Genomic DNA, 72,089 nt, shown 5'->3' on the forward strand with positions numbered 1-72,089 from the left:
TGTATCTATGATCATACGCTATCCATTTATGATTTTTATATGCTATTTTAATATATGAGAATTAACCAATGATGTCAGGCCACACCAAGCCATGATTACAGACACCTGCATGTGTCTTTTGACACTATATAAACAAGTCACCCCGCAGTGTTTGTCATTATACCCTGATGAAGACAGCTTGTCTGTCAAAACGTTGGACATGACATTTTTGCATCTGAGTGTAACGGATGTGAAACGGCTAGCTTAGTTAGCGGTGCGCGCTAAATAGCGTTTCAATCGGTGACGTCACTTGCTCTGAGACCTTGAAGTAGTAGTTCCCCTTGCTCTGCAAGGGCTGCGGCTTTTGTGGAGCGATGGGTAACGATGCTTCGAGGGGTGACTGTTGTTGATGTGTGCAGAGGGTCCCTGGTTCGCGCCCGGGTATGGGCGAGGGGACGGTCTAAAGTTATACTGTTACATGAGCTCCTAGAGTGTGCGGCTGTCCTTTATTTTCACATTTAGCCAAATGACCAGCATTGTCTCTTTATATCTAATGCTTGTCAAATATTCCATTTGAGTCAACATATAACCACCTGTAATTTACAAACACAAGTACACATAACCCATGTGTTAGCCTGTACTCACTGTACTAATGATGCTACCTAAGATGTCAGTTCTTTGTTTGCTTCATAGATTACATTCATTTTAACACATGCAAGCTTGTGCGCACACACAGTCAGATCCAAGGCTCTTCTTTCTTCTCCTTCTCCTAATTGTCCTCCCTCCATGTTTACTCCCAGCCTCCTCCCTTACCCCCAGGTAGGTCCCACAGAGCCAGTCCCAGTGCCTGAAGTAGGGGGCATAGTTCCCCCTGTAGATGTGGTGGTGTGCCTGGTGGAAGGGGGCCCCTCCGAAGCAGGGCAGTAGTCTATGGATAGCCCAGGGCAGGTCGTAGCCACAGTGGTCCTCTATGGCCAGCCAGGTGTTGAGCAGGTGGAACAGGGCCTCACTCAGAGGGTGGCAGCCCACCACCCAGGCACTGCTCAGGGCCAGCATCTGCAGGGAGAGTAGCTCAGCCGGGCTGGCGTCCTGGGCAGTCAGGGCGAAGGTGATCCGGTTCTGGTGATGAGTCTGGTGGACCCTCCGATACAGCCAGGGAACCCTGGGGACCATACAGACAGAACTTGTGTGTTTGGTAGGCAGTCAGGGACAAACCTTATGTGCTCCTTCTAGACTCTCTACATGAGGGTCGTCCGAGGTAAAGGAGAATTTGGCTTTTTTACAATATAATCTCTATTTTCCATGTAAATATCATGTTATAGAACGGTCCGATTTAATTTGTTTTTGAGAAACTTGGTGTGTTTCCAACCAACTGACTGCAGATAAAAATCAGTGCGTGATGATGTAGTGCACACAACATTTTATTTTCGCTTAAATTTTCATTGTACTTAATAAAAATCTAAAAGTTCAGTGTTTCCATTGCATTTTCAACTCCACCGATAGTTGTATCACAAAAACTGTTTCGTTGAATAGCAAATTTGCCTATTTTGGTCTTGGCACGTGTGCACTAGACAAGAGCTCACCAATACAGTGAAGGTACGCTATGCTGGTAGACTAGTCTACATGATGAGATTATTATAGATAAGAGAATATTTTTATTTGTCAAACTGCAGTCAAGCATCGATCATTATGTCACCAGAAAAGGACCCTCGATACCAGGCAGTGTCAGAGGAAGGCTCTAAAATTTGTCAAAGACCCCAGCCACTCTAGTCATAGACTGTTCTCTCTGCTACCGCACGGCAAGCGGTACCGGAGCGCCAAGTCTAGGTCCAAGAGGCTTCTAAACAGCTTCTACCCCGAAGCTATAAGACCCCTGAACATCTAGTCAAATGGCTACCCAGACTATTTGTATTTGCCCCCCTCCCCTCTCCACACCACTGCCACTCTCTGTTATTATCTATGCAGTCATTTTAATAACTCTACTACATGTACAGTTGAAGTCGGTTTACATACACTTAGGTTGGAGTCATTAAAACTAGTTTTTCAACCACTCCAAAAATGTATTGTTAACAAACTATAGTTTTGGCAAGTCGGTTAGGACATCTACTTTGTGCATGACAAGTTATTTTTCCAGCAATTGTTTACAGACAGATTATTTCACTTAGAACTCCCTGTATCACAATTCCAGTGGGTCAGAAGTTTACATAAGTTTACACTAAGTTGACTGTGCCTTTAAACAGCTTGGAAAATTCCAGAAAAGTATGTCATAGCTTTAGAAGCTTCTGATAGGCTAATTGGCATCATTTGAGTCAATTGGGGGTGTACCTGTGAATGTATTTCAAGGCCTACCTTCAAACGTTCATCTGTACAAACAACAGTACGCAAGTATAAACACCATGGGACCACGCAGCCGTCATACCGCTCAGGAAGGATACGTGTTCTGTCTCCTAGAGATGAACGTACTTTGGTGTGAAAAGTGCAATCAATCCCAGAACAACAGCAAAGGACCTTGTGAAGATGCTGGAGGAAACAGGTACAAAAGTTTTTATATCCACAGTGAAACGAGTCCTATATCGACATAACCTGAAAGGCCGCTCAGCAAGGAAGAAACCACTGCTCCAAAACCACCATAAAAAAGCCAGACTACGGTTTGCAACTGGGGACAAAGATCGTACTTTTTGGAGAAATGTCCTCTGGTCTGATGAAACAAAAATATAACTGTTTGGCCATAATGACCATTGTATGTTTGGAGGAAAAGGGGGGCCTTGGAAGCCGAAGAACACCATCCAAACCGTGAAGCACGGGGGTGGCAGCATTATGTTGTGGGGGTGCTTTGCTGCAGGAGGGACTGGTGCACTTCACAAAATAGACGGCATCACGACTAAAGAAAATGATGTTCATATATTGAAGCAACATCTCAAGACATCAGTCAGGAAGTTAAAGCTTGGTCGCAAATGGGTCTTCCAAATGGATAATGACCCCAAGCATACTTCCAAAGTTGTGGCAAAATGGCTTAAGGGCAACAAAGTCAAGGTATTGGAGTGGCCATTAGAAAGCCCTGACCTCAATCCTATAGGTAATTTATGGGCAGAACTGAAAAAGCGTGTGCGAGCAAGGCGGCCTACAAACCTGACTCAGTCACACCAGCTCTGTCAGGAGGAATGGGCCAAAATGCACCCCACTTATTGTGGGAAGCTTGCGGAAGGCTACCTGAAACGTTTGACCCAAGTTAAACAATTTAAAGGCAATGCTACCAAATACTAATTGAGTGCATGTAAACTTCTGACCCACTGGGAATGTGACGAATGAAATAAAAGCTGAAATAAATCATTCTCTCAACTATTATTCTGACATTTCACATTCTTAAAGTAAAGTGGTGAACCTAATTTACCTAAGACAGGGGCTTTTTACTAGGATTAAATGTCAGGAATTGTGAAAAAGTGAGTTTAAATGTACTTGGCTAAGGTGTATGTAAACTTCTGACTTCAACTGTACATACTACCTCAACTAACCGGTGCCCCCCGCACATTGACTTTTATTTAGACCTTTTTAGGAAGTACATAGGCCTACTGGCTGTAATGACGATAGTTGTTCAGCGAAACGACATCCTTTTCTAATTACCGAATGTATTATGACAGTATTCAGCTTGAAAAGCTGGTGAATCTTCACATTCAATGTCTCCTGAGTCCAGTGGAGGCTGCTGAGGGGAGAACGGCTAATACTAATGGCTGGAACTGAGCAAATGGAATGGCATCAAACACATGGAAACCATGTGTTTGATACCATTCCAGCTATTCCACTCGAGCCATTACCACGAGCCAGTCCTCCCAAATTAATGTGCCACCAACCTCCTGTGCTGTAAACCCAGATCCTGGTTCAAGCTTACCGATGCATGGTATAATGCCATATAAAGAACAGCGCATCAAATAAAAGTAGGCACGCGATAACCTCCCCAATAAGCAGGCTGCATGATGGCGCGAGTTCGGGAAATCTTGGAATCCTAACTCTTTGATAAAGCGCGGTGGCAGGGAGAACAGTTGTCAGGTATTTCAGAAAAATCCTCCAACAGCAGCCAACCCATCGCTGCAAACACAACAGGAACGGTTCAGCGGTCCTCGAGATTCTGTAGAGATTTATCCGTGGCCAGAAACATCCCAGCGCTTCAAAGGCTAGAAAATGTGTGCAGAGGAGAAGGTGGATGAGGAAAGCGAAGCATGCGGGCAGGAAAGGTGACGTGAGGAACTCCCGTTGTGCTCGCAGATCATCCCACAGCGGCTGGAGCAGCAGTCCATCTGGGTTCCCATGTTTTAGAAAAGTACTAATATTCATAATACCAGCATACGAAGGCTTATTTTTTTAATCAAACAAAAAATGACCATCATGAAGTGTTCTCCGCATTTATCCAAGTGTGTTGGCTACTACTTTGTAATAACGTAGTCCATGATGTAGTTTCTTCAATTCACTCTCTCCAGCTGACTGTACGCATTTAGTTTATGCTCGAGTGCCCAATTAAATACTTATTTTCTCTTCCACAATGGTTGACAGAACACGATTGGCTGTCGTTTGGCGGGAGGGTAATAGAGCCACAGAAGCAGTAAATGTTTTTTAAAAATCACATTCCAATTTATACAAGTCAACAGCACAGCCTGGTCTCATAGACCATAGGTAACATAGTAAATGTAAATCTGTACCCTCCATTTAGTATGATACAGTATGTTACATTTCATATGGCATGCATTCATTTGTGGATCTCCATCATCCATTTTGTATGATAGTTAGGGGTAGGTAACATAGTACATCTACCTCCCTCCATTTAGTGTGATATGTTACGAATTCCATTTTTATGGCTAACGTTAGCTAGGTGGCTAACATTAGCTAGGCTAGGGGTTAAGGTTAGCTAACATGCTAAGTAGTTGTAAAGTAGCTAAACAGTAGTAAGTCATTGCTAATTAATAAAAATGCTAATGTGGTCCGTGATGAGATTCAAACATGCAACTGTTGGTTTGCTAGACGTTCAGGTTACACGCCTACTCATCCACCCTGACCAACTACCCTCCTTTAGTTTTTGCCTTATTAAGTAACCTTCTGTCTTATGTAACCATACCAAACGTAGCATATACTAATTTCAGTGTCCTGTATTTTCATTTACTATGTTACGTCTAGTGTATGATACCATGCTGGAGTCAGATGGTTTCACATAACCATCTTGCGTGGGGCCCCTCTCTGGAACAGGGATATCTGAGTCTAGTCAATGTGTTCCATTCAAACTCAAAGCCGGTGATAATTTTATGGGAGTAAAGCAATTCATGTCACAGACCTGACTTCAGATAAAGATTTGAGCTTTGTCATTATATTGTTTATATTAAAATAATCTTATTTTATAATTTTATATGACCACATGGAGGGCCAGAGATAATTACAGACACCTGTGATAATCTGATGTACCCAATAAGGCCACTAGATTTCATGTGATCAAATTTTTTAAAACTTGAAAGTTACCAAGTTCTGGTAGTTTACCGGTAGCTTCGGAAGTTACCAGTAATATACCCTCCCTTTGCAATCCTATACATGTTTCATGCTTGAAATGACCTATACAAGCCTGAATCTGAAGCAGGGATATTGGCACCTTGGGTCCTGCCTACGCAGTCGCAGACTTCTGATTGCACATCCGGCATACCTGTTTGGGAATCTAGGGGGTTTCTCACAGGAGATAACAGGTGATTGAACTTTCAGCACTTGACAATGTACACCAGGTTATCAAGTCATCTTGAGGCGGCAGGTAGACTAGTGGTTAGCGCCTTGGGCCAGTAACCAAGAGTTTTGCTAGATGAAATCCCCCAGCTGACAAGGTAAAAATCTGTCGTTGTGCCTCTGAACAAGGAAGTTAACCCACTGTTCCTAGACTGTCATTGTAAATAAGAATGTTTACTTTTTACTGACTTGCCTAGTTTAAAAAAATATTTAAAAATCATAGTGCTACATTATGAAATACTATACTTTTTATAAAATGTTACAGACTTCTTCTCCTGGACTTCATTCCCTTCATAATTTCCTCCCCTTTATATGTAACTCCCTTATGTTTTCTCACCAGGTGGTATTGTTCTTGTTTACCGGTGTGTAGCCTTAAGGAATTCTCTCGTTACTGGTTTTGTTGTTTTATTAAACATTTCACCTGCACCTGAAATTGGGTAACTTCTCTTCTCCATAACGTCTGAAATCCAGTCCACATGGTGTGCAATAGTCTGAATGTCAGTCAAGATGTGAATCTATCATAGTTTAAATAACATAAGCAGATAAATATACTTTTTTAATAGACTGTGTGGTATGTAACTGTCTACCCCTACTAAATTGCAAAATCAAGATTCAGTCTCTTGTTTGAGAGATGTGAAAGGGCAATGTAAGAAAAAGGCAATAAAAACAGACTACATTTCAAGACAAAGTACCTCGTTATCAAAGAAAAACATTTAATCGTGAAAATCACAAAATGGATTTCTGATTCACAATTTAACATCAGTCAGCGAGTGCAAAAGAGTCTCCTTCAAGTCATAATCAGTCAAGTCAACCTGAGAGAGTCTAACAAACAGTTTACACAGCCAGAACAAGCCAGTTTTACATTGAGAGAACAGTTTAATGGATACAACCCAAGTGCCTCTCAAACAAGTCATTGCTTTAGTCAAAGCGTTGGTGAAAAACATACAAATGATTCAACCCAAATGAACTCAGTCAAACACTACACTGAGGGCACCAGTGTGTGAAATAGTCAAAAAGCTGCAGTTGCATCTTTCATGAAAACCCCATTACATGTTTATACCATTGACTCATCCTTCCAATATGAATGACTAAGACAAGTCAGCTTTTGTTTGCTTTTATGTAAATAAATCACTTTAATAAGAAAATAAACACTATTGTTTTTTTCTTTCCAACATTCCTTTCCATGGAAGATGACAGAGAGATTTTATTTGGAAAATAACAAGAGGCCTGGTCCAATATTAAGCAAACATGCGTCACAATGATGAAATTAATATATATGGACATGATCTGTCATGAACCGCAGACGAGACGCAGGCGATAAAAAATGTACTGTTAAAACACACACCTGTAACGCGCTCAATGTCAGGAAAAAAACTGTTTCCATGTAGAGCCTGTATGAAATGCCTAGCAGATAACGACAAAAGTTGCTATTTTTTTATTCGAATACTGAACTGGGAGTGGTTGGACAGGGCATCAGACTGTTAAATAGCACTCTCTGGCCGGCTTCCACCCGGTTACTCAACCCTGCACCTTACGAGGCTGCTGCCCTATGTACATAGACATGGACTCACTGGTCACTTTAATAATGTTTACCTACTGCTTTACTCATTTCATATGTATATACTGTATTCTATTCTCCCGTATTCTATTTAGTCAATGTCACTCCGACATTGGTCATCCTAATATTGATTTATTTCTTAATTCCATTCTTTTACTTTTAGATGTGTGTATTGTTGTGAATTGTTAAGATACTACTGCACTGTTGGAGCTAAAGCAAGCATTTCACTACACCCGCAATAACATCTGCTAAATATGTGTATGTTACCAATCAAATTGGATTTGGTTGGTATCACCCCTTCACCAAATCATGGGGATAGGCAATAGCAGAGGGTTATGATGGTTCATCAATGAGTGTGAGGCTTGTATTGCATGTAGAACTTTTTGTATAATGTACAATTAGATCATGTCACAAATCCCAAATTCCCAGGAAGATTTGATGCTGAAGATCATTTATAATACTTTTATAGTGAGTCCCGAACCCTTTTCTAATGTCACCCCCCTTCCCTTCCCTTCCCAAGCCAAACCAGGAGAGTTTCAGCCCAAAGTCTGCCTCAGTTTCAAAAAAGGTATCCATCTGTGAAGTTCAATAACAGTCCTACAACATTTGTGGTCAAATAGCAGAAAATAAAATGTCATGGTTTAAAACGAGTGGCAAAGCACGAGACCAACCGTCAAACACCGCTAGTAGAACATGCTTTGAGTGTAGTGTGGTTTGTCAAGTTGTCGTTATCAGAGTTGTTCATCTGTATCCCTCATACTAGGACTACTACTGACAGAGAAGCCATTGCTCTCTCTGTTCCAGCATGGTACAACGTTCCCACTCAAGGAGAAGCTGGTTTCTCAACATCTCAATTCTAACAGATACTCTCTGTTGTGTCTAGGACACTCTCTCAAGAGCAGACATGAATATAATGGCCTTTTGCCCAGCATAATTACAGATAATTGAGAGAAAACACGTCAACCTTGACTTTTCTTGAGTCAAAAAACGATTGAACATCAATGCTCACTCTCTGAAACAGAGGTAAAGTCATGTTCATTCAGTGGGCTAGTTAAGATCTGTTACATCTGCTATTGTGAGACGATCCGGGTGAGATAAGGTGAAGACACTCAGCCAATTCATATAGGAGAGGGATCTGTATGAAGAAACAAGGTATTCCAAACAATGTATTGTGTATGATTAAGTAAATGAATCATTAATAATGTAGTTAAATCATACACAACTATATCTCTGCACACATCTCTCACACACTTACTGTATTATGAGCTATGCAACACATAGAAAAGACATGAAAGCGCTACCAATTAAATTAAGTCACAGAACATACATCATACACTTGCAAAAGTTCAATTAATGTTTAAAATGTCCCAAACCACACTGTTACATTCAAGATATCATTGTTTCGCCTACGGTCTGTTGTAGGGCTAGTAAAACCTCCGGTCCAGGGTAGCATCCCAAAAGGCACCCTATTCCCTATATAGTGTACTATTTTTGACCAGAGCCTTATGGGTAGTAGTGCACTTATGGGTAGGGGTTCTACTAAGCTGACCTGGAATTGGTCAAACCATGGATCAGTTAGCTATTTGATTTCGAATTTTAGGCCCCTTGTAGGTATCAAAAAAAGATATACAAAAATTGGATTAAATTTTTAATTTGGGCTTTAGAAATGCCATGAATAACACATTCATAAATGGACAAAAAAGACGGGAAATCATAAGGAATAAGGTTTTGAAGTGTCTGTCCTATATCTAGGAGATATAAGAAAGATCAGGAAATATTTCATTTTTTTGGGACACATATTTAACCCCTTTTTTTGTAGGCACAAAACCACCTCCATACTTCCATTCATTTTTTAAACCCGGTCCCGGGTTACCTGCTAATGGGCAGGTATGTCTCACTGTCTGGGTGTTCTGCAGTAGGAGTGGATAGAGGCAATCATCACAGCTGTAACCCTGTGTTAGTGGCCAAGTGAGCATTGTTGAAATCAAAACCCAACCCTCAAGTAAGTCATGAAGAACTCACTAAACTCAGTTTTGGACAAGACTGACTTTATGAACAAAATGATCCTATTTACACTTTGTAGTACATTTTGACACTAGAATAAATGTTTGACTAATATAGATGCCACATATGCCATTTTCTAATCCGAGAATTTGTTTGCCTTCAGTTGCGCTTTAAAAAGGCAATCAGTGGTAGAACAAAAATGTAATGTTTGGTAAAAAGATGAGGGATGGGGCTGGAAGAATGTAACCACTCAAATGAATAAACAGAGCTATGGGTCATGTTGAGGCTATATAGTGTTTGTTTACATTTACTTTGTTAACAAATACTGGAGTAAAACAAGCATATATTTGGGGTTCTGATGGGGTACGGCAGCTGACCTAAGCTCATGGGGCATTTATAAGTTATATTCTTCAATAAGGTACATATCATTAATGTATAACTCCAAAAATGAATGTAGCAACTGCTGATTGCCTCTTTAAAGTATCTGTGGACCAGACTTCTATGAAATATGACCTAGAATTAATAACACGAGTGAAATAGTTTTCCTTCCCAAAAAATGGCAATTAAGTAGGTTAGAAAGCAGCTTTCCTGTGTTTGTATGGTGTGGGCATAACCCAACAGAATGGTGTGGCCGTATACTGGTCATTAAAAATATTCATGCTAGTAGACCGCTCATTGGCCAGCTCAGCCAATAAGCCAACATGACATCATGTTTTGAGGAAATAGCAAGCATTTTTTTTTTTTTTAACGGACTGTTTGAGGTGGGGTTTTTGAAGTGTTTTTTTTACATTTTTAAATGTATAAAGTTCTTTGGCCACAAATATGAATAAGACAAGTCAAAAACATTTTGGTATGAGTTAACAGAATATTAACTTTTAAAACTAAGATTTTCACTGGCCAGATACTTCAAAAATAGTAGTGCACTATATAGGGAACAGGGTGCCATTTGGGACACATAACCCCAAGGCTCATCTTTCACCCCACCTTGTGGCTAGCATGGGCCCAGCTCCACAGCTCCAGCCCTGGGATGAGTCTCTTCTCTTCTCCTTTCCATCAGTCTAGGTCCAGGATCGGTTCAGTTAGGTCGTCCATGGCATCAGAGGCCTTAGTGGAGGAGGGGCCAGAGTCAACAAACATCTGGGGGATCTTACTCCCAAAGTAGATCTTACTGTTAGCTGCTATGGCCTGGAACTTCATCAGCTGCAGATACTCTGGCGTCAGCTTCAACTGGGAGTGGAGAGAGAGAGGGCGGAGAGAGAGAGGGGGAGAGAAAGGAAGGTGGGGGTGGAGATAGAAATGGAGGGAGAGAGGAGAGAGAGAGGGAGAGAGAGAGGGGGAGAGAGAGGGGGGAGAGAGAGGGGGGAGAGAGAGGAAGGTGGGGGTGGAGATAGAAATGGAGGGAGAGAGGGAGAGAAGGCAGAAGCCAGTGATGAATGCCTGGATGTCCTGTGATACTGTTAGATTGTAGCCTGAGGAGGGAGTGTGTTCTCTCTCACTCTTCCAGCCAGTCTGAATTCACTCCCTACCACCTCGCCTTGGCTCTAACCCTTGGATATTTGTAGATCTGCATGGAGGAAGCAACATGGAGGGAGCTGAGAGATCTTTCACCACCCTGATTATACAGATCTTTCAGATCTGCAAACGTGGAAGGGTTAGGGCCAAGGAGGACCGGCGGTTTCTCTCAGTATGGTCCTCTCACCTTATTGGCCTCGGACGCTCTCTCAGCTGTGTAGAACTCTGCATCGGCCCTGGCCTTCATCTTAGCCAAGAATGCTCCGTCTGCAACCCAGGGGTAAGACGTCAAATTGTGTTGACGTCATCTAAAATATTATCAGCTGGCGGGTAGAATGAAAACATTATTTCAACCGGTGGGTTGGTTCGCGGTTCAGAATTACATTGTGGGTCGGAAACATTTGAAAATCAAGATAATACTTTTAAAAACCCAGGAGCTTGTTGTGATACAAATTCCATTCTGTGAGTGGCGGAGGCAGACACAAGGCTACCAGCCACGCATTGAGAGTGTGTCGAACCGGGAACTGTCCCTTATTTGTGTTGTGCTAAAACATTCCAATTTGTCTACACCAGAGCTTATGTTCCCTCTCCCCACGTGAGAATACGACAAGTTTACTTTCCATGGATAGCCTAGCACATGCCGAAAATGTCTAATGTAGGCCTAGCCGGAGAAACAAAAACAAAGGTTATGATAAGGGAATAGGCTACAACACCATCGTGGTCTGAAGACAGGAGGGAGCAGTGACGGGGTATGTCTAAATGTATAGCTTTGAGCTCCCATAGTCAATCCTCAGGAGACTACTCTTTCTACCATCATGACCCACAGGGAAAAGGACAAAAATGTAGAGCATCTTAAAAGCCCAGTTATGCCAGCATGCCATTTCACTGACCAGTGGCCTAATGACAATTATAAACTGGGTGGTTGGAGCCATGAATGCTGATTGGCTGAAAGCCGTGATATATCAGACCGTATACCATGGGTATGACAAAAGCATGTATTTTTACTGCTCTAATTACATTGGTAACCAGTTTATAATAGCAATAAGGCACCCCTGGGGTTTGCGGTATATTGCCAATATACCACAGCTCTGTATCCAGGCACTCCGTGTTGCAAAGAACAGCCCTTAGCCGTGGTATATTGGCCATATACCATACCCCCTCTGGCCTTATTGCTTAAGTATACAGTCTTATTGTTTTGCCAAACACACATACACACCTTCAATTTCAGAGATCCTTTTCTCTGTTTCTTTCTCCATGACTTTCTGGCTAAACTTGATTTCAGCCACTTGAGCTAACTTCTCTGCCTCTGTAGAGCAGCACAGGGAGGAGACAGGAAATGAGCCTTACATTCTGGGATTTAATGAGACAACGGGCAGAATTCCTCTTAAAAATTAATTCAAGAAAACAGACTTACAGTTATTTGTTTATAAATGTCATGTATTATTATAAAATATCAGTTTAATATTTTTTCTGTGAAAATGTAAAGGTCATAGTGCGTTAGTGTCTGACCAATCACATGACTGACCGATCACAGCCCTCTTCCGCTCTGTCTCCGCTTCCTTCTCCACCACCTTCTGAGTCTGAGCAGAAATCAGAAGCTTTGTCTTCTCAGCCTCCCTAAAACACACACACACACACACACACACATTAAAGGTGTGTGCTAAAAGTTGGTTAATATCTTTCTCCAGTCCCACAGCATGTGTCCCATCCCTCACGAGAACATCTTTAAACACCAGCCAGCCATGGAAAAAAATACCATATTCAGTCCATTACTAAAGCCCCCCAGATGGAAGTGGTGAGTGTCCCAAATAGCATACCATTCCCTATGTAGTGCACTTGTCAAAGATCATGCACTATAGAGGGAATAGGGTGCCATTTGGATACAACCGGGTTTGATGAGAATGAATACAGGACGGAAGGGGGTTGGGGGTTTTGGGAATATGGAGCATTGCAGTGTTCTAGAATGTTTCAGTGTTACACAGCCAACTGTTCTACTCACATCATCTCGTAGTTCCTCCGAATGCTCTCAGGAATGTTGGGCTTTGTGACTCGGACTGCCTATGGTCAAGATTGCCAAACCACAATCGTGAAAAAGAAGGGTGACGGAGAGATGACCGAGATCATATTGAACATTTGTTTTACTGTGGAACTGCAAGTCATTACATGGCAATAAGAGGCATTCCATCACCAGGGAATCATCTAGGCTAAATGCCAAACGACACACTATTCCCTTTGTAGTGCACTACCTCTGATCCAGCCCCATAGGGCTCTGGTCATGGGAATAGGGTGCCTTTTGAGCACAAAAGAACCAACGCAATCTTACTCCTCCCCAAACCCTTTCTGAAGTGAACTGTAGTGTTATTCGTTCCTGGCAGAACCTACAGCTGTTATTGTAGTTTCTTCTAGAGGATTAATGAGGACAAAAAGCTAAGTGTTTAAACCTAGAGGGGCCTTAAAACTGTAAAGGAATGAGCGGGGGTGGGGTGGGGTCGGGGAGGAAATTATTTTTCCTCTCCCTTTCTCCATCTCGCTCTCTCATTTTTGAGTCTGACAGAATCTGTCATCGTTTTCCAGTCCAGATATTGCAACATGGGATCTGTTCTGTCTATTGTCTTTCATTAAGTTTTAGCTAGTAACTGAAGTCCATCCAGGACAGCTTAGCAGCCCACTCATCGCCTGGCATTCATTATCACAATATGGAGCCTCATAAAGTTGAGGAAAAGTATTCTACTTTAACCTCACACATTACTTTAAATTGAACCCTGTTTCCTGTCTGCCATTCAACCCCTGTGTGTGTGTGGCTCTACCTGGATCACACAAGGATAAGTGGATTATCAACCTGAATCAGAAATCAATGAGGTAATCCTTGTATATAAATAAACAGTTATGAAACAGTACTCACATAACATGGGCAGTTTCAATGTTCAAACTGCTCATGATATTGTTAAATGAGTATTCACCATCAATAACATAATTATATGCAAGGATTCTCTACAATTCCATCCTCCCATCGCTCTTCCTCTCCCAGTCACACAAGGATAAGTGGAGTATCAAGTAAATCAAATCAATCATCGGAATTCCTTGCCTATAAACCTTTAATAAACATTTATACTGGTATGCAAGGATTCTCTAAGATTGGTTTGTTGTCTCTTCCTCCTTCCATGTCTCCTTCCCAGTACCTGTATGATGAGTCCAGGAGCCATGCAGGTCAGATCCTCCTGTAAGGTCAGCTTCAGGTTTTCATCTATCTGGTCTGAGGAGGGAAACCAACGCGCACGCACGCACGCACGCACGCACACACACACACACACACACACACACACACAATGGAGACAGAGGCTGCATCCCACACACCACCCTATTCACTATACAGTATAGTACTTTTGCAGTTGTAGTGCACTATGTAGGGAATTGGATGCCATTTGGGACCACCCAGAGACAACACTAGGCCTTTAAAACCCTTTGAATATTGATTAGTTACCGAACAAGCCGATGTAGACCTCCTGTAGAGAGTGGACGCTGCAGAACTGGTTGAGCTCATGGTGAACCTTGTTGAATATCAGGGCCTTGTCGTAATCCGCTGTGAAGTTCCTCACTATATCATACACTGTAGAAGAGAGGAGAAAGAGTTGCTGTGAAGTAGCTCACTATACCATATACTGTAGAAGAGAGGAGAAAGAGTTGCTGTGAAGTTCCTCACTATACCATACACTGTAGAAGAGAGGAGAAAGAGTTGCTGTGAAGTTCCTCACTATACCATACACTGTAGAAGAGAGGAGAAAGAGTTGCTGTGAAGTTCATCACTATACCATACACTGTAGAAGAGAGGAGAAAGAGTTGCTGTGAAGTTCCTCACTATACCATACATTGTAGAAGAGAGGAGAAAGAGTTGCTGTGAAGTTGCTCACTATACCATACACTGTAGAAGAGAGGAGAAAGAGTTGCTGTGAAGTTCCTCACTATACCATACACTGTAGAAGAGAGGAGAAAGAGTTGCTGTGAAGTTCCTCACTATACCATACACTGTAGAAGAGAGGAGAAAGAGTTGCTGTGAAGTTCCTCACTATACCATACACTGTAGAAGAGAGGAGAAAGAGTTGCTGTGAAGTTCCTCACTATACCATACACTGTAGGAGAAGAGAAAGAGTTGCTGTGAAGTTCCTCACTATACCATACACTGCAGAGAAAGGACAAAGAAGAATGGCTACAGCACAGGAGGTTGGTGGCACCTTAATTGGGGAGAATGGGTTCGTGGCAATGCCTGGAGCGGAATTGGGTGGAATGGTAACAAATACATCAAACACATGGTTTCTAGGTGTTTGATAGCATTCCATTTGCGCCGCTCCGGACATTATTACAAGCCGTTCTCCCCTCCTGTGGGCTACAGTAATATCCCTTTGACACCAAAACGTTTTTTCCGCCAACTTTACCATACCGCCAATTTTTTCCCTATCTTTTCTTTATATCTGAAAGTTAATCAATATTACATTTTTTTTTATATAGTACCGTAAATCCTATGTGAAAGCAGTATAAAGTAAGTAAGTAGTAGTAGCTACAGTAAATACGGAGCTTGGTCCGAGCCTGAACGGTCCATAAGGCAGAAGCCTCCTGTCTCCTGTTTCTTAGCATCGGGCAGCTTGATGTAACACCCCTTGGACCGGAAGCTAGTCTATCGCCGGGTTACAGTAAGCTGTGTTCAAAATGGTTGCCGAGTACTAGTGTTGTGTTCTAGACCACCTGAAGCGAGACTGATTCAAGACCGGAACAAATAGAGTCAAGATCAAGACTGGAGGGGGATTGTAATTGTGTCAAATTGGCAGCATAAAAGTTCAAAGTGTTCAGTATTTCACAACAACATATCGATTCTTTAGAAATTCAGAATGGTGAAAAAAAAAAAAAGGGCCGGTCTCACTTACTACAACACTGTTAAGTACACAACCATCCCACACCAGGCTGCCCCCCCCCCCCCACCCCTTACATCTGTCATAACAAAAGACACTTGGAGCACACTTTGAGAGAACATGGAGTAAACACAGTGTTGAAATGTGTCCAGACGCCTTTCACTAACAGAACCGGGAACTTACTAAACAGTTGTTTTATTTTTACTCAAACACAGGTTGGAAAATGAGTCTCCCATGAAATGATGGTGCAGAGGACAACACACTGTTACAATACATGGGTTACACTGGTTTTGAAACAATATAGCATATATACTAAGGAAGGATTTGAACATCAGGCATGTTATGTCACAAGTAAGATCAGTTTTTAGTTTTGTGTTGAGAGATAAAACTCGAGCACCTTGTCAAAATTGCTCCAAAGTTTGATGTTTTGGCTTATGACTTTACCTGCGGAGGGCACCAGGTAGTTCACCACTTCTATCCGGTCAAAGTAAATCATCACTCCCCCACTGAACAAATAAAACAGAATGTAACTAGACATACATGCAATACATCCTCAAGAATGGAGATAAAAGTAGCTGGTAATCTTTCCATCCATGAAGTTTATTTCGGGCATTGACGACATACAACCCTACCTTGTGCCACATGGTACATTCTTCACTTCATCTGTTTGTAGAGTGGTCTACAAAGAACAGAAAGAGAAGGCGTTAAACACTCGATAAATACATCATTTCTGCAGGGCTCAATTCAATAAAACCTACATTGTAGTATTTACACAGTAGCTATTTTCCCTCATGGTCCAAAAACTCTTGACAGGTCTTTGGGCGGCAGGTAGCCGAGCGGTTAGAGCGTTGGGCCAGTAACCGAAAGATAGCTGGTTTAAATACCCGAGCCGACGAGGTGAAAAATCGGCGCTAGGCACATAACCCTAATCTACCCCAGGGGCGCCGTACTACTATGGCTGACCCTGTAAAACAACACATTTCACTGCACCTATCTGGTGTCTGTGACAATACCACTGTATGAAAACCTGCAAACCTAGCAGGGGTGTATTCATTAGTAGCACATTCGTAGCTAAATGTTCTGTAACGGAAACCGTAACCTAGATTTACTATTAGACAAATATAGGCAGGTTCCTCCCAGTTTGGTTCCTAGTGAATAGACTCCCATCATAGATTTGCTGTCACTTTTCAGAATAAGAAGTGTGCGGGCACAGAGTGACTTTTTTTAAACAAGGAAACTGCCTAAACTTTGCAGTTTGATTGAAGTCCAGCCTCAGCCTTTGCCCTACTACATTTCACCTCAGACACCAGTCAGGTTTCAGTTCCTCTCTTTGTTCAACTACATTTCAGCCTAAACCCCAGCCAGACCAGTCATGCCCAGGGCCTAAGACATCATTCTTACCTGCACAGACTTGAAGTTAGTGATGAAAGGCATCATGAGGTGGAACCCAGGGTTACTGGTGGTGGTCAGGAGAGCTCCTCCCCTGTGGAACACACAAGTCAAGGACACATTTAGGAGGGAGCAACATAACAAATGTTGCAGATAGATCTGCCACAAATAGAGATGATATGATTCCTTACTCTGCATGCATGTTGAAGGGACATGTCTGTGCTACATAATAATAGATACATTTAAATGAAGACATAACATAAATCTGACCTGTAGTAAACTCCAGTGTGTCCCTCCTCAATCTTGTGAACAGAGGCGAAGAGAGCAGCGCCACCAATCGCACAGATTATTGAGGCAATGGCACCCAACTGTGCCATCCTGGGAAGAAGAGGAAGAATAAACCATTTGTTTTTAAAGGATTGGCATGCACAATGTTGGACATAGAGGATGGATGAATTAAATAATAAGCAAGCATACAGTGCATTCGGAAAGTATTCAGACCCCTTGACTTTTTCCACATTTGGCTATGTTATAGCCTTATTCTAAAATGCATTAAATCGTTTTTTTCCCCCCTCATCCATTTACACACAATACCCCATAATGACAAAGCAAAAACATGTATTTCTTTGCAAATGTATAAAAATTATTATTATTTAAAAAAAAATCTAATTGAAGTATTCAGACCCTTCACTTAGTACTTTGTTGAAGCACCATTAGCATCGATTACAGCCTCGAGTCTTCTTGGGTGCTATAAGCTATAAGCTTGGCACACCTGTGTATGGGGAGTTTCTCCCATTCTTCTCTGCAGATCCTCTCAAGCTCTGTCAGGTTGGATTGGGAGCATCGCTGCACAGCTATTTTCAGGTTCAAGTCCGGGCTCAGGTTCGATCGGGTTCAAGTCCGGGCTCTGGCTGGGCCACTCAAGGACATTCAGAGACCTTTGACCCAGTCTGAGGTCCTGAGCAGGATTTCATCAAGGATCTCTTTGTACTTTACACCGATCATCTTTCCCTCGATCCTAACTAGTCTCTCAGTCCATGCCACTGAAAAACATCCCCGCAGAATGATGCTGCCACCACCATGTGTCACCGTAGGGATGGTGCCAGGTTTCCTCCAGAATTGCCGCTTGGCATTCAGGCCAGAGTTCAATCTTGGTTTCATCAGACCAGAGAATCTTGTTTCTCATGGTCTGAGAGTTCTTTAGGTGCCTTTTGGCAAACTCCAAGTGGGCTGTTGTGTGCCTTTTACTAAGGAGTGGCTTCCATCTGGCCACTCTACTATGAAGACCTGATTGGTGGAGTGCTGCAGAGATAGTTGTCCTTCTGGAAGGTTCTCCCATCTCCACAGAGGAACTCTGGAGCTCTCTCAGAGTGACCATTGGGTTCTTGGTCACCTCCCTGACCAAGGCCCTTCTCCCCCGATTCCTCAGTTTGGCCGAGCATGCAAGCTCTAGGAAGAGTCTTGGTGGTTCCAAACTTCTTCTATTTCAGAATGATGGAGGCCACTGTGTTCTTGGGGACCTTCAATGCTGCAGAAAAGTTTTGGTACCCTTCCCTTGAACTGTGCCTCGACACAATCTTGTCTCTGAGCTCTACAGACAATTCCTTCAACATCATGGCTTAGTTTTTGCTCTGAAATGTGGAAAAGCGAAGGGGTCTGAATACTTCCCGAATGCACTGTTGATACCTTTCACTGAAGAGTTGAAGTCTAATCTAATACATAACCTATTCCACCGCTTTTACAAAAATGTTGTTTTAGTGTAGCAAATAGTAATCTTGCAAGTTCTGGATGTAAGGACAGTTGATTAGAATAGAATCAGCTGCATGTAGTTTAAAACAACATCTGAGCAGAGCATTCTATTTGTAAATAGGTTCTGGATGTGAGATCATTCAGCTGGCAAAAAAACACAATGTTGTAAAACATTACTAAAACGTTCTGTGCCAGCTAGGCATGCTGCCGTCAAGGTAAACTCCTATTAGTCAGGAAGAAGAAGCTTAGCTGAGACATCAAGCAGGGACTGACCTTACAACATTATAAGAGGATTGACCAAGAAAGGCATGGAAACTTCTCGCCTGCCTCACCTCACTCCGAAAACATCAACAACTGAAGCCTGCCACAAGTTATTAGTCTGTGCACAGCTACAACAAGAATCATATTAAGATACTATAGTGATCTTGTCTAGACAACTACAAGTCAGTCAATCAATCAATGACAGCATGCAGTCTTTTCATACCAGGTCGTGAAACTTGAGCTCGCACGTGAAGGTTCAGTCATCTTTGGTTCAGTATCTTTGGTTCCACTTTCTAAGTCTAACATGGAGAAGTTGTTTCACTTTCAGTTGACAGAATGCTGACAGCTAAACATGAATTACCTAGCTAAGCGCCCAGTCTTGGATTTACTCATACACCCCTCCCAGTAACGCAAAACAAGATAAGCCAACTACGTAACAGGCATTGTGCAACAACAGTTTAACGTTAGTTTGTTAAGCTATCTTTAGTTCCTACAGAGGATGGTAACCTACATTGACTAAATATTTCACAAACATTGTTGTTGCATGTAACGTTAGATACTTGAAAGGCCATTGATAAAAGTGTATTCGAAACCCGAATTATTACCTGTATTATTACACGAGGTGCCTCCTCCACGGTAAAATAAATAAATAAATACAAAACATATACGCTAACAACATTTGCTAACACCTAATACAAAGTTCACTTCCTCATTTTGCGTCATGCGTCATCAGCTGGGCGTTCTTCAGTGCCTTTAGAGGAAATATCCTTCAAAACCGGTAGAGGGCAACAAAGACTATATCAAAGAAAGCTAAATATTCTGACTGTTATGTAGAAGTTGTTTCTGTGATTTAAAAAAATCATTTATCTAGGTTTATGAGTTTTCTATTAATTGTGGCATTTATATTATGCATTAATACAAGTGTACTGATAAGTAAATTGCTACACTGTTTGCTGTGATACAATAGGGCAGAGTTGCTTTTATATTACTGTAACAAGGTAGGAACCATAGTTTTGGTCAGTGCTTCACAGAGGATCATAATTAGTGGGGAACATGTAATGGTATAAAACCCACCCCTGGTAATATAGGCTGTCCAGTGAGGGGATTTGAGTAATGCACCGGGCCAGTGTTGATTGTATTCGTTTTGGAACCGGGCTGCCTCCCAGGCATGGGCTCTGTGCCCCGTTTTGTCCGAAGTGATGTAAAAGTGATGTAGATTAAGCATGTGGGTTAATGAGTAGGATTCTGTGCTTCATATGCAAAAGTGATTGTTTTTGATTAAAAAAAAGGTTTTTATCTGCCTTCCCAAAATAACTATTTTGAAAATTCAAATAGACACTACCATTCAAAAGTTTGAGGTCACTTAGAAATGTCCTTGTTTTTGAAAGAAAAGCACATTTTTTGTCCATTAAAATAACATCAAATTGATGAAAAGCGTTATCTCTGTCCAGTGTCTGTGTTCTTTTTCCCATCTTAATCTTTTCTTTTTATTGGCCAGTCTTGAGATGTGGCTTTTTCTTTGCAACTCTGCCTAGAAAGCCAGCATCCTGGGAGTCGCCTCTTCACTGTTGACGTTGAGACTTTCAAAAACAAGGACATTTCCAAGGGATCCCAAACTTTTGAACAGTAGTGTATATTTTATGAAAAAGAGATGTGTGTATCTAAACGAAGCATCATGCTGCCTTGTTGGCAACATGACCCGAGCGGCGCAGATCATCGTTCGATTTGAGAAGGGTGATCCTCCCTCACCACTTTTGCCCATTCACATCATAGGCCATAGCCCGGTTCACTTTATCAAACTCCCTTATTGCCATTTTGTTTGAGAGCCATTTGAGGATCAATGTTGTCTTGAACATTTTGGGGATGTCCAAATATTTATATAAAGTTATGCCACGGTAGCCTAATATTTTCAAATAGTTTCAGTTGATTATAAGGAGTTCCGAGCCAACTTGGCTATTATGTGATTCTTCTGGCGTTTATCTTTATCGCGACAGTACCTCTTCCCCCTACGGAGGTTGAAAAGATTTGGCATGGACCCTCAAAAGTCCTCAAATGTTCTACAGCTACACCATGTACTGACTGCGTCAATGCTTGGTATGGCAACTGCACCGCTCTTGATCGGAGGGCGCTACAGAGGGTGATGCGAATAACCCAGTACATCACTGGGCCCGAGCTCCCTGCCATCCAGGACTTCTATATCAGGCAGTGTGAAAGGAAGGCCCGGAAAATTGTTAAAGACTCCAGCCACCCAAGCAATATACTGTTGTCTCTGTTTCCGCACGGCAACCGGTACCGGAGCGTCAACTCTGACACCAACATGCTCCTGAACAGCTTCTATCCCCAAGCCATAAGTCTGCTAAATAGCTAACCAAATGGTTACATGGACTATCTGCTTTGATCCTTCTATTTTATTTCTATTTTTGCACTGACTCTATGCACATTCTACACACTGACACTCCAACACACACAAACACACACTATTTGCTCACACACGCATACCACGCACACACATTCATACTGACTCTTGACACACGCACACGCACACACAAACTCACATACAATCACCATATACGCTGCTGCTACTCTGTTTATCACACATCCTGGTGCCTAGTCACCTTACCCCTATACATATCTAACTCTACCACTCCAGTGTCCCTGCACATTGTAAATATGGTATTGGCACTGACCCTGGAACTGACCCTGGAACGAACTGACCCTGTATATAGCTTACTTATCTTCTTGTGTTCTTTTTGTTTATATTTCTTGTGTTTTTGTTCGACTTAAATATATATTTTTTACATTTTATTTATTTATTTACATTTATTTTTTTAATAGTACTACTGCATTGTTGGGAAAGAGCTAGTGACAATAAACACTTTAAAACTGATTCCATGTGCTGGACTGCCTAAATTAGCTGATGATGGTGCACCGGTCCTGCTCCCTGTGGAAGCAGAGAGAACAGGCGGCAGCGTAGCCTAGTGGTTAGAGCGTTGGACTAGTAACCGAAAGGTTGCTGGGTCAAATCCCTGAGCTGACCAGGTACAAATCTGTCATTCTGCCTCTGAACCCACTATTCCTAGGCCATCATTGAAAATAAGAATTTGTTCTTAACTGCCTAGTTAAATAAAGGTAAAACATTTTTATGGTGAGACTAGTGGTGGACTGCAGCAACGGCAGAACTCACAGCGACGGCAGAACTCACAGCAACGGCAGAACTCACAGCGAGCACAAAACATTATTTAAGATGATCTAGCTACATTATAGTTAGGATACATTTGACTATTTATTGTGCAGCTCACAAGGTAGAGCGATAACACCTCATCAAGCTTGAAAGGCATCTGCTGTATGTGTGTTGCTGCTTCCTCACTTCCAAAACGAGCCTTTTATAGCCCTCGGTTCGTTTCTTTTAGACATAGGAAAAGCCAGCCCTAACCCCTAGGTGCCGCAGTGCATGGCAGATCTGTGCTGTGCATTTTAAACGGAGGAAAGAAAAAAAAAGGAACAACAGAGCGAGGGGAAAATAAGTTTGTCAGAGTTCATTAAGTATCAAGGGAACATTGCTGGAACTGGCAATGTAAGCCGCACCGGGGCCCTACCATTAATCACGACTGACAAGGAACCAGGGGCCAGGGGAGGAGGGGGGAGGGAAGGAGGGAAGCGCACGGGTGCTGCTGCCAGAGACTCTGGTAGTGATTATAGCATGGGGTCTACACACAGAGCGAAGGTGTTGAAGGTAGAACAGACGAGACCACTGAGCTAAAACTCATAGTTCAGGTATGTTTCCACCGTCTGAACAACAAGGAGCCCACCATAGTGATATTATCACTGTTTTTCCTGTACTGTTTCCTTACCGGTACTCTTTTTTAGAAGATTATGTAAATCACACCACGCCCGTGTAACATGAATAATCTACAGTGTGTAGCAGCAGTAAAGGGTGGCATGGTGCTCAGAGTTTTTCTTGCGGCTGTTTTGTGTGAAGTCCGGCTTAATAGTGTGCGCGAGGTAGTGAAGAGTGTAAATGAAAGAGAGCGTCCTCCGTATATCCCTGTCTGCTTTGCCCTGCCTTGTTCTCTCAGTACCCCAGCAGGACTCTCATGGCTGCTAGCCCTCTCCATACTGCCACTCCAGAAGAGAAAATACATGGGAGAGAGAGGAGAAGGACCCTGTGACTCGTGAAGATGGAGGCCTCTGTTAAGTGCTGTTCTTGAAAGCACGTCTGGCCTCATTAGCTGTCAGTTGTAACAATACTGAACTGGCAGCGAAGACTGCTCTGAATCTAGCAACCATAAATCACAGCCTGACAGCCCTCTGACAGGCTGGGAACCAGCACACATGCAAGCCTTGCTCCTGCTCCTGCACACACACAAACGTACACCACACAGCACATCTACAGACAGCCCAACCCACACACTCCAACACACACCCTCACTAACTAACACACATGCCCACTGCAGCACTGTCTTACCTTCCAGAACAGGAGAGGTTGAGAAGCGAGGTTTGGACTGAATTATCCCTGGAGCTTTGTATCTTGGGTGTGTGTGTGTGTGTGTGTGTGTGTGTGTGTGTGTGTGTGTGTGTGTGTGTGTGTGTGTGTGTGTGTGTGTGTGTGTACACGCACATACATGTGTGTATGTCCATGTGTAGTACATAGTAACCTCCAGTCTATTGCTGTGGCCTAGTGGGGGTTGCTCGAGTATCAATCTGCCGGCGTCCATTAGGTTGACGCGTGACGGTGAGTGTGACATGGCTGGAAAGAAAGGAAGCAGCAGAAACAAGGCCTGTGGGTCATTAATCATAGGGCCCTGACACACACATACCAGGAGGCCAGGGGCACTGTCGGTGAGCTCACAGCTGGGACAAACTCAACAAATACAGGCTCTCTCACACACACTCACTCACACACACACACACACACACACACACACACACACACACACACACACACACACACACACACACACACACACACACACACACACACACACACACACACACACACACACACACACACACACACACACACACACACACACACACACACACACACATGTGGTTCAGACACACACATAGGTAAACAGGCACACCGGTGTACACAAATATACACTCTCAGACAGCCAAGGAGGACATGGCACCATGAGTGAGCTTACAGCTGGGCAAGACACCACTCAACTCACAAGACATGCTAGCCAACTACTCATACTCATACCCTGCATTCCCTCTCTCCCTCCCTCTCTCCCTGCCTTTCTCCCTCCCAGATTCCAAGCTCTCTCCACCCCCACCTTAGGATAAATCTAAGACACCTGACACAAAGTTAAGCAGGAAGGAAATAAGTCAAGATATTACTTTTAGCTTTTGGAAACTGATGTTCTGCTACCTTTCCCCTCTACTCCATTTCGGTGCCATTTAATATCATTACTGTTTGTGCTCCATGTCTTGGATGTCCTCCTCTCCTCTCTGCTGCCAGAAGTGGTCCCAGTGCAGAGTAACACAAGCTTGACCTATCTCTCTCTCTTTCTCTCCTTCTCCCCCCCCTATATCCCTCTCTATACCCCTCTCTCTCCCTCTCTCTCTCTCTCTCTCTCTCTCTCTCTCTCTCTCTCTCTCTCTCCAGCAACACATTAATCTTCTCCTCGTTGCTGAGATCTCCATTTAACACCTTCCTCTTCATCTGAAGAGTTATGAGAGGGCTCAGTGTATGTGTACAGTGTGTGTGCATGGGCGGGGTAAAATGGTCCTGTGAATGTGCCTAAGTATATTTCTGGTACATAGAGACACAGTGTGTGCGGTGCTGTGGGGGTGTGGGAAAGGCTCTCCGAAGGCTTCAGCGGGGCATTGGAAGAATGAGAACATTCCTGATAGACAGCCCCTGCATCTGCTGGAGGAACTAAATAGAGGCTGTAAGGCTAACAGCTGCTAGCCATCTATCTGGCCTCGCTGGAAGGAAAAGGGTGGTCTGCAGGGACTCATCAATAGGCAATGGGGAGTTTGTAGGTTAAACCTGTGGCCCCCAGGACTGGTCAAAAGTAGTACACTATTATAGGGAATAGGGTGCCATTTGGGATTGGGACATGTTCTAGAACCTTAGGATAAACCAGTTGGTGGTTTTGATGAATAGATTGATGGATTTGTATTATCGTCTTAGTCATGTCCATTGAGAGTTGTACTGTATTTACATTTGACAGTGCATATCCCATGTCTTAGGAAACATGTTGTACATGTATGCACAGTTATTACATGAAGTCTCAACCTGATTAATGGAAAAATAAATGGTTTTGTGTCCCTTTCTCACTTAAAGGGGATTTATAGTATAATCCATTGCTTTGAGTGCAGGTCTATTAATTCATTCATTCAAAAAAAGGCAGCTTGACAGGTTTGTTGATTTATTGCTTGGGTGATTTATTGAGATTGAAAATGTGACAGCATTTTTCTTTCATAACACCAAAAATATGAAAGTAGCACTGGAAATCCTACTCGTGACATGTTGCATTCTAAAACCAAGGGGCCAAAGTTTGTCAGAGTCACAGTATTTACTTGGCTGTTTCTGCCTCCCACCCCTCCACCCCTCCCTTCCTCTCCTTTATCCCTCCCTAACTCTCTACCTCCTGTGCCCTAATGCTCCCTCACCACAAATCCCTTTCCTCGCTCCTCACCATCCTGCCTCTCCCCTCCTCCCCCTCCCTCCCCCAGCGCTCCCCTAACCCCACTATGGCCTCACACACCAGGCCTGCCATAAATCAATGGGTAGGATCGTGTCTGCCAGTTAGACTAAACAAGAGCATTTGTGAGGATTTTGCTCTACCCCATTAATCATCTTGACAGTTTGAAAAACACATTTCCCCTTTAATGACTGTATTTGGATAATCAGCTCTGTTTCCCCTCCTGGCTTTTCCAGCCCCTCCCCTCTTATCCCCTCCCTCTTTTTCTTTCCGCCCCAAGCAACATCACAGGCAGCTGGGTTGACTTATTACAGGACAGAGGCTACGTCCCAAATGGCACCCTATTCCCTATGAAGTGCATGACTTTTGCCCAGGGCCCATAGGGCTCTGTGCACTATATAGTAACTAGGGTGCCATTTGGGACGCACATGGAGAGGAGGGGTGAAGAAGGAGTGAGGGAGTGGTCTCTCTCAGGCTTCTAAAAGGGGCTCGAGTAAAAAAGTGAAAATAATTACAGCTAGGGCCTCTGGAGGGAATTTGTTTTTTTCACCCTCACTCAAGAAACCGCTATGACACTCCTAATGTAAAGTCCCATATGTGAACACAATCTCACAGTCCTGCTGAATTAAAATACACACAACACATGGATGGGCATGAGATGCCAACACCAGACAACTCTGTAATGTAGTGCTATAGGGGCAACAAGAGCTATGGAGACTCGTGGGACAATATATCTATCCACTAGCTAAATACAAGGGCTCATTAGAGTCACTGTGATGGAATCAGGTCATAGTGTCAGTTTGGACCAACTGTGTTCACTGTGTCTTACTCAGAGCTGTCACTGCCTAAGGGAGACATGCAAGCTGAAGCTTAGGTATGGGAGTGAGAAGGCGAACTCTCGCTGTGTGTGTGTGTGTGTGTGTGTGTGTGTGTGTGTGTGTGTGTGTGTGTGTGTGTGTGTGTGTGTGTGTGTGTGTGTGTGTGTGTGTGTGTGTGTGCTGTGCTTGCGTACATTTGTGTGTGGTGAGGTGGGGGGGCACCGGCAGTGTGTTGACACCTGGAATTATGTCTCTGTTTGAACAGTTGCGAGACGACAATACCATCCCCTGAATACACTCTCTACAGATGAGTGAACATGGCACACAGAGACACACAACACTGTTTGCTCTAGAGGCAGCGCTCATACAATACAGTCAACCAATCATTCATTCTCGTTACCTACAGTCTGAAGAAGTTCAGTCCTCACATACTGGTATTCCTATAGAGACTGACTGTGTAAGTGATGAATAGACTCATCAAGAGGGTTCACATCCTTTTATTTCAACATGTGGTTTCAATCTCACATGTCAGATAAGTTCACCCTAGGCCCAAATATAAGTGTATAAGATAACCTTGATTTAGCCTCTGATAAGAATACGAATTTGGGATTGATTAGACTTTGAAGTTCATGACTTTGCGAAATTCAGACCAGCTGCATTGAAAGTATGATCTAAATAACTTCTCTCTAGCTAGACATTTTGACTGAAGAGTGCATCTGGTTTTAGACTCTTTGATTTGAGAGAGACAGCAGAGGCAGAAACCATAAGGGTTGTTCCACCAATTTGTAACCTTTTGAGAAGTGTAACTTGGTCAAAAAAAACATTTGATTTCACCTAATTTTAACATTCTGTCATAAAGAGCACATGTTCAATTTATTTAAAAAAAAAACACATCTTCCCATCTCAAGAAGTTAAATAAAAAAATGACTATAGTAAGTACCTATAAGTGGCAAATAAAAACAGGGTTGACCGACCATAACAGGGTTAATGATCTCATCTTAAATCAGGAATAAATCCCCTCATGAGGGGGAATGGAAGCTTATTGTGTGCAAGCTTCACAAAAAATGAAATTAGCTGAAACCTTTTTGGCCTGTCCATCCAACAGGGTTGACGTGTTATGTTCTCCACCACTAAAGACCAGAAAATGGCCAAAAAGAGTAGAACCAGCTCACCTGCTTTTACACTATAATTTGACTATTAGATGTTCAATGTATTTTTTTTTACAAAAAAAAAAAGAATGTGTTCACCATATTAAAATGAGAGTTCATTGCACATAACAGGGTTGACCTTAAAAAGAGGGACATAAATACATGAATCATTAATCACATTAAAGAAATAATCATCTTCAGAAATTACTAAAGCAGCAACATAACTAGGGCTTTACAATAATGGGGAAACCTGGAGATGATGGGGAAACTTGGAGATGATGGGGAAACTTGGAGATGATGGGGAAACCTGGAGATGATGGGGAAACTTGGAGATGATGGGGAAACTTGGAGATGATGGGGAAACCTGGAGATGATGGGGAAACTTGGAGATGATGGGGAAACTTGGAGATGATGGGGAAACCTGGAGATGATGGGGAAACCTGGAGATGATGGGGAAACTTGGAGATGATGGGGAAACCTGGAGATGATGGGGAAACTTGGAGATGATGGGGAAACTTGAATACTATTTTTCATTAAGTGGGTTGAAATCTTCCTAGAAGTGACACAGGGTTGACATAGGGACATGCTGAATTTTGCCACTTTAGCAATCCTTTATTCATATAAAAAAATCGGAATAATGGAATTTTCCATGTGTTCTACAAAATACCACTTCATTCAATATAACAGGCATTTAAAATCCAAAATTGGTGCACAACTTCTACTTAAAATTGAAAAAGTGGAAGGGGGAAAAATTTGCATACAAGGCCAATAATGGCAAGTAGCAGGGCCAACGTTCATTCCTTGCCAAGGCACCTTCTCCTGTGCAACACCGTGATTGTGACATCCCCACCAAGCTCTCCCAGCGCACAAATAAATGGAATCCAGCTGCAATAGCGGTATGCGCGTTATTAGCGGTGCGACATAATTGCGATGTACTTTTCTGCTCCGGGGTTACCGGGTGTATGTTTATTAACCGCGCACACGCATGCAATAGGACAAACGAGTTTGGCCTCCCTTGGGGCGCCATGTGCTTTATTTCTTTGTTATTGTTATAAAGACTGGCATTATGCTGTGCTTAAATTCCGGTGTGAATGAGATGAGAGGTTGATTTGAAGCATGTAGAGAGAGGCATTCCTCGTGTTTTTATTTGGAAATAAAGCAGGAGTTGTGTGATTGCATAATGGCCCAGATGAAGGATGTGTTTTACCATCTGGTTTGCTTTACAGTGTGGTCACTGTTGGAAAGAGTAGAGCTCTGCATTGTGTCCTGTTCTGAATGAAGCTCAACATGTTTTTTTTTTAACTAGGCAAGTCAGTTAAGAACAAATTCTTATTTTTCAATTATGGCCTAGGAACAGTGGGTTAACTGCCTTGTTCAGGGGCAGATTTCTACCTTGTCAGCTTGGAGATTTGAACTTTCAACCTTTCGGTGGCTAGTTCAACGCTCTAACCACTAGGCTATGCTGCCGCCCCGTAGAGGTCAGAGTCATGGAAGTTGAAGTTAACATTTGGTTATGTTTGACTGTTTGTTTGTGTTTATGAGAGAAGAGTGTGTAAGTGAGAGAAAGAGAGAAATAGACTCTCTCTCTCTCTCTCTCTCTCTCTCTCTCTCTCTCTCTCTCTCTCTCATCCCTGTGTCTCCTAGGACAACATCTTGAATGGTAAGCCAGTGTGGACTTGGCGTCTAATTGAGGAGCAGCTCCACACCCTGTCATTAATCACTGGGGCTGTCTGCCCAGGACCCCACAGTGACATGCAGGCAGGCAAGCAGGCAGGCAGGCAACACAGCTCTCTTTCAGCCTGAGAGAGAGGCTACAATCTCCCTGCTGTGTCCCAAATGGCACTCAACTCCCTTTCTAGAGCACTACTTTTGACCAGGGACCAAACGCTTTTGACCAGGGTCCAAACCCAGGAAGTAGGGACAGGACAGGGAGATCAATCTATCTCAGGTGTGGGCCCTCCTGGGAGGACAGCAGCTGGAGACTTTATGAACTGCCCTCCTCACCCCTCACCCCTCCTCATCCTCACCCAGCCAGCCTGCAGAGCAGAGGCGACAGAAATTGAGAATCTGGGTGTTGACTCAGCTGGAGCAGTGAGAGAGGAGAAAGATAGATGGAGAGTGAGATTGATGAGAGTACTTGGATAGAAAGAATAGTGAGGCATTTGATGAACGAGTGTAAATAGCGACAGCGGAATTAATTCCTCCCCGTGGACAAGATTGAAAGTTTTGCCCTAAGTTTGACCTCTGGTTCTAGCCCCCTCTCTAATACACTAGCGTGAAGCTGATCTGTCACAAGTATTTTAAGGGCCAGTGCCAGCCTCAGCCTGGACATTAACTTCATATTTAAACTCTTACTACTACATTTACACAGGGACCCGGATATACAATGTCAATAGCCATGTACAGCATGGCAAAGAGTAATACATAGTACAGTACTCAGTCAAATATATAATCTTTACTTCTACAACAGACCCATAGGTGGCAACACAAACCAGGATATGACCAAATACAGTGGACCGCTTTTAACAGTTTAACATATCTTCAATATAAAATATATATATTCTTATTTACAGTACAACCTCAAAATAACAATTCCTCTGTCCTAGTTTTGATTCCAACCTCTGATCCAACCCTGAAAACAGGTAGAGAACCCAGATAAACCATATGTGTGGCAGACACTCCCCATCCCCGTCTGCTGTGGGCCTTAGCTTGTTCCTGGGGATGAAAAATGTGTCCGCTGGGCATCCCTCCTGATGACTTCCTGTGCTCAGCTCTCAGGGCAGAGTGATCTTGCTGGTCTGGAGCTGGCCAGCCCGCCATGGTTTGGGAGGGTGATCTATTTTGTTAATGGCCCTGTCAAGTGACACCTGTGCTCGCCTCTCTCTCTCTCTCTCTCCCTTGTCTGGAGTGCTAATGAACCGAGAGTGCTTCTCTTGCTAGGGGAGTCTGGGTCAATAGCCGCCCCTGAGACAGACTCCTATCCCCTTTACTCCTGGATAAACCTCCTGTACGATACAATGTCAGACAGTTAAAGGCTGGAGAAATAAACCATTATTTAACCAAGATCCAAACCACTGGAATTGCTGAACTGTGGTGTTGTTGTTACCTAGGCTTGCATTCTCTTTCCTGAATATTAGTATCTAACAAATACTAAAAACAGAGAAATCTGACCTCAGATTGTACACAACACAGTATTGTATTTATTAACCTACAAAATGCTTTCCTCCACCAGGAGAAAGACATAGAATGCATCCCAAATGGCACCCTATTCCCATAGAGCTCTGGTCCATAGTAGTGTCCTACATCGTAGGACATAGTAGTGTCCTAGAATAGGGTGCTATTTGGGACGCACATGGCCTTTTTGTTTGCGCTGCCTGGTTTAAAGGCTGTACTCCTCTCTGGGGAGGACAAAATGTCAAGAGCTTTGATTAATATTTCTCTATTTACCGCTTGCATTGTCAGTCCTGGCCTTTGTGCAGCAGGGCCATCCATCAGACAGGGAGGGGAGCCAGGGTTGGCATCCCTCTCTCTAGTCATTATTGAAATCCCACTGACCCAGCAGCCATTCAGAGACAGCTAGCAAGCCACAGTGCTGCTGAGACGGCTATTCTGGCCCGCTAACAAACAAGCATCAGCAATTAAACCCTGCACTCCCAACAGCCAACATTATGGAGCGGTAGAGGGAGAAGGGGAGGAAGGAGGGATAGTTGTCTTTAGAAAGAAGCTAACTGGCTAAATGTGAGTTGACCTGATCTGCCTTCTCTGAGACACTAAAATCCTGTCAACTGCTATTATTCATTCTGAATTATAAACTGGGTAGTTTGGGTCCTAGATGATGATTGGCTGAAAGCTGTGGTATATCAGACAATATACCACGGGTATAGGCTGTCCAGGCTGTATCCCAACCGGCCATGATTGGGAGTCCCATAGGGCAGCGCACAATTGGCCCAGTGTCATCCGGGTTTGTCCCATGTAGGTCTTCATTGTAAATAAGAAGTTGTTCTTAACTGACTTGCCTAGTTATATAAAGGTTACACATGACGCAAAAATACTTGTTTGTGATATATGGCCAATGTACCACGGCTAAGGGCTGTCTCCAGGCACTCGTTGCGTCATGCTTAAGAACAGCCTTCAGACGTGGTATATTGGCCATATACCACACCACCTCGGGCCTTATTGCTTAAATATAACGCATAGCCATATAGCTGTAGTATATCACTAAATCATTACTATACTGGTCCATAGAGACAACTGCAGTACAACAGCAGTGCAACAGCTAAATGTAATTACATTTAACAGATAAATGACCCTCTTATACCCGTGATGAATACTAGTTTTACGTTAAGGGCAGTATATAAACATTTAATTAAGACAAAACAACTTCCAATGCAATCAAGTATCATTTATTAAACAAAATAAGAGCACTGCCATCGTTGTGTGTTTATTTTGTTTGATTTAATCCCGCCCTCTTTCATTGACAGTCAGCAACCCCAACAGGCTCACACAATAACACTTGAAAAAATATGACATCTCTGCTTACAAATAGAAAATAAATGGCAATTTATCAAGAAGACTTTCACCGTCAGGACATGCGATACTCCCTCAGAGTGTGAATAGCAGATGGGGAAAAGAACAGCGGAAATGGAAAGATACAGAAGAAATGTTAAAAAAAGTAGGCTTATTCCTCCAGAAAAAAAACATCAGTCCATCTTTGCCATGGTGCAAAACTTTATTTAAAGAGTGTACGATAGACATAATGCGATGATTCAAATATTTTTTTCTATTCGAATATTTATGAACAATTCATTTGGATAGTAAACTTCCCCCATTTTGAATGCCAAGCGCTCAAGTGAAAAATAAATACACGTTTTCATTCCTAGGAGGGAGCGGGAAAAAAAATCATAATCTAAAATCAAAAAAACAATCTAAATTCCACCATCTCATCCAATCAAATTCAAGCTCCTTTCTGTTCCCAGGCAGGTGTCTGGCCCACACACCAATGTCTCTGGGCCTGTACTGCTGGCCAGCCATCACCACTGGGTCTCTTGCCATTGCAATGCCATTCAGAATCCTGTGGCAACAGGTGGTATTCCAGGCAGGCAGGGTGAGGCCCCCTTGTTGTAGTGACTGGCAAAGACCCCTCCTGTCCAGACGGGGCCTGGTTCATCCATCCACTGTGCATGTTTGAGGTGCCTGTTCTGTTGTCTCTGTGTCCTCAGACATCACTGGTAGCCCAGGGCAGAGGCTGAGCCCAGTCTCTGGCTGTAGAGGGCATAGGGGGAGTAGTAGGGCGAGGAGGCCTGTAGAGAATGCATGGACAGGCCTGGGGCTCCGGGCAGGTGGGCCTTGGTGTAGGGGTGGTAGCGGGCCAGGCCTAAGCCAGGTGACCCCCGCAGAGAGAAGGAGCTGGGCATGGTGCCAGGGCTGCCGGGCTGGGGAAGGTGGAGGTGGCAGGAGGCGGCTGAGGAGACAGAGGAGGGGTATGCAGAGAGGAGCTTACTGTCCAGCCCACCAGAGAGAGCTGTGTGAGTACGCAGGTGGGCCAGCAGCTCCTCTGACGTGGAGAAGCGTTTGTCACACGGCCCTCCTACTGACACCCAGTTACAGGCGTGTGGCTGGGGCTCGTTCTGCAGCATGTAGCCGTAGGTGTAGAGCGGGTGGGACAGGGTGGGGTTGGTGGAGGATAGAGAGCTGGGGTGGAGGGAGTGGAGGTGGTGAGACGGATACATGATTTGGAAACCTGATTTTAGGGAGGAGGGGTCGTGGACACACGTATTGCAGTTACTGCCCCCTAGATGGGGGTGGTTAGGATAGGTCAGACAGTATGGGTCCCTGCATAGACCCTGCATGAGGGACGGAGGTGAGGCCCCGGTGAGGGGCTGGAGCCAGGGTGCTTCCCTGGGATCCCCATCCCTAGACTAGACTTGGTATGATCCAGGAACTGAGAGGGGTAGCCTGCATAGGCGCCCACTATGGAGCCATGGTAGCCCATGGAGGCGGGGGGCATGGGGAAGACGGAGTGTCCTGGTTTGAAGGGGGAGACAGGGGCGATGTGTCCGGTGCCTAGCCCAGGCTGAGAGGACTGTGGGTCAGCCTTGCTATCCGGCCGCGGGCTGCTAGCGGAGCTGGCATTGCTGGAGTTGGCGCTAGCCCGCATGTGACTGGAGTTAGCTAGCTGGGCCCCATCCAGCCTCTCCTTGCTGTGATCAGAGTCTTTCTTCCCTGTGCTGCTGTTGCTGTCTGAGCTGGCCTGGTCTGAGCTCACAGGCTTTTTGTCCATGTGCAGGGCCTGAGAGTGTGATGTCTGCTGCTGCGTGGAGGGGGACTGGGTCTGTCTGTGGGACTGGCCCTGGGAGTGCAGGGGAGGGGAGCTGGAGCTAGGAGAGGTGGAGTGTGGGGGGAAGGAAGGGCAAGAGCCGCCGCTCCCGGATCCACCACTGGGCACTCTGAAGCCAGCTTTGTCTGTAGCACCCTTGGTCAACAGCCCATCCTTACGGCATTCCCCTCCGGCCTTGTTGTAAGGCTTGAAGCTAGACTTATCCTCCAGAGACTGATGCTGGTCTCCAGACTTGTGGCCGGAGCTGGAGGAGCGTCCGGATGGGTCCTTGTCACTGAGGCTGCCGGAGGAGAGGGAGCCCAGTTTGGACGAGGACGGGGGGTCTGGTTTGCCAATCTGAGAGCAGGTTTGAGCCAGCAGGGCCAGGGGACTCTTCTTAGCATCCAGCTGAGGGGGCGACACACACAGAGAGGATGAGAGCACTGCCATGTTAAAAACACTCTATATTCACACTATACTAGACTTACATTGGATGGTAATTTGTTAAGTATTGGGGTAATTCTGTAATTATTTGGTTACTATTCTGTAACTATTTGGTTACTATTCTGTAACTATTTGGTTACTAATCTGTAACTATTTGGTTACTATTCTGTAATATTTGTGCTGCGTGTAGTATTTCCACTAGAAATCTATTTCAGCCACTATCATTTAATAGGCCAAATAAAATACATGGATGTGATTTCCATCCAATAAATGTCATCACAACGAGGTGCAGTAAAATGTGTTATAAATGTTAGTCATAAATTAGCCCATGAGTCATATATCCGCAGAGGGAACGAAACATAATTCTGCTCGAGAGTTGTAATGTCCCTGTGTATTCAGTATGAAAATCCCCAATAGAAAGATCTATGACTGCAATGTTGGCACGTGGTAAACAGCATCTGTTCTATTTGGAGAAAACTGAGGAAACGATTGAACTATTTCTGTGTCCTTCTTTTACAGACAATTACGCACAATATCTGAGAGTATCAAGACACTGGCTTATTTATGTCTAAAAAAAAATTATCTAAAAAAGCCGACTCAATAATAGGCTACTAATTTGAGAGATTAATTCAGTGTAATTCGTTGGCCCATGTTTGTATTATCTAAGAACAAAACTTAAAAGGGGAAAAAATATAAACAGCATTGTAATGTAAACTGTTGACGCATTAGCGACAATTTGATGCGTAATTTGATGCGTAATTCATGATTAATCTCGTAAACTACATGGGATATTTGTAAATATATGTAGATATTTCCAAACATTAACACGGTAGATGATGATTGAACAATTAGACAGTTTTAGAAGATATGCTTCGTTTACCTCAATGCTCACTGGCGCGGACGTCAGGGGTTGGAGATATTCCGGGTGTAGCAAGTGGCTGCTGTGTGCGCTCAACATCTTTAGAATCCGAATGGGCAGCCTTCTAGCCTGTCGTGTTGGATCTGAGGGAGAAGGTACGGAAACCAGCGGTCTTTTCGCTCCTCTCTGGGGTGAATTACCGCTGTTGTTACCGGTGCGCTCGGGGGACGGACTGCGTAAATGCGCTTCAGATCCGTGGGGAGAATCGTTCATCTGGATCGAGGCGGCGCAGAGTTCAGGCGAGGGCAGCGAACGTGTAGGTGCAAGTCGAAATACATTTATGTACACACCGTATTATGCGCAAATCAATAATCAATGATAAGTACCCGGTTTGTTTAATCCAAATATACCAACGCTAGCATGGGTTCCCTGAATCAGATCAAATTATTGTCTTTAAAGAGGAAGATTTATCTCAAATGTCATCATTCCTTGATCCGCTCTTCTGTCCCTTCAAAATACTTTCCTTGGAATGGAGCAGAAAGATCATCAGTAGTCAGTTATCAAAAGAACAGAATAAAAAAGGACTAAATCGAATATCGCCGTAGAGGATATGGTCAGGCTGCTCCGTCGATGTCCCACTGTCTCTCTCCGTTCACACAACAGCTAGTACCATGCTCATTTCACATACTAAAGATCTAAGGACGAGGAATTTCAAAGCAAGAAGCCGCCGCCCAATAGCGAGTTCCCGCATTCAATAAGGGGGAAGACTCTCTCCATGTAGAGGCGTGGCCTGCCTATGCCCACACCCTTACACTCTCTGTAGCAATGTTGTAAAGTATGGCCTATGTTCTTTTTTTGTTGTCATTTTATTTAACCTTTATATAACTAAGGCAAGCCAGTTAAGAACAAATTCAAATTCTTATTTACAATGACAGCCTACCCCAGCCAAACCCGGATGACGCTGGGCCAAGTGTGTGCCCGCCCTATGGGACTCCCAATCACGGCCAGATGTGATACAGCCTGGATTCGAACCAGGGGCTGTAGTGACACCTCTAGCCGCTGCTCAACTCGGGAGCCCAAGACGTATAGACATATTTTTATGATAACTGACATTAAGTCGTTTTTTATTGACATAGATAGCGCATAGCCAAACAACAAGCTGATGGTTTCCTGAAGAGGTCATTTTTTTATATAGCCTATCCATTCCCCTTGTAAATAATTAAGTGCATTCGAAATAACAGCCCTATGTTCATGTCTGGGTACAATTCTGGAATGTTAATGACTTCATTGCATTGCTGCTAGCTGAATCGCCAATTAGGTAATTTAACTAATCTAATTGCGCAATGAATTGGATGTATTATTGGAAAATTAGTCCTGACAGATGCTATTAAGCTGGGGCTGAAATAGATCAACTTTGATGCTCAGGGTACTCTGCTCCTCCAATGGTCATAAATTGTGTCTGGCATGATAGTTCTCATTTCTCTCCCAAGTAACTACATGATGCCACATCACCTCTTGTTATATCGGCCGTATAAGACACGTCATTGTCTCCACTGAGGTTAAACATTAGAATGGCACGCTTGTGTCTAGAGATGCCTGTCATGACAAGACAACAGCAACTGTCTGACAACACAGCAACAAAATGAGTCACTATTCAACAGATATTATCCAACAAAACTATGCATCAGGTTATGTTACAACAATCAACATATCAAGTTATTACACATATAGATTTCTTCCCCCTTATTCAGTAATACAAGTCGAAACATTTTGCTTCTCAGGTCAGTTGAGATGAGCAACAAGTCAACCCATCTGTAGCAAATGTATGTGTTCTACAGTATCTTCCTAAGCAACAGATGTATCTACTGTGCATACGGAAATGATTCAAGACCCTGTCCTTTTTTCACATTCTGTTACATTTCAGCCTTCTTCTAAAATAGATTAAATGAAAAAAAAATCCTCATCAATCTACACACAAACCCAATAATGTCAAAGCGACATCAGGGTTTTATACATTTTTGCACATTTATAAAAATTTAAAAAACAGAAATAACTTATGGCTGCAGGGGCAGTATTGAGTAGCTTGGATGAAAGGTGCCCAGAGTAAACGGCCTGCTCCTCAGTCCCAGTTGCTAATATATGCATGTTATTAGTAGTATTGGATAGAAAACACTCTGAAGTTTCTAAAACTGTTTGAATGATGTCTGTGAGTATAACAGAACTCATATGGCAGGCAAAAACCAGAAGAAATCCAAACAGGAAGTGGGAAATCTGAGGTTGGTCGATTTTCAACCCAGCTCCTATTCAATACACAGTGGGATATTGGTTACGTTGCACTTCCTAAGGCTTCCACTAGATGTCAACCGTCTTTAGAAACTTGAATGAGGCTTCTACTATGTTGTGGGGCCGGATGGGATCTGTTTGAGTCACTGGTCTGGCAGAGAGCCAGGTCCTGGTCTCACGCATTTCACATGATAGCGACCTGCGTTCCATGGCTTTTCTATAGACAATGGCATTCTCTGGTTGGAACGTTATTGAAGATTTATGATAACAACATCCTAAAGATTGATTCTATACTTAGTTTGACAAGTTTCTGTAATATAACTTTATGAAGTTTTCGTCCGACGTTCGGCTGGACCTGCACGAGCGTTTGGATTTGTGTACTAAACGCCGTCTCAGATTATTGCATGGTTTGCTTTTTCCGTAAAGTATTTTTGAAATCTGACACAGCGGTTGCATTAAGGAGAGGTATATCTATATTTCCATGCCTAACAATTGTATTTTCATCGACATTTATAATGAGTATTTCTGTAAAATGATGTGGCTCTCTGCAATATCACCAGATGTTTTTGGAACTAGTGAACATAACTTGCCAAAGTATACTGAGATTTTTTTATATAAATATGAACTTTATCAAACAAAACATACATGTATTGTGTAACATGAAGTCCTATGAGTGTCATCTGATGAAGATCATCAAAGGTTAGTGATTCATTTTATCTCTATTTGTGCTTTTTGTGACTCCTCTCTTTGGCTGGAAAAATGGCTGGGTTTTTCTGTGAGTTGGTGGTGACCTAACATAATCGTTTGTGGTGCTTTCGCTGTAAAGCCTTTTTGAAATCGGACACTGTGGTGGGATTAACAACAAGATTACCTTTAAAACGGTATAAGATACATGTATGTTTGAGGAATTTTAATTATGAGATTTATGTTGCTTTGAATTTGGCGCCCTGCACTTTCACTGGCTGTTGTCATATCGATCCCGGATTGCAGCCCTTAGAAGAGACTCGAAATTGAGCTCAGGTTCATCCCATTTCCATCCTTGAGATGTTTCTACAACTTCATTGGAGTCCACCTGTGGTCAATTTAATTGATTGGACAAGATTTGGAAAGGCACACATCTGTCTATACAGTGAGGGGAAAAGGTATTTGATCCCTTGTTGATTTTGTACTTTTGCCCACTGACAAATAAATGATCAGTCTATAATTTTAATGGTAGGTTTATTTGAACAGTGAGAGGCAGAATAACAACAAAACAATCCAGAAAAATGCATGTCAAAAATTTTATAAATTGATTCGCATTTTAGGGAAATAAGTATTTGATACCCTCTCAATCAGAAAGATTTCTGGGCCCCAGGAGACTTTTATACAGATACCGAGCTGAGATTATGAGCACACTCTTAAAGGGAGTGTTTGTTACCTGTATAAAATACACTTTTCCACAGAAGCAATCAATCAATCAGATTCCAAACTCTCCACCATGACCAAGACCAAAGAGCTCTCCAAAGATGTCAGGGACAAGATTGTAGACTTACACAAGGCTGGAATGGGCTACTAAATTATAGACTGATCATTTCTTTGCCAGTGGGCAAACGTACAAAATCAGCAGGGGATCTAATACTTTTTTCCCTCACTGTATAAGGTCCCACAGTTGACAGTGCATGTCAGAGCAAAAACCAAGCCATGAGGTCGAAGGAATTGTCCATAGAGCCCTGAGACAGGATTGTGTCGAGGCACAGATCTGGGGAAGGGTACCAAAACATTTCTGCAGCATTGACAGTCCCCAAGAACACAACGTCCTACATAATTCTTAAATGGAAGAGGTTTGGAACCACCAAGACTCTTCCTAAAGCTGCCCACCTGGCCAAACTGAGCAATAGGGGGAGAAGGGCCTTGGTCAGGGAGGTGATCAAGAACCCAATGGTCACCCAGAAAGAGCTCCAGAGTTCCTCTGTGGAGATGGGAGAACCTTTCAGAAGGACAACCATCTCTGCAGCACTCCACCAAATCAGGCCTTTATGGTAGAGTGGCCAGACGGAAGCCACTCCTCAGTAAAAGGCACATGACAGCCCGCTTGGAGTTTGCCAAATGGAACCTAAAGACTCTCAGACCATGAGAAACAAGATTCTCTGGTCTGATGAAACCAATAAACCAACTCTTTGGCCTGAATGCCAAGCATCACGTCTGGAGGAAACCTGGCACCATCTCTACGGGTAAGCATGGCGGTGGCAGCTTCATGTTGTGGGGATGTTTTTCAGCGGCAGGGACTGGAAGACTAGTCAGAATTGAGGGAAGGATTAACAGAGCAATGTACAGAGAGATCCTTGATTAAAACCTGCTCCAGAGCGCTCAAGACCTCAGACTGGGGCAAAGGTTCACCTTCCAACAGGACAACGACCCTAAGCACACAGCCAAGACAATGCAGGAGTGGCTTTGGGACAAGTCTCTGAATGTCCTTGAGTGGCCCAGCCAGAGCCCGGACTTGAACCCGATCAAACATCTCTGGAGAGACCTGAAAATAGCTGTGCAGCAATGCTCCAATTGAATACATTTTAGAATAAGGCTGTAATGTAACAAACTGTGGAAATAATCAAGGGTGTCTGAATACTTTCCAAATGCACTGTACATGCCTGTTTGGTTCTAAACAACACCATGCTGTTCATTCAACCTTGTTAAACTGAGAGCACTGACAGACTCAATGACTCAAGAGAACAATAAATAAGGGATTTTCCTGTGCTGCTTTAAAAAAAATCATAGGACGTAGAAAGTCTGTGACAGTGCTTATCAAGTGTTGTCAGCAGTGGAGTCCTTGACTATAATGACTATTGCCATTTATCTGCAGTTAAGAGGAAAGGGAGTGGGAAGCTGGCTGGCTGAATGGCTGGCTGGGGGTGGATAGATGAAGTCACTTCTTCTGCCTCACTCAACAGGATCACTGTCTGACTTGTCATCGTTAGCCTTGAGCCATCACTTCTCACCTACACACTGCAGCTAACACTCAAATAACCTGCCGAGACCCAAGAACATGTGTATGCAGATGTACTCAGGGTTAAGTGTGATGTGATCTTCCTTTTGAATGTGTCTGTCTGTCTTGTCTGTGTGTTTGTTTTACTCTGTCTCCACCGTGGGATGTAAGACGTATAAACAGATGACGCATGCGCCGGTTGGTTATTCTGTTCACAAGCCAATTCAAGAGTAGGCCAGTCTATGAGGCAGGCAAGAATTGAATGAGCTTCAAATATATATTTTTTTACTCCGTGTCTACTTCTGATCTAAAGATTTGAAAAAATGTCACAAGGAAATGTGCCGTGCTTAAAACTCAAGTCATTCCCTGACATAACTCATTTCTCCATTTGTAAGGGGGTCGGTGGGTTGAGAGAGAGGATAAGTGTGGGTGGGGCGGGTTAAAGAAGGAGGGGGTTGAAAGGAGCCCTGGAGGAGGACAAGAGAGGAAAAAGACAAAGAGCGAGAGAAAGGAACAAGGGGAGTAGTTCCTTTCATGTCTTGCATTGAAGTGGGGCTTGTAACAGCTGTTGTGGCGTGTTGGTGACTGATGGCCACTTCCTGTTGTTGATATTTAAGGGGCAGGTTTTCCGTCAAGAGGGTGCTCAGGAGTAGAAATTCCTTTGGCCCTGGGGGCATTTGCCTTTGCATGGCCATATCAAAGCAAGAGGTCTTTACTAGAACAGCAGCCTAACAAAACGCCCTGTCCTGTGGCTATATGGAGCTGGGGCTACATGGGTAGGTAACTGAGAGTAGAGGACCCCACAGACATGCCCCTCTGTCTGTAATCCTGTGATTTATAGACCCACTGAGGCCTGTAATGGATGCCTAGCTTCATGGCAGGCCTTATTCAATTTAAGTGGTGAAAGGCTGGTGTTTGACTCAGTTGAGAGTAGAGTGTAATGGGACAGTTGAAGTCGGAAGTTTACATACACATCAGCCAAATACATTTAAACTCAGTTTCTCACAATTCCTGACATTTAATCCTGGTAAGCATTCCCTGTTTTAGGTCAGTTAGGATCACCACTTTATTTTAAGAATGTGAAATGTCAGAATAATAGTTGAGAGAATGATTTATTTCAGCTTTTATTCCTTTCATCACATACCCAGTGGGTCAGAAGTTTACATACACTCAATTAGTATTTGGTAGCATTGCCTTTAAATTGTTTAACTTGGGTCAAACTTTTCGGGTAGCCTTCCACAAGCTTCCCACAATAAGTTGGGTGAATTGTGGCCCATTCCTCCCGACAGAGCTGGTGTAACTGAGTCAGGTTTGTAGGCCTCCTTGCTCGCACATGCTTTTTCAGTTCTGTCAAAAAAAATCTATAGGATTGAGGTCAGGGCTTTGTGATGGCCACTCCAATACCTTGACTTTGTTGTCCTTAAGCCATTTTGCCACAACTTTGGAAGTATGCTTGGGGTCATTGTCCATTTGGAAGACCCATTTGCGGCCAGGATTTAACTTCCTGATCTTCTTGAGATGTTGCTTCAATATATGAACATAATTTTCCTTCATGATGTCATCTATTTTGTGAAGTGCACCAGTCCCTCCTGCAGAAAAGCACCCTCACAACATGATGCTGTCACCCCCTCGCTTCACAGTTGGGATGGAGTTCTTCGGCTTGCAAGCCTCTCCCTTTTTCCTCCAAACATACAATGGCCATTATGGCCAATCAGTTCTATTTTTGTTTCATCAGACCAGAGGACATTTCTCCAATAAGTATGATCTTTGTCCCCATGTGCAGCTTTTTGATGCTGGTTTTGGAGCAGTGGCTTCTTCCTTGCTGAGCGGCCTTTCAGGTTATGTCAATATGTCAATATAGGACTCGTTTTACTGTGGATATAGATACTTTTGTACCTGTTTCCTCCAGCATCTTCACAAGGTCCTTTGCTGTTGTTCTGGGATTTATTTGCACTTTTCGCACCAAAGTACGTTCATCTCTAGGAGACAGAACGCGTCTCCTTCATGAGCGGTATGACGGCTGCGTGGTCCCATGGTGTTTATACTTGTGTAGTATTGTTTGCACAGGTGAACGTGGCACCTTCAGGCGTTTGGAAATTGCTTCCAAGGATGAACCAAACTTGTGGAGGTCTACAATTTATTTTCTAAGGTCTTGGCTGATTTCTTTTGATTTCCCCATGATGTCAAGCAAAGAGGCACTGAGTTTGAAGGTAGGCCTTGAAATACATCCACAGGCACACCTCCAATTGACTCAAATGATGTCACTTAGCCTATCAGAAGCTTCTGAAGCGATGACATCATTTTCTGTAATTTTAAAGTACCTGTCATGCACAAAGTTGATGTCCTAAATGACTTGCCAAAACTATAGACTTGCCAAAACAAGAAATGTGAGGAGTGGTTGAAAAATGAGTTTTAATGACTCCAACCTAAGTGTATGTAAACTTCCGATTTCAACTGTATATATATATATATATATATATATATATATATATATATATCAGCTGAATATTTTAAACTACAGTGGATGGATTGCTCATCCTGTCAATTGTAGAATTACTTCTTGTAATAGTAAAATAAAATTTGAGGCACACGTGAGGATGTTGACTTGTGAGTTGGTTGCGTTCCAAGTTCATATTTCAAGGAGCTTTCAGGTTGTTTTCAGACCATGTCCATGTCTATAGCCTTCTGATTGTATCAATGAAGCGTAAACGGAGAGAAACTACTGACTGATTGAGTGTAGTGTAATACTGACTGCATCCCAAATGGCACCCTATTCCCTATATGGTGCACTACTCTTGAGCATATCCCCATTGGCCATGGTCAAAGCAGTGCAATTAATGGGGAATAGGGAGCCATTTGGTACGCATGTACTGTATGCTGCAGGCACAGAGAGGATAAGGATAAAGGGTCTGAGGGGCAGAGGAGAAGAAATGAATGTAAATAACTACTATTTACTTATCTGTGACTGATTTATGGGGTGTGTGGAATGGGAATACAGGCCTGAGGCTGGGGCTCTGCTGATTTAGCCCTGTCTGTGGGTTCTCCAAAAATAATACAACCAAAGGCTGTTTCATGGGGTGTAGCAGACATGCCATTTAGGCTTCAAACACTTAAAAGAGGAAAACCATAGTAGCTAACATTCCATCCTGGACAAATAGTTTAAAATATGGATTTCCCTTGGTTCTGGTGTTAAACATTCACAAAAAAGTCTCTACATACAGGGTTCTCTCTTTAAAATAATTGTGTGTGTCTCTCTCTCTCTCTCCCTCTCTCTCTCTCTCTCTCTCTCTCTCTCTCTCTCTCTCTCGCACACATGCACACACATACGATAAGATCTAAGAAGTGGGATATTTACATATTTCTGTTACATTGTAATGTATCTGTGTGTCAGTACCACCGCTGTGGCTGATATACTTATCTCTCCAGTTTAGGGGTTTAGATTGTCTCTGTTGTCAGCTCAGTCTGTCTCTCCAACACAGCTCTCCTCTTATCTACCCTGCCTGCCTACCTGTCATCTATCTGTCTGCTCTGCCTGATCATCACACCAGGATAATGGGTTCTGTCCCAAATGGCACGATTCCCTGTATGGTGCACTACTTTTGATCAGGGCTGATAGTAGTGCTCTGTTCAAAAGTAGTGCACTTTAAAGGGAATAAGGTGCCATTTGGTATGCAGATATGGACTTTCCTCATAGCGTTAATGGTGGATTGCCACCATTTTTATTTCCTAGGAAAATTGATCCTCGTATGATCCCCAGTTCCACTTTTAACATACACCTGTACAAAAGCACAGACACAGATGCACATAAGCATGACAGACACCCACACGCGTGCAATCTCAAATTCTTCCCCGCTAGATACGAAACAAAAGGAGCTATTGTTCTCCACATGGAGAAGTTATCAGGAATAGTGGGTGTGGGTGGGGGAATGCCCAGGAAGAAAAGACAGACTGACTCAATGCCCGACCACATCTGACTCAAATCAGATTGTCCTACATTGTTGTGTGAAATTTCAGCTGACATCAAAAGGTGTTTTTCCATTGGTCCAGAGAGGGCATTTTATAGCAGTACAATCGAGGCATTCACAGGACCCATGACAGGTTCCAGGGCAGTGAACGCTTGGGGTTTGCATCCCAAAGCACCCTATTTCCTATATAGTACACTACTTTTGACCTATGGGCCCTGATCATAAGTAGTGGACTATATAGGGAATAGGGTGCTATTTGAGACAGCCTCTGTGCAAATGAAATCTCCTGCACATTCCTCACGCTTGTTAAACTCACTGCTGCTTCCTCTCCTCACACTCACAGTCACTGGCTCACAATATCTTCATCACCCTCATCCGTTCTGTAACACCAAGGACACAAACATAACAAGCACACTCACACGCATGCACACGCATGCACACGCATGCACGCGCAAAAAAAGGAACATTTGATAACTCCATATGTCCTTCCACTTCATTGCAAAACAAACAAAACATTATATTATAAATGGTTATTTATCAAACCTGATTACAAAAGAACATCAGCTTCCACATCCGCACATTTGTTGGCTTCTAAAAGTGATTAAATACAGATGTTCTCTATTCCCAATAGGCCCTACATTCATGAATCAACAGCCTCACCCAGATAAAAAATGATGATTGCATCTTTTAGAAAAAATAAAGTAAAAATGGTCTCCGACTGCAAATAGTGGTGTAAATCATGTAGCCATGGTTTTGTAAGAAGAAAAGTAGTCATCAGAAAGACTTTTATTGGCATGGCCATCTAGATGTTTATGTTAAAGGACTTCTGTTTTTGTGACAATACACTTCCCATGCTCATCTGCATGTGAGAGAGAATATTCAGTGAGAGATGTGCGAGTGACAGTCAGGTAATAGATCATTACAAAGTCTAGAAAATAGTTACAATAATATGGTCATAGCCTGCCAATAACCTACATTTTAAAATCCCCACAAGACACTGCGAGAATCCTGTGGGCATATAGGCCAACAATCCAGACTTGCCTACAGCATCATTGTAGTCCCGCGTTTTTAAGTTTGTCTTCGCGGCGATTCCTGCATTTCCTGAATCTACGTGGTGGTGGTGGTGGGAGGAGAAGGGAAACGTTTGGCTTCACAGTGGTAGGCTACCTGTCAGTCATCAAGACCCGGAGTGAGAGGGGGAAGCTTGTCGGTCGCCCTCTGCCTTTGATGTGACGAAGGATGGAGCCGCTCAATTAAAAGCCTATCAATGTGTAAGTAAATCAACGCCTATCAGTCTTGTCACATCAAACAAACGGTTATTGCACTGGTCCGCCCACCCCATTAATCTCCCAGCGTGTTGCTTGCCAACCCTGGGTCATGATGCCACAACGAAATCCTGGGATGGAGTCAGAAATTGGGAAAATGCATTTCTCCATACTTTATCATTTTGGATCATTCACAAATATTTGACTTAATCAAAAGATAAAGGTAGAAAATAGTTGCTATTGAACATTTTCATCTTCTGTTCACCGTCTTGATATTCTAGAATGATTATTTTTGCACTTTTTGAGTCCCACGTGGGAAACCGATAAACTGTAGGCTGGGTTATAGACATACATCACTCAGTGTAGCTACAGTGCACAGTTGTAATAGCCCTGTTTGATAAAGGCTGTATAGCCTGTCACCTTCAAAAGATGACAAATAAGTCATATGTCTACTCAGATGAGCGTGCTGAAAACATAGCATTTGCTTGACAAATATATTGCCAGAACACAGACCCTCTTCCCTTCTGCTGTCCATGTGTATGAGTCTGGGAACAGATCCAGATTGACAGTCACTGATGATTCACAATGACATTTAAATCCACCACTAGTCGCTATAATTCATTTCTCACTTTTAAGGGAACCATTTGGTTGAAAAACAAAACTATAAAAAGCTGCATTCCAATCGTAGTGGAGGGACATACGATTAGTCTTGTAGCCTGGGTCCTTGTGGTAGTGACAAAGCACTCTGCCAGACCCCGGGTGTAATTCACAGACTGGAGATGAATACATGAAAGCGAAGCAGTCCCATACATCACCGTAACTCCCCTCTACGGTCATGTGTGCCCCAGAAAGTCACATGCCTACTGCCGTTTGTCATCGGAGCGTGCATTCTCATTTGGAACTTTGTGCTAAGCGCTGTGGGCCAAGCTGACACTTATGAAATATTTCCCCTGCTGACCCCGGCTACCGCTGCAGCCCAGTCATTAATCCTTGCTCTGCAGACAGACAGCGAGAGGGGTAGCGAGGGGGGTAACGAGAGAGGGGGAGGAGGCACAGAGAGAGAGAGAAAGGGAGGGACAGAGGGAAAGTAAGAGAGAGAGAGAGAGAGAGAGAGAGAGAGAGAGAGAGAGAGAGAGAGGGGGACTCCAACGACAACCACACAGCCTTCATGGGAGGCCCTCACATAACATAACACCAACAGCTTTTCTATAGAAATCCATACTTCTATTGATTACTGGGAGGATTGTGTTGCTTTACAAGTTCCCCTCCTCTCATCTACTGTCTGTTTCTCTGTTGTGCTGCTTTCCCATATCTGGATCCTTTTCCACTTGATCCTTCTTTTCTTTCGTGTGCTTTTCCTTTGATCTCTACATTTTCATCCAGTTGATTTGTTTCGTCCTCCCTTTCCCTGGCCCGAGTGCATGTGTGCAGCACCCCAATAACTAAGTTTGGGCCTTATAAAGGTTATTTAGTTGCCAGGAGAAAGAGCAAGCTGCTTCTGCATGGCCTGCCAGAAGGTTACACTCCTGGTGCATCGTAAATTATACACGACAGGCAACAACAGGGGAGCAGAGAGGAAGAGAGAGGGGTTGTGAAGTGAAGACGTAAGTGCAGTTTTCTTTCTGGTCTGACTTGATGAATGTGTTTGAGAACAAGGCAGAAAATACATCATATCACCTTTAATGGGTACAGATTTCTGCAGTAATAACTCAACCTTAAAAATGGAGGGGGAAAAAAGGTGAAATATGGCTTCGCTTATTCCTCCCAATGACACTTTTACGAGCCCTCCCTGCAGTATAAAGGCATTGATTGCTATTTCAAAGTACTGTGTTGGACCCAATACTGAGTACAAACAGCTGTCACAGTGGAGGTAGTGGTAGGGAGAGGGAAGGAGGGAGGGATGCTGAGAGGACTTATGGCTCTCGCAAATGTAGGGCCTCTTTTCACAGAGTCGTTCACAGCTGTAAATTTACAGTGTTTGTGCTAACTGTTATTAAAACCAAATCCATGGCCTGGCCAATGTCATCCACTTTAGGAGAGCAGTTGGGGAGAATTCTTGTGCTGACGGCCTGTCCCTATGGTGAAGGTGACAAAGAGCCCATATAAAAAAAATGAAAAGGTAATGTGTGTGTGTGTGTGTGTGTGTGTGTGTTTGTGCGTGCATATGGAGAGATTAACTATCTCTGCTTGTCTTTATGTGTGCGTCAACATTATGTCTTGTCCAGACCAGTCATCTTCTCCATCTTGCTCTGAGAAACTCTGTTCTTCTCTCCTTCTCTCCCTCTCTCTCCTGTTTTCCGTGCTGTGTACTTCGTTACTTTTACGAGAGCTCTGACCTTATGAAGTATGCTATAACTATTTGTGCTTACACTGTGTGACCTAAGCCAGTCCTGCTATAAACCAGGCGTAAGTAACATGTGTGTCTCTCTCTGTGAGCCCGGAGATGTCAGCGGCTAGGGGGATTTCATTACTGTTGAGTACACTAGACATGATGGGAAACGCAGGGAGCACAGGCCATTACTCTCTGCTTATGGAGTTCGGTCAGTGTCCTTGGTGTTTTTTTCATTATCAATTGTAAGTCAAGGCTCTCTGGATTCAATTTGAGAACTTTATGAATATCTCTACCTTTTGACAAACTAAGATGAGCTGATGAGGCTTCATGTTCTCTTTGTGTCGCCCCCCCCCTCTCTCTCTCTCACACTCTCTCTCTCTCTCACACAGCCCAGTCTATTAAAACCTATTCTGGACTCCTGCCACCTGCACATCATTTATTTTAGCTGAGGCCAAGATGAATTATTGATGTGTAAATCCTAAAGCCTTTTAGGAAATCAAAGTTCCAAGACATAAATCACATTTCCTTGCAAATCCAATAGTCTCACTCACTCACTCACTCACTCACTCACTCACTCACTCACTCACTCACTCACTCACTCACTCACTCACTCACTCACTCACTCACTCACTCACTCACTCACTCACTCACTCACTCACTCACTCACTCACTCACTCACTCACTCACTCACTCACTCACTCACTCACTCACTCACTCACTCATCCTAACACAGACAGAGGGTGAGGGAGTCTCTGGACTCCTTCCTATCTATCCCCCGCTTCTTTCTTCAGGCTCATGAGGGAAAAGTTCAGGCCTCATCCTTTCCTCCCTCTGTCTAGCTGTCTCATCCCTCTTTTCTCTGTTTGTACTTTACACCTCCACATTTGACTCTGCTCTCAATCACCCCAACACAGTACCACATATACTCACTGTTCTCTTATTCCTCTGCTAAACTTCTGATCTCTCTTTTATTTTACAGCTTTCATTTGTCATTTCTATCCCTTTCTCACATATCCACTTTATGGATCTCTCTCTCTCTCTCTCTCTCTCTCTCTCTCTCTCTCTCTCTCTCTCTCTCTCTCTCTCTCTCTCTCATCCCTGTGTCTCCTAGGACAACATCTTGACACATTGAAAAGGAGCCGGGGAGGGTGCTGTGGTGGAAATGTATCTCATCAGGCTGGCAGGCTGAAACGACTGTTTGAAATGGAGGCATTACATGATTGAGTTCCAAATGGCACCCTACTCCCTATATAGTGGATTACTTTTGACCAGAGCCATATGGACCCTGGTCAAAAGTAGTGGACTAAATAGGGAATACCGTGCCATTTGAGTTGGAGACATGTTGTTGAGATGACTTCTCCTGGTGGCTGACTGCGCCTTTATTGAGCACTAAATAAAACAAGAGGACGATTTAACTCTTCATCAGACCAAGTTGCAGAAGTAGAGAAAAGAGAAAGCACTGTAAACAATGTTAAGGGAAGGTGTGAGGGGTTAGCGCTCAATTAATCTTCCTCTCCTTATTACAGGTAAAAGACGGTAAAGCTAGAACAGCCGGCAGAACTGTCATTTCACAATGTGTGGGCCAGGCCTACTTAGGAACATGATAGGTTGGGGACTTTCTCATCGATTTCCATGTCAGTCTTTCAAATCACTGCTCTTCATTTTTGCCATGAAAACCACACAATGGTGAAAATAGAATCAATATTGTCCTGTAGAGCTGGAGCACACTGAGCCACCATAACACAGTGGAGTGCTACATGTTATGGTGACATCCCTTTACGGCGCGTTGGTGGGGAGCCTCTGTGATCCACCAGGGTTGGCTTGCACTGGCTGGCAGATTGTATCAGCAAACGAGGCAGGCATATGTGCAGGAAGACAAAATAATACAAAAAAAAGGGGGGGGGTTAGTGATAAAACTGTGAAGGATTATCTGCCATTTGCCCGGCCCAGTGATTTGCTGTCAAAACGGATTTTGTAGAGATGGAATGACAGAAAGGAAGATGATGGAAGGGAGGGGAGGTGGGGAGGGGGGGGGGGGGGGTGTCATACAGGGAGGATTTTGTTTTTTGTTTCATTTCTTGTCTTCCTCTCCTGACACCCTCTTCCCATGCATTGTGTGTCACTCGCATCTGAACTTGCAGAGCAAATTCTGTGGAATGATTGGAGCTGTCACTCAAATGTAATTTGTTGGGTGCCGAGAGAGAGAGAGAGAGAGAGAGAGAGAGAGAGAGAGAGAGAGAGATGTAGAGACTAGGACAGGTGTAGTCTGTCTATAGTAACTCACTCTGTTCATGCTTCAGATCACAGATGATAACTTTAAAGGCGACAAGATAAATGTCTGTAAACGCAGGTGATCTCACTACACAAACAACACCTATGTCATCCAGAACTGAAGGGATGTTACAGCCTGACTGTGCTCAAACACTCCAGCTCCAGAGGGCAAACCAAGGGCACGATAGAATAGTGTTCTATTTCTTTTTCAGCTGCCCCATACTCAGATACAATACATTGTTTTGTGTCCAGGCTTGTCTCTAAGTTCATCTGGCAATCATGTGTTTTATGAACATTTGAACTGAATGAAAGCTGAACATTATAAATTAAATTATAACATAGAGCTGTCGTTGAATCAAGATCATTTGAATGGAGAGAAACCACATTATTTCAGACACATACAACTTTTCCCTTCTCAGTAATAATGTGTTTGGTGGCAGTCTAAACTATTCAGTCGGTACCGAGGCAACGACAGCATAATTGACTCACTTGATTCTCTTTAACCTGACCAAAATATCCTCTCCGGCCAAATGCCCCGTTGTGCTAAAGTTGCCACCCCGGTGACAATCCCAATTCCTGACAGCTGAGTAGTAGTCTCAGGGAGTTTAAAAAGAGAGGTGTGACTTGAGCCACCGTGGCTCATCAAAGTCATTACACACATTTCTTAAGCTGCCACTTCCAGCGCGCTGGGTTATTGAGATGATTTTACAGCACCCAGCTGGCTACTGCCTATTCAGGGAGTTGACACCGGGGTTAGAAAAATACACCCTCGGAGTGAGCTTGGGGTCCAGGGGTCTCACCTGTTGACTGTCAATGGATGGTGTAGTAGAGAGTTGTGTGGTAGATGCAGCTTATGTACAAGGGACAGTTAGAGTCCCAGAGTTCCAGAGAACCTGCGGCTTTTTAATGTAACATTAGTGTACCTACCTGTCTGTGGGCTCTCTGTTACAAGAACAGACAGAATAGCTCCCAAGCTCTGGGCTTCCTTTGCACAGTGAAACACTCTAAAAGAGAGAGAGGGAGGGAGGAACATAGGGAGGGGTATAGAGGTGTAATTATTGTTTCACAAAACCTATATTTCCCCTCAGGGCCATACACATTCTCCATCTCGCCCAACCTTTCTCGCTTTCTCTTTTCACCAAATTCAATGATACTTTTTTCTCTGTCACTCTGGTCTCTAAACTTTGAGGATTAGGGTGTAAGAGGTGGGGAGGGAGGGCTGGCATGTTGTGGCTGTGGCTGCAGGCCTCTGCAAGGGAGATATCCTCAGGTTTCGCTGATAGATACCCTGTCTGTCTGTCTGTCTGTCACCCCGAGGCGACAGGGAGATGTCATCATGTGTCAGAGCCTATCTGTCATCTCAGTCCTGTCAGCGCGGCTCTGCCGCGTTCCATCACGGCTCTGTCACTCTGAGTTTCCTCCACGACTGTGATCTGAGAGGCCCAGACAATGCAACTGCCTGCTCTGCAATCCCCTCTCTGCACTCCCCTCTCAGCTCAGCTCACCTCTACTGATCTGCTCCCCTCTTAGTGCGGTGAAACCTACCGCTTACATGACGCAACAGATGCAAGGTCAAGGTGTCTGTTGAGTTTTTGTTTTCTCTCAGGTGTGTTGCTGCGGTTGCCAATGCATGGAAGCCAATGAGGAGTGTGAGTGTGTCAGTGTGCGAGCGAGGCGAGGCAGGCGTTGTGTGTTTGAGTGACAGTGTGAGTGAGGTGCAGCCAGGCGGCGGCTCTTTGTAAGAAGTGCTGCCTACCTTCTCTTCTCACAAGTCCCTCCCGGCAACAAACTGTCATGGCTGACAGCTTCCACAAAGGAGGAGATGGAGGGAGAGGCAGGGGGTACAGGGATTAAAAAAAGTTGAAGAGATGAAATTAAAGCAAAGAAGGAACCTGACAGCACCTTGAGAAGAGGTATTGTCTGTGGGGGAAATGTATCTGTGAGAACAGGCTTTGATCACTGGAGGATGAGAAAGGGAAGTGCTTGTAAAGACGGCTCCCTAAGCTCATTGAAAAGAATGGAGGAAAGAAACCAGACCTGCAATTACTCCTCTCTCAGTGACTCAGGCAGGCCAGAGGAAACCACAACACTAAGGGGTAATGGTTCTACAAAACACAACCTGGAAGGTCAAGGTTGAGACATACTTGACCCTGTCGGTTGTGCAGCGGGCCGTGTTGAATGGTGACAGTTGTAGTACTGTTCGTCGAGGGTGTGTTTCGTCTACTTCTCTTCTCTGTTACTCAATGCGTTGCAGAAACTGCTGAGGTTGCACTATTCACAAGACTCAGTAAATGCAAAAAGACAGATGAAACGTAGCTACAGCATTGAAGTAAAAAGACAAAAACCCTTTCCCAAGAGGAAAACAAAAAGACAAAGGATTGTAGGAAAAGAAGCTTCACTTCAAAGGGGGAAGATTTTAATACATGAAGGAGAATGAACTCTGAGAGAGAGAAAGGAGGGAGAGGCAGTTGGAGGTGGACGGAGCAGGGGGGTGGAGCAGTGGAGATAATCACCTTTATTTGGTGATTTGGAGGAGAGGAGGCCAGGGCACCGCCCCAGCTCCATGTATATGGGAAGAGAAGTGCAGCTCCACTGCCCCACTATGCCCCACTATGCCCCACTATGCCCCAACATCACTTTGATAGACAAAGCAGCCCAGTGAAGGGGAACTTCATGCTGGCAAGATCTGAGGAGACTGTTTACAGAAGAGCTTGTCTGATGTAGGCCCTGTTCCCGCCCTTGTATGGAAAGCAGTGTAGGAAGCCCGGCTTTGATGTCTCTCTCTTTCTGTTTCTCTATGTTCTGTTTCCCTCCTTCTTCATCTCTCTCTCTCTCCCTCTCTCTTTCTCCATCAATTACCTCGTACCCCTGCACATCAACTCGGTATTGTGTATATACCCTGTGTAATAGCCAAGTCGAGAGAGAGCTAGAGAGAGCGAGAGAGAGAGAGAGAGAGAGAGAGAGAGATGAGAGAAGCTACCTCAAATCAAATGTTTGTCACATGCTTCGTAAACAACAGGTGTAGACTAACAGTGAATTGCTTACTTACGGGCCCTTCCCAACAACCCAGAAAGAAAGAAAATATAGAAATAATAGGAAAATAATAAAATTAATAATAAATACACAATGAGTAATGATAACTTGGCTATATACATGGGGTACCAGTACCGAGTTGATGTGCAGTGGTACGAGGTAATTGAGGTAGTTACAGTGCATTCGGAAAGTATTCAGACCCCTTGACTTTTTCCACATTTTGTTACGTTACAGCCTTATTCTAAAATGTATTTAAAAAATGTTTTCCCTCATCAATCTACACGCAATACACCTTAACGACAAAGATTTCTCATTATGGGGTATTGTGTGTAGATTGATGAGGGACAAATGTATTTAATGAATTTTAGAATGAGGCTGTAACGTAACAAAATGTGGAACATTTTGCTAACACTTTAGAAATATAATTTTTTCACAAGTATTCAGACCCTTTATTCAGTACTGTGTTGAATCACCTTTGGCAGCGATTACAGCCTTGAGTCTTCTTGGGTATGATGCTACAAGCTTGGCACATCTGTATTTGGGGAGTTTCTTCCATTCTTCTCTGCAGATCTTCTCAAGTTCTGTCATGTTGGATGGGGAGCGTCACTGCACAGCTATTTTCAGGTCTCTCCAGAGATGTTCAATCAGGTTCAAGTCCGGGCTCTGGCTGGGCCACTCAAGGACATTCTGAGACTTGTTCCGAAGCCACTCCTGCGTTGTCTTGGCTGTGTGCTTAGGGTCGTTGAGGTCCTGAGCGCTCTGGAGCAGGTTTTCATCAAGGATCTCTGTACTTTGCTCTGTTCATCTTTCCCTCGATCCTGATTAGTCTCACAGTCCCTGCCGCTGAAAAACATCCCCACAGCATGATGCTGCCACCACCATGCTTCACCGTAGAGATGGTGCCATGTTGCCTCCAGACCTGAGGTTTCATCAGACCAGAGAAATTTGTTTCTCATGGTCTGAGAGTCCTTTAGGTGCCTTTTGCAAACTCTAAGCGGGCTGTCATGTGCCTTTCACTCAGGAGTTGCTTCCGTCTGACCACTCTACCATAAAGGTCTGATTGGTGGAGTGCTGCAGAGATGGTTGTCCTTCTGAAAGGTTCTCCCATCTCCACAGAGGAACTCTGGAGCTCTTTCTGGGTGACCATTGGGTTCTTGATCAGCTCCCTGACCAAGGCCCTTCTCCCCCTATTGCTCAGTTTGGCCAGGTGGGTAGCCTTCCACAAGCTCGCACACACTCAGTTCAGCCCACAAATATTCTATGGGATTGAGGTCAGGGCTTTGTGATGGCCACTCCAATACCTTGACTATGTAGTCCTTAAGCCGTTTTGCCACAACTTTGGAAGTATGCTTGGGGTCATTGTTCATTTGGAAGACCCATTTGCGACCAAGCTTTAACTTCCTGACTGATGTTGCTTCAAAATAACCACATAATTTTCCTTCCTCATGCTGCCATCTATTTTGTGAAGTGCACCAGTCCCTCCTGCAGCAAAGCACCCTCACAACATGATTCTGCCACCCCCGTGCTTCACGGTTGGGATGGTGTTCTTTGTCTTGCAAGCCTCCCCCTTTTTCCTCCAAACATAATGATGGTCATTATGGCCAAACAGTTCTATTTTTGTTTCATCAAACCAGAGACCAAATACACAGTGAAACCCCGGCTACCTAAATATGGTTCCCAATCAGAGACAACGAGAATCACCTGACTCTGATTGAGAACCACCTCAGGCAGCCAAGCCTATGCTACACCCCTACTCAGCCGCAATCCCAATGCCTACAAAACCCCAATACGAAACACAACAAAATAAACCCATGTCACACCCTGGCCTGACCAAATATATAACGAAAACACAAAATACTATGACCAAGGCGTGACAGAACCCCCCCCCCCCCTAATGTGCGGACTCCCGGACGCACCTCAAAACCATAGGGAGGGTCCGGGTGGGCGTCTGTCCATGGTGGCGGCTCCGGCTCGGGACGTGGACCCCACTCCATAAATGTCATAGTTCCTCCCCCTCGCGTCCTGGGATAATCCACCCTCGCCGCCGACCATGGCCTAATAGTCCTCACCCAGAACCCCACTGGACTGAGGGGCAGCTCGTGACTGAGGGGCAGCTCGGGAATTAGGGGCAGCTCGGGACTGAGGGGAAGCTCGGGACTGAGGGGAAGCTCGGGACTGAGGGGCAGCTCGGGACTGAGGGGAAGCCCGGGACTGAGGGGAAGCCCAGTACTGAGAGGAAGCCCAGTACTGAGAGGAAGCCCAGTACTGAGATGAAGCTCAGGCAGGTAGTTGGCTTCGGTAGATCCTGGCTGGCTGGCAGATCTGGAAGATTCTGGTTGACTGGCAGATCTGGAAGATCATGGCTGACTGGCGGATCTAGCTGCTCTGGCTGCTCCATGCAGACTGACAGCTCTGGCTGCTCCATGTAGACTGGCAGCTCCATGCAGACTGGCAGCTCTGGCTGCTCCATGCAGATTGACAGCTCAGGCTGCTCCATGCAGACTGGCAGCTCTGGCTGCTCCATGCAGACTGGCAGCTCTGGCTGCTCCATGCAGACTGGCAGCTCTGGCTGCTCCATGCAGACTGACAGCTCAGGCTGCTCCATACAGGCTGACAGCTCTGGCTGCGCTGAACAGGCAGGAGGCTCCGGCAGCGCAGGAGAGGAGACAGGCTCTGGCTGCGCTGAACAGGCGGGAGGCTCCGGCAGCGATGTAGAGGAGGAAGGCTCTGGCTGCGCTAAACAGGCGGGAGGCTCCGGCAGCGCAGGAGAGGAGAAATGCTCTGGCTGCGCTAAACAGGCGGGAGACTCCAGCAGCGCTGTAGAGAAGGAAGGCTCTGGCTGCGCTGAACAGGCGGGAGACTCCAACAGCGCAGGAGAGGAGGAAAGCGCTGGCTGCGCTGAACAGGTGAGGCGCACTGAAGGCCTGGTGCGTGGTGCTGGAACTGGTGGTACTGAACCGAGGACACGCACAGGAGGCCTGGTGCGGGGAGCTGCTACCGGAGGACTGGTGTGTGGAGGTGGCACTGGATAGACCGGGCCGTGCAGGCGCACTGGACCTCTTGAGCACCGAGCCTGCCCAACCTTACTTGGCTCGATGCCCACTCTAGCCCGGCTAATACGAAGAGCTGGTATGTACCGTACCGGGCTATGCACCCGCACTGGAGACACCGTGCGCTCACTAGCATAACACGGTGCCTGCCCGGTCTCTTTAGCCCCCCCCAATACATTTTTGGGGCCGACTCTCAGGCTTCCATCCGCGTCGCCGTGATGCCTCTTCATACCAGCGCCTCTCCGCTTTTGTCGCCTCCAGTTCTTCTTTGGGGCGTCGATATTCACCAGGCTGTGCCCAGGGTCCTTTTCCATCCAATATCTCTTCCCAAGTCCAGAAGTCCTTTGATCGCTGCTCCTCACGATTAACAGGGGGAGTTGGCTCAGGTCTGACTCCTGACTCTGCCACTCTCTCCCTGAGCCCTCCCCAATAAATTTTTGGGGCTGCTTTTCGGGCTTCCTTGCCAACCGTGTTCCCTCGTATCGTCGGCTCTTATCTCCAGCTGCCTCTGCTCTCCTAAGTGCCTCCACCTGTTCCCATGGGAGGCGATCTCTTCCAGCCAGTATCTCCTCCCAAGTGTAACAACCCTTGCCATCCAACACGTCTTCCCATGTCCATTCTTCCTTTCGTTTCTCCTGCTGTCGCTGCCTGTTACCACGCTGCTTGGTCCGTGAGTGGTGGGTGATTCTGTAACGGCGTTCTTCTATCTCCTCCTCTGATGAAGAGGTAGAACAAGGATCGGACCAAAATGCTGCGTGGTTAGTTCGATACATGTTTAATGAATGAAAAAACACAAACAATACAAAATAAAGAAACGGAACGTGAAAACCTATTACAGCCTATCTGGTGAAATACAAACACACTGAGACAGGAACAATCACCAACCAAATACACAGTGAAACCCCGGCTACCTAAATATGGTTCCCAATCAGAGACAACGAGAATCACCTGACTCTGATTGAGAACCGCCTCAGGCAGCCAAGCCTATGCTACACCCCTACTCAGCCGCAATCCCAATACCTACAAAACCCCAATACGAAACACAACAAAATAAACCCATGTCACACCCTGGCCTGACCAAATATATAACGAAAACACAAAATACTATGACCAAGGCGTGACAAGTACCAGTCAAATGTTTGGACACACCTACTCATTCCAGGGTTTTTCTTTATTTTTACAATTTTGTAGAATAATAGTGAAGACATCAAATCTATGAAATAACACATATGGAATCATGTGGTAACCAAAATAATGTTAAACAAATCAAAATATATTTTATATTTGAGAATCTTCAAAGTAGCCACCCTTTGCCTTGATGACAGCTTTGCGCATCCAACCCGGAAGCCGGCCGCACCAATGTGTCGGAGGAAACACCGTGCACCTGGCAACCTTGGTTAGCGCGCACTGCGCCTGGCCCGCCACAGGAGTCGCTGGTGCGCGATGAGACAAGGACATCCCTACCAGACAACTCCTCCCTAACCCGGGCGATGCTAGGCCGATTGTGCGGCTGGTTACGACAGAGTCTGGGCGCGAACACTCTTGGCATTCTCTCAACCAGCTTCATGAGGTAGTCACCTGGAATGCATTTCAATTAACAGGTGTGCCTTGTTAAGAGTACATTTTTGGAATTTCTTTCCTTCTTAATGTGTTTGAGCCAATCAGTTGTGTTGTGACAAGGTAGAAGTGGTATCCAGAAGATAGCCCTATTTGGTAAAAGACCAAGTCCATATTATGGCAAGAACAGCTCAAATAAGCAAAGAGAAACGACAGTCCATCATTACTTTAAGATAAGAGGGTCAGTCAATACTTACCATTTCAAGAACTTTGGACGTTTCTTCAAGTGCAGTCGCAAAAACCATCAAGCGCTATGATGAAACTGGCACTTAGGAGGACCGCCACAGGAAAGGAAGACCCAGACTTACCTCTGCTGCAGAGGACAAGTTCATTAGAGTTAACTGCACCTTAGATTGCAGCCCAAATAAATACTTCACAGATTTCAAGTAACAGACATCAACTGTTCAGAGGAGACTGCGTGAATCAGGCCTTCATGGTCAAATTGCTTGCAACGAAGAGACTTGCTTGGGCCAATAATTTGAGCAATGGACATTAGACCGGAGGCAATGTGTAATTTGGTCTGATGAGTCCAAATTTGAGATTTTTGGTTCCAACCTCTGTGTCTTTGTGAGACACAGACTAGGTGAACGGAGGATCTCTGCATGTGTGGTTCCCACCGTGAAGCATGGAGGAGGAGGTGTGATGGTGTGGGGGTGCTTTGCTGGTGATTTATGTCAAATAAAGGCACACTTAACCAGCATGGCTACCACAACATTCTACAACGATACGCCATCCCATCTGGTTTGCACTTAGTGGGACTATCATTTGTTTTTCAACAGGACAATGACCCAACACAACTCCAGGCTGTGTAAGGGTTATTTGACCAAGAAGGAGAGTGATGGAGTGCTGCGTCAGATGACCTGGCCTCCACAATCACCTGACCTCAACCCAATTGAGATGGTTTGGGATGAGTTGGACTGCAGAGTGAAGGAAAAGCAGCAAATAAGTGTTCAACATATGTGGGAACTCCTTCAAGACTGTTGGAAAAGCATTCCAGGTTAAGCTGGTTGAGAGAATGCCAAGGGTGTGCAAAACTGCCAGCAAGGCAAATGTTGGCTACTTTGAAGAATCTAAAATCCTTTTTTGGTTACTGCAGGATTCTATATGTGTTATTTCATAGTTTAGATGCCTTCACTACTATTCTACAATGGAGACATTTTTTTAAATAAAGAAAAACCCTTGAATGAGTAGGTGTGTCCAAATCTTTTGACTGGTGCTGTATATAAAGAGTAATATTGGAATGCAAATTCAACATTGAATACATTTCAACTCTATGTCTGACATAGTAAAGGTGTCTTCTTTTTTTAGCCCATAATTATGTGTGTGAGGTCTAATCTTTTGTTTAAAAGTAGATTTGTTTTAGAATACCAAGAAACACTCTCTGTGACCATGATTTAGCCCACTGCCGTAAAAGGTTAACTTGACATTTTTAGGCTCAGGGACTATGCAGGTCTGCTTGAAAGATGTAGGTATTACAGACTGGGTCAGGGAGAGGTTGAAAATGTCAGTGAAGACAATTGCCAGCTGGTCAGCGCATGCTCGGAGTACGCGTCCTGGTAATCGGTCTGGCCCTGCGGCCTTGTGAATGTTAACCTGTTTAAAAGTCTTACTCTCGAACAATAAATGATCAACATTTGATCAAATCTGGCAGCCTTTCCTCTCCTACTTGGACGAGTCGGCGCTGTGAATTTGTACTTATTAACGCACTCTCAATTGTAATATTTTAATCTACCTTTGGGCAGCATGTGCTGGCCCTACCACCCGAGCAGTTGGGAGGGGGGGGGGGGGGGGGGGGACATCTTCCCTCTTTCTTTCTACGTGTCCTTGTTTTGTATGTCGTGTTTTGTATTATTTGTTCTGCACCCAGAACTCTGGGTCTTGTTGTTCCTGTATGCTCTTTTATGTTTAGATAAGAATTGTATACCTGTCTTGTATACCTATACACCATTCTTGTGTGTTTAATAAAAATATTTTAAACAAAAAGTCTTACTCTCATCGGCTACGACGAGCATGATCCTACAAGTGGGTGCATGCGCATATGCGCCTGTATGTGTGCGTGAGTGTGTGTGCGTGCATACCTGCGCACGTGCGTGCGTGTGCTCTGATAGAGTCAAATAGGTCCTGTCAACAGCATGGCTGCTTTAATGTGACATAATAATGTGGCCTGCCAGTGCCAATAACTCACCACAAGCAGCACATTTGTGCATATTTATAAGAGTCCATAATTTCAGCCCCCTCATAAAAAATTAAATCTCTACTTGTGCTGGTGCTGCTGAGTGTGTTCATAAACCATTGAGCAAGCTTTTCATTCACTACCTGGGGAAGATTTGTGTGTATGGCCGGGAGAGGAGATGATAGAGAACATATTTATCAATGATCTAACTGAAACAAATGTACAGTTGAAGTCAGAAGTTTACATACACCTTAGCCAAATAGATTTAAACTCAGTTTTTCACAATTCCTGACATTTAATCAGAGTAAAAATTCCCTGTCTTAGGTCAGTTAGGATCACCACATTATTTTAAGAATGTGAAATGTCAGAATAATAGTTGAGAGAATGATTTATTTCAGCTTTTATTTCTTTCATCACATTCCCAGTGGGTCAGAAGTTTACATACACTCAATTAGTATTTGGTAGCATTGTTTAACTTGGGTCAAAAGGTAGCCAGGTAGCCTCCCACAATAAGTTGGGGGAATTTTGGCCCATTCCTCCTGACGGAGCTGGTGTAACTGAGTCAGGTTTGTAGGCCTCCCTGTTCGTACACGCTTTTTCAGTTCTGCCCACAATTTTTTTAATAGGATTGAGGTCATGATTCCATCTATTTTGTGAAGTGCACCAGTCCCTCCTGCAGAAAAGCACCCCCACAACATGATGCTGCCACCCACATGCCTCACGGTTGTGATGGTGTTCTTCAACTTGCAAGCCTCCCCCTTTTTCCTCCAAACATAACGATGGTCATTATGGCCAAACAGTTCTATTTTTGTTTCATCAGACCGGAGGACACTTCTCCAAAAAGTACGATCTTTGTCCATATGTGTAGTTGCAAACCGTAGTCTGGCTTTTTTATGGTGGTTTTGGAGCAATGGCTTCTTCCTTGCTGTGTGGCCTTTCAGGTTATGTTGATATAGAACTCATTTTACTGTTTTGTACCTGTTTCTTCCAGCATCTTCACAAGGTCCTTTGCTGTTGTTCTGGGATTTATTTGCACTTTTTGCACCAAAGTACTTTCATCTCTAGGAGACAGAACGCGTCTCCTCCCTGAGCGGTATGACGGCTGCGTTGGCCCATGGTGTTTATACTTGCGTACTATTGCGTACTATTGTTTGTACAGATGAACGTGGTACCTTCAGCTGGATGAACCAGACTTGTGGAGGTCTACAATTTATTTTCTGAGGTCTTGGCTGATTTCTTTACATCCACAGGTACACCTCCAATTGACTCAAATTATGTCAATTGGCCTATCAGAAGCTTCTAAAGCCATGACATCATTTTCTGGAATTTTCCAAGCTGTTTAAAGGCACAGTCAACTTAGTGTATGTAAACTTCTTATCAACTGGAATTGTGACACAGTGAATTATAAGTGAAATAATCTGTCTGTAAACAATTGTTGGATTTTTTTTTGTGTCATGCACAAAGTAGATGTCCTAAGCGACTTGACAAAACTATAGTTTGTTAACAAGAAATTTGTGGGGTGGTTGAAAAACAAGTTTTAATGACTACAACCTAGGTGTATGTAAACTTCTGACTTCAACTGTAGCACATTCATAATACTGTGACTGATTCTGTGTCAAATTATCTCTTATTGCGCCAGCTGTGCCACCAGAGACTCTGGGTTCACGCTCAGGCTCTGTCGTAACCGGTCGCGACCGGGAGGTCCGTGGGGCAATGCACAATTGGCCCAGTGTCTTCCGGGTTAGGGAGGGTTTGGCCGGTAGGGATGTCCTTGTCTCATCGCGCACCAGCAACTCCTGTGGCGGGCCGAGTGCAGTGCGCACTAACCAAGGTTGCCAGGTGCACGGTGTTTCCTCCGACACATTGGTGCGGCTGGCTTCTGGGTTGGATGCGCGCTGTGTTAAGAAGCAGTGCGGCTTGGTTGGGTTGTGTATCGGAGGACGCATGACTTTCAACCTTCGTCTCTCCCGAGCCCGTACGGGAGTTGTAGCGATGAGACAATATAGTAGCTACTAAAAACAATTGGATAACACGAAATTGGGGAGAAAAATAAATATATAAATAATAATAATTTATCTCTTATTTTCCTTTAATCTATGTGTTCCAAAATGGCACCCTATCTCCTATATAGTGCACCACATTTGACAAGAGCGCCATAGGTCCTGGTCAGAAATAATGCACTACATAGGGAGTAGGGTGCCATTTGGGATGAACACTATGTACTTTATCTATAGAGGATTTATTGTGTTTCTCCTACGAGCTGCTGAATATAAATGAAGGGTGAAAAATGTATCCATAAGTGAATTATTCTATACACAGTACTAAAATGTTGCAGCATAATAAAATGTACTTGCTCTAATTGCTATTCTTTTTGCCTCTGTACTTCCTATGGCGGCTTTAGTCACAAGGGGCAATCAGGTTTTTCCTTTATAGTTTCTCTCTGTGCACACTGCATGTCACAGTATTATCTGCATGTCACAGCATTATCTGCATGTCATCGCATTATCAGTATGTCGCAGCATTATCTGCATGTCACGTCATTATCTGCACGTCGCAGCATTATCTGTATGCCACAGCATTATCTGCATGTCACAACATTGTCTGCATGTCACAGCATTATCCGTGTGTCACAGCATTATCTGCATGTCACAGCATTATCGGCATGTCACAGCATTACATTATCTACATGTCATAGCATTATCTGCATGTCACAACATTGTCTGCATGTCACAGCATTATCCGTGTGTCACAGCATTATCTGCATGTCACAGCATTATCGGCATGTCACAGCATTACATTATCTACATGTCATAGCATTATCTGCATTCCGCAGCATTATCTGCACTCGCTATCCCGTATAGGGTGCACTACTACTGACCAGGGCCCATTCTGGTAAACCATTGTTACGTTGGACCATTGTAACATTTGTTCCTGCTTTATCCGCCAGCATGGCATGTCAGTGAAAAGAAAATAACTGTGATACTGGGTTGCTTACCCTTCTGGTCTAGGCTTGTTGATATGCCTGGAGGAATGTATTGGAGCTGGGAGCTGGAAGCTGGCTCAGGTGTGGGCCGGGGGACAGGCCTCTGGCACTCACTGCCATTCAGCATTCACAGCTTAGAAGAGATTTAGATAAAAAGGCATTAAAAATGACAGCAATCGGCACACAGATTTCCTGCTGGAAATATCCAGCTTTTGGCCATAACTGAGGGCCTCTGTCTGTCTGTCTCTTTAGAGAGCAGCAGAGACTGAAACTGTAGCCTTGTCTGGATGGCTGAGAGCCTGAGGCTCACATTGTGATCATCACATTGTGATCTATTGGACAGAGATAGAAGAGAGAGAAACGTGAGGGGTGGGAAGAGTGAGCGAGGGGGGTAGCTCATCCACAGGCTGCTCTGGGGAAGTGTGATATGAATGGCTACAAAAACAGGCCCTTCAGTTAGGAAAAACAGAGGGTTTAAACTCTCACTCTCTCAAATGATTCATTTCTAAACAAAAGAGCTCCAACTCCTACCAATTCCTCTGAGTCATTCCACTCAGTTGGAGTACAATTGATTTTGACTGCTCAAGTGTAATGGGCCTACACTTTCCCCCCTCCTCCTTCTTGTCTTTTCATATCTCCTCAGTTTACTCTGCCCAAGGCATAGAAGCATAGAGAGACTGGCTGCATACACTTTTCCAGTGAACTGAACTAAATGCAGAGCTTTTATCCCCGACATGGTTTCCTTACAGAGTGTGACAGATTGGTAGACATGTGACAGGGGTTCAAATAGAAGACAAGAGAGAGATTAGACCTGTGACTCGGTATGAAGAGGGTCACAAGTGCTGGCTGTTCCCCATCCTTGCCCCCTCCACCCCCCACCTCCATCTCCCTCACCAACACTAATTGTAAACATATGATCACCGCTGCAGATGCAGAGTGCCTCCACTCCTGCTTTACGCCCAGTTCCAGTCTGTGTCCCAAATTGCATATTATTCCCTGTATAGTGCACATTTTTTGCCAAAACCCTATGGGCCCTGGACAAAAGTAGTGCACTGTTTAGGGAATAGATTGCCAAGGAATAGATTGCCATTTGGGATGCAGGCCCAGTGACTTGATGCTATCTATCCCCAATCAAAATAGAAATGTGAAGTAAAGGCCCGTCTAGAGCCCTACAGTGGGGTGGCTCAAATTGAAAGTGACAGGTTGACACATACATAATATGGCACCCGTAATGTGATTAGGCCAGCTGCATGGTGCTCCTTTCTCTAAACCCAGAGAATGGTTGGAGGGAAGTGAGTCCCAAATGACACCCTATTCCCTATGTAGTGCACAACTTCTGACTAGACTCGTATAGGCCTTGGTGCACTATATTTAGGGAGTAGGGTGCCATTTGGGACGCTAACAGACTTGTGTCCAGCAATGCCAAACACACTTAAACTCTTACCACTAAAAGGCAAAAGGGTTAGTCCCCCCCCCCCCCCACACTTTAGTTGGTCTTGTGATTCTTCATGCTTTGAGACGAAATGAGATGATGCTGTAGTTGAATCATAACTCCTATAGGGGAATTACAAACACATGTGGATGGAGGAGGAGGAGGGGGGGGGGGTCTGACTGGGTTTAGTACATTGCGAGCCATCAACAGAGAGAGAGAGAGAGAGAGAGAGAGAGAGGGAAGGTAGGGTACGACGGGAAAAGGATTAGGTCAGGCATGATCAGGAGTTGTGCTGGCCCAAGTGAGCGTGTCATGCAGTGCTGTGATGTGAATGAGAAATGACATGACAATTAATGATATCACAGGTGTAAAATGGAGCTTATCTTACGTCTCATAAAGTTGAGTCTCATTGGTATGATATAGATATTATTTGATTTCTAAAAGTTTCTAGGTGAGGATAGGAAAATCAAATGGAAATTAATGCAGGGAGGAAGGGTTGAAGGGAGCCTAGGGAGTGACCATTGCAAAAATATAGTAACTAAGAGAGTTTCGAGTTTTAATGTCACAAGTACAGTGAAATGCCTTTCTTGCAAACTCAAAACCCAACAATGCAATAATCAATAACAATGTAATACTAGGAAAAAAACCACACGAGAAATAAGAAAAAATATGAAGAGCACAATAAGTAAGTAAGTATACTATATATAGAGTCAGTTTGAATACCAAATGTACAATGTGAAGGGATACTGGAGTGATGGAGGTAGATATGTATAAGGGTATGGTGACTAAGCATCAGGATATAAGATAAACAGAGTAGGAGCAGTTTGTATGTGAGGGGGTGTGTGTAGAGTCAGGGTAAATGTATGTGCATGTTATGTGTGAGTGAGCAGATGATGGAATGAGTGTGTATGTGTGTGTGTGTGTGTGTGTGTGTGTGTGTGTGTGTGTGTGTGTGTGTCCCAGTGAGTGTGTGTGTGTGAGTGTGTAGGTCCCAGTGAGTGTGTGTGTGTGTGTGTGTGTGTGAGTGTGTAGGTCCCAGTGTGTGTGTGTGTGTGTGTGTGTGTGTGTCCCAGTGAGTGTGTGTGTGTGTGTGTGTGTGTGTGTGTGTGTGTGTGTGTGTGTGTGTGTGTGTGTGTGTGTGGTCCCAGTGAGTGTGTGTGTGTGTGTGAGTGTGTAGGTCCCTGTGTGTGTGTGTGTGTGTGTGTGTGTGTGTGTGTGTGTGTGTGTGTGTGTGTGTGTGTGTGTGTGTGTGTGTGTGTGTGTGTGTGTGTGTGTGTGTAGGTCCCAGTGAGTGTGTGTGTGTGTGTGTGTGTGTGTGTGTCCCAGTGAGTGTGCATAGAGACTGCAAAAATGAAAGGTCAATGAGGAGCCAAGGTTAACACAGATAGTCGCTGTGGCTATTATGAAACTGTTTGTGCCAGACTTGATGCGCTGGTACCGCTTGCCTGCGGAAGCAGAGAGAATAGTCTATGGCTTGGGTGGTTGAAGTCTTTAATGATTGTCCGGGCCTTCCCACCACACTTCCTGATATAGATGTCCTGGATGGCAGGGAGGTCGGCAACAGTGATGTAGTGGGCTGTCCGCACCACCCTCTGTAGTCCCATGCGATCGCTGGTGGTGCTATTGGCATACCAGGCAGAGATGCGGCCAGTCAAAATGCTCTCAGTGGTGCAGCTGTATAACTTTTGGAGGGTTTGAAGGCCGTGCCAAACTTTTTCAACCTCCTGGCTGTGAGCATGTGCTTGGACAGAATGAACCGTGGAGCTGGGTCCAGCAGGAAATTCAATCAAAACTCCTCAAAAGTCTGAGGCTGCCCGTGAAAAATAGCCAAATTATAAAATTGAGCTGGAGAAATGAAAATAATTATTGCAGTTGGCACGCACAAGGGGAGCCGGAGCCCAGGGCCACATTTCCAAATGAGCAGTTGGTGTGGAAGGAGGGCACATCAGTACTCCTCTTACCTTCACAGTTACATTTCTTTTTCCCAGGGAATTCCCTGACTGTCGATCTAGCGATGACAAGATGAAAGATGGAGAGAGAGGGACTGAAGAAATGGAGCATGGACTTGCCTGGGCTAGGAAATGAAGAGATGGTAGACAGCAGTATGAGAGGTTATTAGGACGGCATTGCTTTGCCAAACACAGTCAAATTGAAATGCCTTGGGTTTCCAGAATTAGGGTAATTCTTCAACTGTGTTTAAAAATGTGTCAACGAGCAGGGAGATGGAGTAACATTTCCAGCTCTTCTTGACTTCTGCCCCTTTTATACACCTCCCTCTAACTCCAAACTGAAATGTAAACACATCTTTGTTTTGATTATTGCTCTGTGCCGGACGCCAAAGCATACAACGTGGGAATCATCATAAAAGTAAAATGAATGTTATCCATCATTCTCCAACCCCACTAAGTAGACCTAAAGACGGACTCCATCTCCACTCTGTCTCCTCTATCTCCCTCTTTCTTCGCTGGGCCTTTGAGTTGAAGAAAAGCCTGTCAAGGGGAATTAAGTCCAGCCAAAGACATCGTTGAGCGTATGTGACAGGCTGAAAGCAGCTAAAATGGCCTTATAATGATACTAATAATGGGGTGGGTAAGCATCATTTACCAGCACTGGACCGGGAGGTAGGAGGGATGGAGGGAGGGAACCAGGCTGCAGTAGTGATGATGATGCAGATCTGTCCTCATTCACAGTGGCATGGTGGCTGTGTTCCAAATGCATCCCAAATGGCACCCTATTCCCAATTAAATGCACTACTTTTGTGCCCAGCGCCCATACACTATGGGAATAGGGTGCCATTTGGGATGCAGGCGATGGGATGGAACAGAAGGAAAGGTGGAGCAGCTCCAAGCCCACCAGTATCTCTGTGGGCCAGCCCCAGCCGTTGCCTCTATCCAGCCCTGTCCCTGTGCTGCTCCACGCGAGGAAGCCTGCTAGTCAGAGCGCACTGGACTGGAAAATCAGAGCTGACTGGTTTTATTCCAGGGTTTGCAGCCGCAGTCTCCTTTGAAACGGGGATCTGGGTGACCTCACGCTGCCGCGGGAGCACATGTTAACCATTCCCCTCTCCCCTGGGGGACCAGGGAGGGTGGGGGAGGCTATGACAGGCAGTCATCAAGGGCCGCTCCCACAGGGTCACATGCACACAAACACACACAGGCAGAGAGAGAGAGAGAGACACACACACACATGTCCTTGCCTTTATCCATGTAGTGTGACATGGTGCTGGTGATAGTAAGGGTGGTTGGTTACCTCAGCCCTCAGGTCTCTCACTGGCCTCCGAGGCAGCTTGGTCACAGGCAGACTGTGGCCTGGTTGTTACTGACCTCTATTCTCCTTCATCTCTGTGCCCTTCACTGTGAATGTCACGGTTCTCATTATTGCATGGACAGTACCAGCACATCAGTGCGCGCACACGCATCAGACCCACTCATCTGTGTAAATTGAAATAGTTGTGTATTTGCGAGAAGGGGAAATATGCGTTTCCCCCTCTCACCAAAACAATGATGCTAACCCCTTAGATTGTGTTTGTGGATGTGTGCGCTCAAGTGTGTATGTCTCTGGATGGCCAACAGGGGAGGAAACAGAGCATAGTGTTAGGGAGACAGCCGTCAGGACCAACAACGTGTCAGGACAGAGGCAGGTAGATGTGTGGGCTCTGTGCCTTGGCTGCCGTCCACCTCGTCAAAGCCACTTTCCCAAACTCACAGTGACGCACCCTTGCCCCGGGCCGCATGGCTTATGTTACAGTACCAGTCAAAGAGATAATGACTTCATATTTGGCATTTAAGATAACATCTAGCTAACTTAACCTGTGCCCCTCTCCCTCTCTCTCTAAGTTCAGAGCGCTCTCTCTCTCTCTCTCTCTCTCTCTCTCTCTCTCTCTCTCTCTCTCTCTCTCTCTCCCTCTCTCTCTCTCTCTCTCTCTCTCTCTCGCTCTCCCTCTCTCTCTCTCTCTCTCTCTCTCTCTCTCTCTCTCTCTTATATGCAGGGCACAGTGTGTTGTCCCAGTGTGTTTGCTAGTTTAAGTGTGTCTGATGGTTAAACTAAGAAGACAACCTGCTGACAGGCCTTATGCCAGGGCTACGTATGCCAAAAGGCTGGGAAATGAATGAAAATATGCTGTGTGTCATTTCTCCTAAAAACCTAACTTGTCATGAAGGTTGTGTGTGTGTGTGTGTGTGTGTGTGTGTGTGTGTGTGTGTGTGTGTGTGTGTGTGTGTGTGTGTGTGTGTGTGTGTGTGTGTGTGTGTGTGTGTGTGTGTGTGTGTGTGTGTGTGTGTGTGTGTGTGTGTGTGTGTGTGTGTGTGTGTGTGTAAGAGAGAGAGTGACCTATGTGTGTGTCATTATAGGAAAGTCTGTAAAAGTTGGATCTAAATAGCAGAATCTGCCTACTCTGCACAGCCAATAGAGCATTTTAATCTCCCCTCCTGAAAAGAAACAGCATAGACCAGCCTAAACTTTAAACTAGTCCATGCTGGTGATGCTGGTATGCTGGTGACGAAGCTGGTCCATGCTGGTTCAGTGTATGCTGGTCTAGCATGGTCTAACTCAGGGATGGGCAACTATGATGGGGGTGGGGGCCACAAAAAATCTGAACTCATCATGAGGGGCTACAGTGGCTCGAGGATCTGCTACCCACATCCATACTCACACATGCAGTGAGAGCGGCCCTAGCCTATTGGGGGCCCTAAGTGAATTTTGCTGGGCCCCCCCTTGCGAGCAAAACATTTTAGAGGCCCCCCTCTTGACAGCAGAGAGAACAAATATACATTTTAGAGTTCATTTCCAGCAATTCTACACATTTTGCTATGGGATGTAATGAAAATGTTACAGTTTTAATGCAAGTTTGCCGCAATTCTACACATTTTGCTATGGGGCGTAGAGAAAATGTGCAGTTTTACAGCTATTTTCCTGCAATTCTACACATTTTTCCATAGGGTGGAGACATTTTAGCATTTTTTAATATGATATCTGAGTGAGAGTGACTAACAAAATCAGTAATACGACCATGATTACTTCCAGTTTAGATAGCTGGCTAGACTAATTTAGCAATATAAAAAATGTTAAGTGAGTGACTGTCAGTGATTGACATTACAAGAGAAAAACTGCTGATGCACACAGTAAGTTGAGACCCAGTATCTATCCGCGGGCCTACAAAAGAGCCACCAGCTGGTCAAGGTGGTCTGCAAAACCAAGTCCATCATTATCATATTTCCCAGCATGCTGTATTGCGGTTTGATTTTAAGAATTGTTTGTTTCAATATCTGTGTTTTTGATTGTTTTTTCAGTGATTGATTAATTAATGGTTTAGATAGTCTCATTTATTAGTCTTTCTAACCCTGCCATTCATTCTAAATGCAGATTGTGGGTAAATAAAAGTTGGATGTCCCCAATCTGTCTGGATTCAAATAGTAATTAAACATCACTTTGCAAGCCAGCATAATGTGACCTGTTGCTGGCTTTGCTGGTGACCAGCTTATGCTAGTCACCATTATCCAAAAGCACAGCGAAGGCTGGTGACCAGCATGGCCAGCTGGTCTATGCAGTTTTTTCCGCAGTGTTAAAGCCAGTGTTGTTGATCCCACAAGTTCTTCTCGGTGAGGGTGCTCATCAAAGCTCCTCCAAATCGACTCCAATTTCATTTTGATCCCTGCCGTTGGAATGTGAAGTGAACAAGGACATTTATTGTAAAGCCAAAACGGAAACGGAAATAGCCTCAAGCCTAACACGAAACATGTTGGCTGTCAGCGCTCAGCATTCATTTAATGCCACTGTCTTTAGAGGCTCGGCAGTTGAGTTTAATCTGGTGGAGTGGTGGAAATGAGTGTTGGTGACAGGGATGTCAACAGCGGTTTGTTTCGCGGGCTGCAGGAGAACAGTACCTGCCTGTGTCTTTGTGTTATCCAACCAGCCCAGTCTTCTCCCCTTGTGTGCCCAAGTCAACCCATGTTACTCTCAATCACCGAACCCAACAGTGACACGCTTAATCACCCAATCAGTTAGCCGCACTCAGCGCTTTCTATGGCGGCATCCCAAATGGCACCCTATTCCCTATATAGTGCATTATTTTTGACCAGAGCCCCATAGCCACTATATAGGGAATAGGGTGCAATTTGGGAGGTAACCTAAACCTTTGCCTGCCTGTCTGTCTGTGTATATGTATAAATAGAATTTTAACATGCCACAGTGGATGTTTCTAAATAACTTAACCATGTTGAGATATTATGTTTTCATTTTCATCCACTCCACTGTTAAAATGGCTGCCTGACACAAAAACAGGTATAACAGCTGATTTCAATCCTGGTGCCTGAGCTGAACTGGCAGTTGGTTGCTCTGGCAGTTTGTCCAGGGTCATGTCAGCTCGTGTGACTTTACAGATGTTGAACTCTCTAACACTCTTGTGTTGTCTGACCTCATAACTTCACTCTCCCTCACCCCTCCTCACCCCCTCACCCCTATAATTCCCTCTAGCTGTCAATCACCCCCAGGGCCCAGCAGTAAAGATCTCATACAGCTTTGAGAGTGTTGTAGCAGATGCACCGCAACGAGATTTCAATGTACGTACAGTAATACACAGTAATACACTGAGTATGCAACAGATCAAGAACACCTACTGTAGCTTTCCATGACATTGACATTGACTGACCAGGTGAATCCAGGTGAAAGCTATGATCCCTTATTGATGTCACTTATTAAATCCACTTCAATCGGTGTAGTTGAAGTGGAGGAGACCGATTAAAGATGGATTTTTTTAGCCTTGAGACAATTGAGACATGGACTGTGTATGCGTGCCATTCAGAGGGTGAATGGGCAAGACAAAAGACGTAAGTGCCTTCGAACGGGGTACGGTAGTAGTTGCCAGGCATACGGGTTTGAGTGTGTCAAGAACTGCAACGCTGCTGGGGTTTTCACGCTCAACAGATTCCTGTGTATTTCAAGAATGATCCACCATCCAAAGGACATCCAGCCAACTTGACACAACCATGGGAAGCATTAGAGTCAACATGGGCCAGCATCACTGTGAAACGCTTTCGACACCTTGTAGAGCACGCCCCGACAAATGAAGGCTGTTCTGAGGGCAACTCAATATTAGGAAGGTATTCCTAATGTTTGGTATACTCAGTGCATGTACATAACCTTGTCAATTTACATTACATCCTTACCTTACCTTTCATTGTGGCTGGCAATGTGACCTTGCTCTGCAGCTCCAAAATGACCTTAAATATCACAGTAGTCACTAGCCAGTAGGCATGCAAACTATTCAACAATGTGAGCAACTTTTCATCTGAAACATATTACACTCTTGAATAATGCAACCAAACTATATTACACTCTTGTATAATGCAACAATTCACAATTAAAGGGTTTCTTTTCTTGT

General features: G+C 44.4%; 3 protein-coding genes across 5 annotated transcripts; all 3 read right to left on the minus strand.

The window, feature by feature from the left end:
- Window positions 1–466: 466 nt before the first annotated feature.
- LOC115111060 (cholesterol 25-hydroxylase-like protein) lies at window positions 467–4,586 on the minus strand. Its single transcript, XM_029636944.2, has 2 exons — window positions 3,866–4,586; window positions 467–1,141 (listed from the first exon to the last, which is right to left on the minus strand). The coding sequence occupies exons 1-2, from the start codon at window positions 4,306–4,308 to the stop codon at window positions 685–687; spliced, it is 900 nt and encodes a 299-aa protein (XP_029492804.1). The 5' UTR covers window positions 4,309–4,586; the 3' UTR covers window positions 467–684.
- A 1,836-nt stretch (window positions 4,587–6,422) lies between these two features.
- On the minus strand, window positions 6,423–19,829 carry LOC115111779 (erlin-2-like). Of its 3 annotated transcripts, XM_029638201.2 has the most exons (13): window positions 19,710–19,829; window positions 19,328–19,403; window positions 17,365–17,472; window positions 17,107–17,188; window positions 16,338–16,384; window positions 16,150–16,211; window positions 14,286–14,411; window positions 13,984–14,057; window positions 12,804–12,862; window positions 12,330–12,421; window positions 12,021–12,110; window positions 10,992–11,071; window positions 6,423–10,519 (listed from the first exon to the last, which is right to left on the minus strand). In XM_029638201.2, exons 2-13 carry the CDS (start codon window positions 19,366–19,368, stop codon window positions 10,346–10,348), a joined length of 1,035 nt encoding a protein of 344 aa, XP_029494061.1. In that variant the 5' UTR covers window positions 19,369–19,403; window positions 19,710–19,829; the 3' UTR covers window positions 6,423–10,345. The 3 variants fall into 3 exon arrangements, with proteins under 3 accessions (XP_029494061.1, XP_029494062.1, XP_064867753.1); XM_029638202.2 differs by lacking the exon at window positions 19,328–19,403 and having other exon boundaries at window positions 19,710–19,828; XM_065011681.1 differs by lacking the exon at window positions 19,710–19,829 and having other exon boundaries at window positions 19,328–19,410.
- A 12,284-nt stretch (window positions 19,830–32,113) lies between these two features.
- LOC115111780 (zinc finger protein 703) lies at window positions 32,114–36,031 on the minus strand. The gene is given in 3 exon segments (XM_029638205.2): window positions 32,114–33,599; window positions 33,602–34,450; window positions 35,367–36,031. Coding segments are annotated over 3 exon segments (1,752 nt in total). The 5' UTR covers window positions 35,619–36,031; the 3' UTR covers window positions 32,114–32,948.
- Window positions 36,032–72,089: the final 36,058 nt, after the last annotated feature.

Source organism: Oncorhynchus nerka, linkage group LG27 (genome assembly GCF_034236695.1).
Source record: "Oncorhynchus nerka isolate Pitt River linkage group LG27, Oner_Uvic_2.0, whole genome shotgun sequence".
NCBI lineage: Eukaryota > Metazoa > Chordata > Actinopteri > Salmoniformes > Salmonidae > Oncorhynchus > Oncorhynchus nerka.

Excerpts from the sequence above, each read along its gene's own strand:
- LOC115111060 (XM_029636944.2), bottom strand. The coding sequence starts at position 4,308 with ATGAATATTAGTACTTTTCTAAAACATGGGAACCCAGATGGACTGCTG. Across the intron at positions 1,142-3,865 it reads TGGCATTATACCATGCATCG|GGTTCCCTGGCTGTATCGGA; the intron begins GTAAGCTTGAAC and ends TATGGTCCCCAG.
- LOC115111779 (XM_065011681.1), bottom strand. The coding sequence starts at position 19,410 with ATGTTAGACTTAGAAAGTGGAACCAAAGATACTGAACCAAAGATGACT. Across the intron at positions 16,212-16,337 it reads AATGTACCATGTGGCACAAG|TGGGGGAGTGATGATTTACT; the intron begins GTAGGGTTGTAT and ends TTATTTGTTCAG. Across the intron at positions 11,072-12,020 it reads AAGGATCTCTGAAATTGAAG|ACGGAGCATTCTTGGCTAAG; the intron begins GTGTGTATGTGT and ends CCTGGGTTGCAG.